Source organism: Pelophylax lessonae (genome assembly GCF_965119305.1).
Source record: "Pelophylax lessonae genome assembly, chromosome: 11".
Taxonomy (NCBI): Eukaryota; Metazoa; Chordata; class Amphibia; order Anura; family Ranidae; genus Pelophylax; species Pelophylax lessonae.
Window position 1 is genome coordinate 149,577,584 of NC_138778.1, and position 72,089 is coordinate 149,649,672.

A 72,089-nucleotide genomic window follows, 5' to 3' on the forward strand; every position below is an offset into this window, starting at 1 on the left:
GACTTATACATAGTTGACTCATTGTATGGCAGTATATTGTGAACATGTTTTCAAATTTGGGGGGTCCAAAAACCAGTCAGTATCTGGTGCGACCACCATTTGCCTCACGCAGTGCAACACATCCCCTTCGCATAGAGCTGATCAGGTTGTTGATTGTTGTTGCTGGATATTGGCAGGACCTGGAACACGCTGTCATATACACCGATCCAGAGCATCCCAAACATGCTCAATGGGTGACATGTCTGGTGAGTATCCTGGCCATGCCAGAACTGGGATGTTTTCAGCTTCCAGGAATTGTGTACAGATCCTTGCAACATGGGGTCATGCATGATCATGCTGCAACATGAGGTGATGGTCGTGGATAAATGGCGCAACAATGGGCCTCAGGATCTTGTCACGGTATCTCTGTGTATTCAAAATGGCATCAATATAATGCACCTGTGTTCATTGTCCATAACATACGCCTGCCCATATCATAACCCCCCTGCCACCATGGGCCACTCGATCCACAACATTGACATCAGCAAACCTCTCCTCCACATGACACCATACACGCTGTCTGCCATCTGCCCTGTACAGTGAAAACCAGGATTCATCCGGATGGCGTTATGCACCTCTCCAAAGTGCATAATGCTATCGAATGTGAGCATTTGCCCACTCAAGTTGGTTATGGCGATGAACTGCAGTCAGGTGGAGACCCCGATGAGGACGAGGAGCATGCAGATGATCTTCCCTGAAACAGTTTCTGACAGTTTGTGCAGAAATTCTTTGGTTATGCAAACCAATTGTTGCAGCAGCTGACTGGGCGGCTGGTCTCAGGCGATCTTGGAGGTGAAGATGCTGGATGTGGAGGTCCTGGACTGGTGTGGTTACATGTGGTCTGCGGTTGTGAGGCCGGTTGGATGTACTGCCAAATTCTGAAACGCCTTTGTAAACGTGGAGAGAAATGAACATTCAATTAATGGGCAACCGCTCTGGTAGACATTACTGCAGTCAGCATGCCAATTGCACGCTCCCTCAAAACTTGCAACATCTGTGGCATTGTGCTGTGTGATAAAACTGCACATTTTAGAGTGGCCTTTTATTGTGCCCAGCCTAAGGCAGACCTGTGCAATAATCATGCTGTCTAATCAGCATCTTGATATGCCACACCTGTGAGGTGGATGGATTATCTCGGCAAAGGAGAAGTGCTCACTAACACAGATTTAGACAGATTTGTGAACAATATTTGAGAGAAATAGGCCTTTTGTGTACATAGAAAAAGTCTTAGATCTTTAAGTTCACCTCATGAAAAATGGGGGCAAAAACAAAAGTGTTGCATTCATAATTTTGTTCAGTGTATAATGGAAAAGGGGGAGTTACTTTCATATGATGATTTGAAACACAAAAGAGATTAAATGATTTTGAATGAATGGTGGTATTTGCAGCTAAGGCATTGTGTAACATCATTACCCCAGCCCATCAGGTCAGAAAAGGATCTCTTTCTATTAAAAACAATTGTGTAACTCGCAATCAAAAGTAAAATACGGCATGTCCCGGATATATAAAATATTAACGGAGACAGCGGAGCCAAGAATGCCGCCATACGTTGAAAAGTGGGAAAGAGATGTGGGAACATGATTAGAGATAGAGCAATTAACCACTTCTGGACCGGAAGGTTTAACCCCCTTAATGACCAGGCCATTTTTTTGCGATATGGCACTGACAATTGCGCGGTCGTGCGACACTGTACCCAAATAAAATTGATGTCCTTTTTCACCTCTGCGATTTATATTTTTTGCCTTTTAAACAAAAAAATAGCGACAATTCTGCAAAAAAAAAAAAAAAACAATATTTTTTACTTTCTGCTATATAACATTCCCAATACAAAAAATGTCAACATCTAATTTTTTCATCATTTTAGGCCAATTTGTATTGTGCCACATAATTCTGGTAAAATAAATCCCAATAAGTGTATTTTGATTGGTTTGTGCAAAAATTATCGCAAGATTTATGTCATTTTTATTATTTTATTTTTCTAGTAATGGTGGCGATCAGCGATTTTTAGCGGGACTGCGACGTTGCGGCAGACAGATCGGACACCTAACTGACATTTTTGACATGGTGGTATTTGATAACCTGTGCGATTTTTATTTTTTGCACTATATACAAAAAAAGAGCGAAAATTTTTAATAAAAAAAATATGTTTTACATTCTGATATATAACATTCCCCAAAATAAAAAAATCAAAATGTTTTAACATTTTAGGCCAATTTATTTTCTGCTTCATATTTTTGGTAACAAAAATCGCAATAAGTGTATTTTGATTGGTTTGCGCAAAAGTTATCGCGTTTTCTAACTACGGGAAAGATTTATGTAATTTTTATTTTTATTTACTAGTATTGGTGGCGATCTGCGATTTTTTGCGGTACTGTGATATTGCAGAGGACAGATCGGACACCTAACTGACATTTTTGACACTTTTGGGGGGGGGGGGGGGGACCAGAGACATTACTATAGTAATCAGTGCTAAAAATATGCACTGTTACTGTAATAATGACACTGACAGGGAAGGGGTTAACCCAGGGGCGATCAAAGGGTTAAGTGTGAGCCTAGGGGGCGCTTTCTAACTGTGGGTGGGATGGGCTTTCTGCATGAACACAGAGACCTGTGTTCTTAAATATGAGGAACACAGGATCCCTGTGTTCATAACTGACAGAACAGCGGTCTGCCGTGTTAACAACAGACCGCTGTACTGTCTACACGAGGAGCAATCGCGGATGCCCGGCAGCAATTGCGTCTGCCGGACCCGCTGATCGGTTTCTTCTGTGGCGAATGGGCGCACACGCCCCTGCTAACGGTCCCATGAAGCTACGTACAGTTACTTTGTTTCACGGGACAAAGCCGACCTGCTGCGTCTTTAAGTGTTGCGTTTAAAGTGTTGAGGGCCGTTCATGAAGTAGTGGTAGATATAAACTCGATTGAGTTGAATTATAAATGTTTGGCCAGAGGGTCCATTACCCCCGTGAGAGCACACAAATGTCAGTCAGAGGTATCTCTACTGTGTTGGAGAGGGTGTGATTTGAGGGGCACTATGGGGCATACAGTATCTCACAAAAGTAAGTACACCTCTCATATTTTTGTAAATATTTTATTCTATCTTTTCATGTGACAACACTGAAGAAATTACACTTTGCTACAATGTAAAGTAGTGAGTGTACAGCTTGTATGAGAGTGTAAATTTACTGTCCTCTCAAAATAACTCAACACACAGCCATTAAGGCTCCGTTCACATGTAGGCGTTTTTGGGGCGTTTTTCTGCTCTAGGATCAGCTCTCAAAACGCCCAACAAGACAAATCCTATTCATTTCAATGGCCCCTGTTCACATCTGGACGTTTTGACGCTGTTTACAAAACGCCCAACGCTCAAAAAAGTACATGAGCTTCTTTTTGGGCAGATTACAGGTGTTTTCCATTGGTCTCTATTCAATCAAAAAACGCCTGCACAAAAAACGCCTGTAAATCGCGGTAAAAAACGCGCGAAAAACGCTACGCTCAGGTGTGAATGTAGCCTTATGTCTAAACCGCTGGCTACAAAAGTGAGTACACCCCTAAGGTCCCTTTCACACTGGCGGACCGTTCAGATCCGCCTGTCCGTTTTTTTTGGCGGATCTGAACGGTCCCCCCATGCATCTCTATGGGGCATCAGATGTCAGCGGAGACATGTCCACTGATATCCGATCTGATAAATCTGGACTGATGGAAACCCTATTTTCCATCCGTCCAGCAGATCGGATCGGATGAGAACGTACCGACAGTCCGTTCTCATCCGATTCCCCCATAGAGATGCATGGGGAACTGACAGCTGTGTCTCCGCACACAGCACGTAGAGCAGCTGTCATCTTCATGCTCAGCGGGGGATCGGCGGATTGATCCCCTGCTGAGAAAAACGGAGTCCGTCTGATGGAAGGGCTGTGTGAAAGGGGCCTAAGCATGAGGTACACATTTAACCCTTTGATCACCCACAGGGTTAACCCCTTCCCTGCCAGTGTAATTATTACAGTAACAGTGCATATGTATAGCACTGATTACTGTAGTAATGTCACTTGGCTGGTATCCCCAAAAGTGTCAAAAATGTCAGTTAGGGGTCCGATCTGTCCGCCGTAGTGTCGCAGTCCCGCTACAAATCACAGATTGCCACCATTACTAGTAAAAAAAAAAATAAATAAATAAAAATGACATAAATCTTTCCCGTAGTTAGTAAAAGCAATAACGTGCCTGCCTGTGTGATGTTCATGTTGTTCTTGGTTGTCATTGACGTGTACAATTTTGTTCAAGGATTATGTTTTGTTCTCCTCTAGATCAGCCTTTCTCAACCAGTGTGCCGCGGCACACTGGTGTGCCGCCAGAGGTTCTAAGGTGTGCTACAGGATCATGGGAGAGAAGGGATATCAGATGAGCCCTATCTCCCAATCCCCTGCCAAACTGTACATCAGCACTGATAGAGAGCTCGGTCAGCCTCAAAAGTGAAAGTAAAGGGGGGGGTGGGTGGGAAGTGTGCTGTGCTCTCTGCTTCCCCCAACAGTGCCAAGAATTTATGGCGCGGTTTTGCGCGTGTTCCGCGACACACAGTAACGAGACTCGAGCCTTGGACAGGGGTGCCTCCAGACTAAAAAATACTTTTCAACGGCGCCCCAACTGGAAAAAGGTTGAGAAACACTGCTCTAGATTACAGAGGTATGTCTTTGTGACTTTCTATATGCCTCAATAAAAATATATTAAACAAAAAAAGTAAAAGCAATAACTTTTGCGCAAACCAATCAAAATACGCTTATTGCGATTTTTTTTACCAAAAATATGTAGCAGAAAACAAATTGGCCTAAAATGTTAAAAAAAAAAAAATTTTTTATTTTTTGGGGGGGGGGGGGGGGGGGGGAATGTCGTATAGCATAATGTAAAAAATATTTTTTTTTTTTCAAAATTGTCGCTCTTTTTTTGTTTATAGCGCATACGATAAAAATCGCACAGGTGATCAAATACCACCAAAAGAAAGCTCTGTTTGTGGGAAAAAAAGGACGTCAAATTCGTTTAGGTACAGCGTCGCACGACCGCGCAATTGTCCGTTAAAATCACGCAGTGCCGAATCGCAAAATAGGGCCTGGTCAGGAAGGGGGTAAAATCTTCCGGGGCTTAAAGTGGTTAACAGTATGTGGCAAAAAATGAGTTGAGGGGGCGGGGTGTAGAAGGGGGAAGGGAAATAGAAGATATACAGTAAGTAAGGAGATGGTGAATGTAATATGGTGCTTTTGTTGTTATCAATTAGAAGTAAATAAAAATATACAGTATATGTATTTCTATCTAATATTTATGTATAGAACATTATTAGTCTTCCTGATTACATGTAGTTCTCTCATACCGGTCCCATGCAGGCCTGTGTGAGGAGACTCCCCCGTTTTTATCTCTCCTCACAGCACATGCTGTATGACCCCATTATGGCGACGCCCACTGCCTGCTCCGCCCTCCCTCTCCGCCAATCAGCGCTGTGTGCGGTCACCGAGGTCCGGCTGATATCAGTGCGCGGCAAAGCCCCTCCCCCTCTCGCACTGAGCGCTCAGATCCTTCCGCGCCACGCTCCCTCCCTTCCTCCGGCAGCCCGCCCGGCACCGCCCGAGCAGTGACCCGGCACCGCCAGCATGGAGCTCATCACTATCCTCGAGAAGACCGTATCTCCAGGTGAGGTAGCGGGAGAGGCATGTGGGGGGTGGGTGAGATGAGGAGACGGTAGCGGGCTGTCACTGCATGGACCGGGTGTATGTGTGTGGGGGGATAGCTGTGGTTACCGGCGAGCTCTGACGTGTTGTCTCTTCCATAGACCGCAATGAGTTGGAAGCGGCACAGAAGTTCCTGGAGCAGGCGGCTATCGAGAACCAGGTGAGGAGAGGGGGGCTGTGTGTGGTACGGGGAGGCCGGGGCGCTTAGTGGTGTGGTCTGTGACTAGCGGCGTGCTGTCAGGCCGGCCAGGCTGGGATTTGCCGGTCATGGTTTACTGGAGCGGGCCGTGTTCAGGCCTCCATAAACCGCCAATACACTTACAGCCTAACCTGCCCGCCATGCGCGCTCAGCCAATGGGGGAGAGAGCTGACTTCGAGCCGGGTAGTGGCCACCAATGGGAAGGCGCGGCTCAGGGAGCGGTGAAAGAGGGGGCGGTGGCTCTTCAGCACGTTGGGTTGAGTTGCGGCCTATATCTGAGTGCCGGGAAAACGGTCCCATGTGGGAGCAGCGCCCAGCCTGGCTCATAATAGGGGGGGCACACCTTACCTCCTATGTATCCAGAGCTCCCTCTATGGGGTCACACCATACCTCCTATGTATCCAGAGCTCCCTCTATGGGGTCACACCATACCTCCTATGTATCCAGAGCTCCCTCTATGGGGTCACACCATACCTCCTATGTATCCAGAGCTCCCTCTATGGGGGCACACCATACCTCCTATGTATCCAGAGCTCCCTCTATGGGGTCACACCGTACCTCCACTGTACCCAGTTCTTCTTCCCTCAATGGGGGGCACACCTTACCTCCTATGTATCCAGAGCTCCCTCTATGGGGTCACCGTACCTCCTCTGTAACCAGATCATCTTCCCTCAATGGGGGGCACACCTTACCTCCTATGTATCCAGAGCTCCCTCTATGGGGTCACACCGTACCTCCTCTGTACCCAGATCTTCTTCTTCCCTCAATGGGGGGCACACCATACCTCCTATGTATCCAGAGCTCCCTCCTATAGATTCACTAATACCTCGCCTGTGCCCAGATAATCTCCTTCTCTCCTATAGGGTCACTGTACCTCCTCTGTACCCAGATCATTCCCCTCCCTGGGGGTTACTAATACTTCCCCTGTACCCAGATAATCCCCCTCCCTCTGTGGGGGTCACTAATGCCTCCCCTGTACCCAGATAATCCCCCTCCCTCCGGGGGGGGGTCACTAATGCCTCCCCTGTACCCAGATAATCCCCCTCCCTCTGTGGGGGTCACTAATGCCTCCCCTGTACCCAGATAATCCCCCTCCCTCTGTGGGGGTTACTAATACTTCTCCCCCTGTACCCAGATAATCCCCCTCCCTCTGTGGGGGTTACTAATACTTCTCCCCCTGTACCCAGATAATCCCCCTCCCTCTGTGGGGGTTACTAATACTTCTCCCCTGTACCCAGATAATCCCCCTCCCTCTGTGGGGGTTACTAATACTTCTCCCCTGTACCCAGATAATCCCCCTCCCTCTGTGGGTGTTACTAATATGCCTCCCCTGTACCCAGATAATCCCCCTCCCTCTGTGGGGGTTACTAATACTTCTCCCCCTGTACCCAGATAATCCCCCCTCCCTCTGTGGGGGTTACTAATGCCTCCCCTGTACCCAGATAATCCCCCTCCCTCTGTGGGGGTTACTAATACTTCTCCCCCTGTACCCAGATAATCCCCCCTCCCTCTGTGGGGGTTACTAATGCCTCCCCTGTACCCAGATAATCCCCCTCCCTCTGTGGGGGTTACTAATACTTCTCCCCCTGTACCCAGATAATCCCCCCTCCCTCTGTGGGGGTTACTAATGCCTCCCCTGTACCCAGATAATCCCCCTCCCTCTGTGGGGGTTACTAATGCCTCCCCTGTACCCAGATAATCCCCCTCCCTCTGTGGGGTTTGTACCCAGAAAATCCCCCTCCCTCTTATGGGGGTCACCGTACCTCCCCTGTACCCAGATAATCCCCCTCCCTCTGTGGGGGGGGGGGGTTACTAATACTTCCCCTGTACCCAGATAAACCCCCCTCCCTCTGTGGGAATTAACCAATACCTCCCCTGTACCCAGATAACACCCCCTCCCTCTGTGGGAATTAACCAATACCTCCCCTGTACCCGGATAATCCCCCTCTATGGGGTTACTGATACTTCCTCTGTACCCAGATAATCCCCCTCCCTCTTATGGGGGTCACCATACTTACCCTGTACCCAGTCATCTATGATAGCATGTGCAATGTACAGTAATCCCCCGCTCCACCGCGGTTCAGTTTTTGCGGCCCCGGTAATTCGAGTTTTTTTTTTTGTTATTTTACTATATAAATCATTAAAAATGAAATATTTTTGTGTTTTCCATAGCTCTTGCTATGTCTCTCAGTATCTTTTGTGTTTAAATGAGTTTCTATTGTTTTAAAAGTGTTTAAAGAGGTTGTACACCAAGAATTTTTTTTTTTCTCTTCTTTAAATCCTGAAAGAGAAACCCATAATGAGCTAGTATGCATCGCATACTAGCTCATTATGAAATACTTACCTTAGAACGAGCCCCCGCCGTGCCGTCCGCTTACCTGTATGACGGGCGACATGTATAGTCGCCCGTCTTCCGGGATCGCGGCATCCGGCCATCTGATTGGCCGGAGCCGTGGTGACGTCACTCCCGCGCGCGGGAGCCGACGGTCACGGGGCTCTGAAGGAACGGCACGATCTGCCGTTCCTTCAGAGCGCATGCGCCAGTGACGTCACTGGCTGCATTAAAGGTAAATATCTCCTAAACGGTACATGTTTAGGAGATATTTACAGTACCTATAGGTAAGCCTTATCATAGGCTTACCTATAGGTACAACTTCCTGAGGAGGGTTTACTTCCTCTTTAAAGACCTTAAAATGCTTCTACACGTACAGTGACAGTAAAAAAAACATGCCTACAATGCATTTTAATAGGGTTTTTCTATTTCGCGGAATTTCACTTTTCGCGGCTGGGTCCGGAACGTAACCCCCGCAATGGAGGGGGGTTTACTGTGTATGTAAAGCGCTGCGTAAATTGACAGCGCTATATAAGAACCTGAAATAAAACAAAAATAAAAAAAATAGCTGATGGGGGGGCCCAGTGACCAGATGTGACTTCACTTGCTTCATGCTTGGAACCTCTGTCCCCTACTAAAGTGATTGTAAACCTAGCTTTTATTTTTATAAATTACATGATATACATGCCTGTTCCCTGCATGTTTTACAGAGAATCCCCGATCCTCCTTCTGGGGTTCCCCGCCAGCGCTCCTGGCTCCTCGGATTGGTGTGCTGGCATAGGAAGCCGCTGCTTGTGGTGACACGCCTGCGGGTCCGATCCTGAGCTCCGCTCCCTTGTCACAGGATTTGATTAAAGTATAACTAAAGGCAAAACTTTTTAGTTTTGGATAAAGTGGAATGGAACCTGTCAGTTTTTATTGCTGTCTGTGTCCCCATTACAGGCGGTTGTGCTTACCAAACGAAAATGTTGGGTTGTCCCCAGAAAAATAAGAGGGAAATTATGGGGACACTAGTTCTTGTGATCTGGGGGTGTGGGTACCCAAGGAATCCCCCCCCCCCTAAATTGGCAGGGAATCCTCACTTCCTTCTTGGCTATGGGATAGAAAGTGAAGGGAAATCCCCTCCACAATTGGACACAAATAGCCGGGGGGGGAGGTCTGACAGGGCTTATAACCTACTTCTTTCAACCCCCCCCCCATTAACATCAGAAATGGCGATGAGTAAGGAGAGAGCCTCTGCTCTCAGGTATGGTGCTGGCTAGAGATGGGGCTCAGGTAAGTATTAAAGTGGAAGTTTCAGCCAAGGAAGCTGCACATGTGATCAGCGATGAAACAAGCTATTGGATGGTTTGAGCACAACCAATGTGACAGTTACGTTCTGGGCATGTGCTGGAAATATTTTTTTTGTTTTTTGAAACTCAAAATATATGGGTTTACTTCCTCTTTAAATAGGGGGGAGGGGGAAGAAGCTGCACAATTTTTTACCTTTACAACCACTTTATAATTTTAGCTTTTTAAATAGTTTGGTCACTGTGACCCTATGCTATTTCTATTATAGAATGATGAGGCCACTGTAATTGTAGTGCTACATACACTATACAGCACTGTACTGGCATCAGTAGGGACAACTTCCTGTCTGCTGCATAGAAGGCCTCCTGCACACTGGACATCATCAAAACACCAGTAGAAAGCTGTAGGAATTTTTCAGTGTTTTTTGCAGTAGCATTTTTCAGCTGTAGCATTTTATAGTTGTTTTTTTTTTTTTTTTTTTTTTAGCAAAACTATACTCCCACAAAAGCCCATGGCTCAAAAATGTAGATAAATGTTGAAAAGTCACACTTTTCAACTATTATCAGAGCATTTTTACAGCTGAAATACTTCTCTCAAAACCCACTAGTTCTGGGTTCTTTTTCCTGCCAGAAAACAGCTGCTAACAGCCTGTGTGCATGGACACATAGGATAACATGCTGGGGAGTTACTGGCTGCAGAAAATAAACGCCTGATGCCAAAAACAGCAGCTGTAAAATCGTCCAGTGTGCATGAGATCGAAGGGTGAATTCACACAGTACAGTGACATGTGGTTACTGCATTGTAGAACACCTGTCACTGCAAGGACACACAGAAAACAATTTTCTGTGTCCTGTTCACACCAACGTAGTTTTTTTATGCTATGCTGAAATGCAGCATGCTGCCTTTTATCACTGTGCGCTGTACAGCAGCACTGAGCAAAATGCTGCTGTACAGCGCTGTTATGCAACATCCTTTTGTACACTTCAAAGAGTTTGCCCAAAATCGAAAAGGGAGCTCTGTATAATGGGTTTATTCTCACACCAAGCTGCCTCCTACCGCAATTGGGAACAAACAGCTGCCAGAGAGGTAAAGCATTCAACGAATACAAGGCTTCCTCTGATTGGTGACGGTGGGAGATTCATGATTTTCTCATCGGCTAATTGGAAGCGGTTTCTCTTTGAGTGGATGATGCAGGGTCTGAATAAAGGACTTTCAATGTGCAGTTATTTACCTGGTGCAGCACCTTTTCATCATTGACACAGCTGCAGAAGAAACTGGCATTCCATAGGGTAGTGGTGGCCCAGGAGACCTCACTACCCTAACACAGATCGCTGCTTTGCTGGCTCCACACAGCTGAGCAATGTAAAGGTTAAACGGCAGAGAAGAATCAGCTGGATCTGAAAAGGAAAAGATTCCAAAGCTGCTTTGGTTTGTTTTCCTTTCTCTCCCTGGTGTCTGTAATGTCAGGTTCTGACAGTGCTTTAGAAGGTCAGCACAGACCATGGGGCTGCGTGTTGAGCACCAGGGATTCACTAGTTCTTAATCCTCAAGGGTTGGAAGGATCAGCGGTCACATGATCAGGTGACATCACTCTGAGTGATGTCATCCCATGCTGGCCTATCAAAACGGCCAAAGACTGGCACCCAAAAGATGGGTAGAAGATGCCTTTTACTGACAGGAGACCTCGCAGGTGTCGGGTCTGTTGAAGCACAGGCGGGTATGATTGAGTTTAGTTCTGCTCTAGCCCCTTTTGACTGCCTAACATATTTTCGACAAAAGGACGACCTTTTAACGCTCACATTCCACATGTGCTGCTGGGCGGCCGTTATGTGCTTAGCGTGCTCACAGCACAGAGGCAGCTTTGGGTCTGAAATAAAGCTTGGTAGCTGGTAGGACTGGCTTCTGATCACATGATCATTCCCCCACATGGCACTGCTCTCCGGTTTCTGAGATATAGGCTGCAAGTCAGCCCAATATGTTAAACAGCCACCGCTCCCATTCACAACCCATACTGCTGCCAGAACTCTGTGCTGTATGTAGCTAATGCTAGTGCAGTTTATTATACAGTGATCACATCATTCAGTAATAAAAATGGATTGTTTGGTTCAGCTTGGAGTCTCCCATCAAGACCCAGAAAATTGGTGCCAGTGGAGTTTGATCACTGCCCTAGGAATTCAGAGCCATTTTCTGCATTTACTAAGCCATCCTGTGAAACTGCTGAAGACACATGAGAATGCTTAAAGTATGATCTGTGTGTTTTTGGTACCTGTCTTTTGGCTGGCGGTGAAAATTAATTTTAAGCTTTTTTTTTTAACCACTTGTCAACTGGGCCATAGCCAAATGACGGCTACAGCACAGTCAGCTAATTTTGAGAGTGTACAGGGAATTGTCTGTGCTCGCCCGGCGGATCATGGTAAGGGGCCAATGACAGCGGCCCTTTACCGCGTGATCGCTCTGATCAATCCGGGGTCACGCAGGGGTTCAGCGCTCTCCTCACATCGATACAGCGTGTATGGAGAGATTGCATGCAGCACAGTAAGTCTACTTGGTTTTTACTGTGCTTTACAGTGCACATCAGTGCCACCCTATCAGTGGATCCTCATCTGCACCAGCTAATCGCTGCAGCCTCAGTGCATTTCCAGGTTCAAAATTGCCAGAATGCAACTGAAAAGCTAGCTCAACACTTGATCAGACAGTCCTGCAGGCATAGCCAGCGCTTTTCTAAATTTTGAGTGGAGGTGGCATAAAACCCGTTTTTTGCTGCTTGTGCTCCACTGGCAAAGTCCCATTTTTTTTTTTTTTGCAAACAGTTTGAAGATACAACAGGAAGTAATGGAGAAAAAGTGAGAATTTCCCCTTGGATAAGTGTTAGTAGTGTGTGACTCATTGGTAAACTTATGACTCATTGATGGACTTGCCCTCACCTTATCTAGTGACAACTTACGTTTTTGATTCCCCTTTACTATCACTTGCATTGACGATGGTCTTCAGTGTCACACAGAGGTTATTCTTACCAAGCAGGGACACAAGTAGCAATTAAAACCTCATGAGGATTCTAACTCTTCACTATCCAAAGCTAATAAAATTATCCATAGTTCTTTTTAGGACTTGATCGATAAATCTGGATGTGTCTTAATTGGTTCCCTGATCAAACACTTGGGCTCAGTTCACATATTGGCACCTGGGATCGTGGACAAACGCTGCGATTCGGCCCGCAATCATTGCAAATCGTGGGGCACACGTGCGATTCCTGTGACTTGCAAAGGCATCTCAAACTTGTACTTTTTTGGGGGCGACAGGCATCCCGCCATTCTGTTTGCGTGATTTTACTGCAGTTTGGGTGACAATCGCAGCAAAATCGTGCCGCATTTGGGGTGCCATTGCAAGTCACAGGAATCGCACGGCCATCCCGCGATTTGCAATGATTCAGAACAGTGGCGATCCCAGACGCCAATATGTGAATGGCGCCTAAGGGCTGTTTGTAGGTTGAGTGATTTTAGGGGCAGACTGTTTTTGGTTTACCAAACCTCAGATTATTAAGCAGTTGGCGCTTGCAACCTCCACCTCAGGGTTCCCATATCGCAATGTTTTTTCAGGTTTTGATTTGACTTGCTGTGTCCTGTTAATCTGGACAGTGGCCAGGGGCCAAAATCTGGTATGCCCTGGATAAATTCATTTTTCTTTTTTTTTTTTTTCCTCCAGTGTGAGTTTAGTATAAATTGACAGAAATGGAGCTACAGTTTAGTTTATAAAGTGATCTGTGGTTGGGCATATTAGGTTGGAATCCAGGAGGCTGGGAATGTTTCCAAAGACAATAAGGCTTGGATGGCTTATTTTTATGGTTTACTCAGATTTTAGTATGAATTGAATATTTGAAGTACCTTGGTGGTGATTGTCAAGTTAAAGTGGAAGTAAACCCCCCTTTTTTCAGCAAAGCAAGCTGTCCTCTTGCCCTCTGTTTAATCTGCAGCTGCCATGATGCTTTTTAGTGTGCCACCATAGGAATTTGCTTCCGATAATGGCGCAAACACAGTGGGTTAGGCCCAGCTAATCTCCCTCCACCTGCATTGCTGGATTTGATTAACGGTAGGAACCAATGGCTCCCACTACTCTCACTGAGTCTAGTGAGGAGGGGGAGAGATCAGCGCTCTAGGTGGGAGGGGGGGGTGCACTTGCAATAGAAGGTTTTTTTTTTTTTTTTTTTTTTTTTATTTAAAGCAGACAATGCAGTAAGGTTAAAAAAAATACCTTCACTCTTTACAACAACTTTAAGCTGAGCTTGGCTTAATAGATTGATATAAAGAAGTGAAAGGTGTGTGTGTTTTTTTTTTTTTTTTTCGGAGATGCTCTTTGGCTAGGTTTACAGTTTATGCATGTAGGGAACACGCGCTTGCCCAACATGCAGAGAAAGATGCTAAACTTTACCAACATACAGTGGTGCCATTCATTAATGGCTCCCCCATGCATCGAACACGTGCAACAAACTGCATGCTGCTGCAGTGCATTGTTGAAAGTCCTGGGTGACTTTTCTGCATTTCTTGCTTGTAGGGCAGCCCAATAACATGAATGGGTTGCCTTACATGTGACACACTGGAATCCACACATGTGGTAGCATGGTCTAAGGCTTAGATGTTAAGTGGGTCTAAAGGCAGAAGGTTTTTTAACCTTAATGAATTTTCTGCTTTCAGACAAAACTGTACTAATGACACTCGCAGGGAAGGGGGTTATCGGGAGTGATCAAAGGGTTAAATGTGTTCCTAGGGAGTGCTTATTAACTGGGGGAGGTGGTTTGACTGGAGGAAGGTAAAGATTTGTTCCTGCTTGGCATAAATGCGGGGATCAGTACATTTCCCTCTCACAGAACTGTGGTCTGCATTGTTTACATAGGTAGACCGCTGCTCTGCCGGTCTCCTCAATGATTTATGGGTCCCTGTGTCTGTGTCAGGTTATGTACTAGGTTTGATTTGACCCAAAACGACGACAGTATATGTGCATGGGGCGGTCCACAAGCGGTTAACCATGACTCATTGTGGGGGATTGCCCACTAACAGCATAATGTAAACAAACTCCTGACGCCCACTGAACCCAACCACTCCTATTGCTTGAAGGGTAACAACCCCCCCCCCCCCCCCCGCCCCTTTGTTTACTTCAGTGGCAGGACCAAAAGACAACTCTGCTTCTTCCCCCACTGCTAAAGTAAACTGGGCTGGGGTTACCTGGTGACATCTCTAGGTGACCCCACCCCTTTTAACATTACTGAACATTTATGGAGATGTCCATACAGGTTCATGACATCACAAGGGTTTGGGGTCACCCAGTGAAGTAGACCCATTATCCTGCGATGGTACACATTGATCACGATGAGCAATGGCCGTCAACCCACATGAGAAATTTGCCTTCTGAACCCGACCTATTCCTTAGCTTGCTGGTTCTGAATGAGATTCTGTTCTCCTTACGCTAAAGTAAACAAAGGGGCGGGGTCACACAGTGATGTCACCAGGTAACGTTAGCCCAGTTTACTTTAGCAGTGGGGGAAAACAGCTGTCTTGGCCCTGCCACTGAAGTAAAGAGTGGGGGGGTCACCCTTTAAGCCTTCAAGCAACAGCAGTTGGGCTTGGCGGGGCGGCAGGGTGTTTGTGGCAGGTTACTACTCCTTTTTTTTTTTTTTTTTTTTTTTAGTGCTGCTGACTAACGTTTAGAAATATTTTTCTTGAAATTGCCCTGTGTGCGCAGATGGTTGGTTAGCCTACCAAAAAATGGTTCCATACAGATCCTCCCAGTGATGAAATGGTTGGGGTCACCTTCATTGCCTTTATAACGGTTAGTGATGTATCCATTGAAAAGCATCTTAGTTTTTAGAAGTCCTCGAACACAAAGCAAGATTTATAGCTATGCAAGAATGGGTCTTCTCTTTTATTCATAACCAATAACTGTTTGCGCTCCCTCCCCCCCCCCCCCCCCCAAAAAAAAAAAAAACTAAGTCTGCACTGCATTAACACTTCTTTCTTTTTAGGCAACTTTCCTGTTGGAGCTCTCAAAAGTGCTGGCCAATCCTGCAAACAGCCAGGTTGCCAGAGTTGCGTCCGGTTTACAGATTAAGAACTCTTTGACCTCAAAAGACCCAGATTTGAAGACACAGTACCAACAGCGGTGGCTGGCAATTGATTCCAATGTCCGGAGTGAGATCAAAGCTTTGGTAAGTTCTAAGTAGACTAATTATTGAAAACCATAAGAATGATTGGTTAGTGTGTTAAGTGATATATATCTGCTCTACAGGTTTTGCGTACACTGGGAACAGAAAGCTACAGGCCCAGTTCAGCATCACAGTGCGTGGCAGGGATAGCATGTGCGGAAATACCAGTCAACCAATGGCCTCAACTAATACCACAGCTTGTTGCAAACGTGACCGACCTGAACAGTACAGAGCACATGAAAGAATCTACGCTGGAAGCGATTGGATATATATGCCAGGACATTGTAAGTGGCTGTATTGCATATGTTTGATTGCAGGATAACCGTTTCCTTTGCTATAAAGATTTAGTTTAGGCCAGCATGCTCCAGATGTCTGCTGCTTGGACCAGAGCGTCTGGCCACTGTGGATCCTGTAGTGCTGTGCAGCAGCTTGTGCTGCCATACAGTATTTTGTGCTGTTGCGGCCAAAAAGGTACTGTATTGGTCATGTGCTATATGAGCCATTCAAGAAGCAACTTGCATTTTTCAATAAATGAATATGCAGTGTTCTCTGGCGACGCTCGTGATGTCACTTGCCTGCTTCTTAGCCAATCAGAATGCTCTTGTGTTCATAGAGTAAAATGAAAGGCACTTCCTGAATAATTTTACCACATAAAGACATGGTTTCTTTACGACCACAGAAGGGAAGTTTTTAGAACTCCGCTGGGAGCACAGATTGCGTTGCGCATTACATTGTACAGGAAAACATCGGGGCTGCGACTGGTGGCTTCATGGTACCAGTTGCACAAAACTGGGGAAGCCTGCAGGAGCGAGGAATAAGGCAAATCTCCCTTTTCATTGTCCCCTAGGCAAAGTGAGCGGGTAAAGTATTGGATTTAAAAAAACTGAACATGTATAGCCTTTATACTGCAGCTGTCCTATGTTGGCTCTTAAACCTGAGTTGAACGATCACATGACCACTGGTTGATTAGTTCAGTCCGCTCCAAGCGTAGAGCAGTGACAGCCAACAATCTCTATTCTGCCTCGGTGCTATCTGGGGAAGAGGGTTAGAGTGGGTGGTCCTACTTCTCTGCCATGGGCTAAGAGGTGGGGCCAACTGCCAAATCAGGCAGAAGGGTGCATCCTGACAATGTTGGTATTCTCTGAGCCTGGAGCAGCCCTGCTCTATTAGCTGAAAGCAGGCTATGGCTCACAAGGGGACAAAAGTATTGTACTCCCTCAGCCCACAAGAAACTTGGCCAAAAAAATCTTTGGCCAATATGTTCAACCCGTTCTTTAAAGGTGCACCCCCCTTCCCTTTTTCTTACCAGCAGAGTTCAGCTTTGAAGTGATTACGTTTTTTTTTTTTTTTTATTCTTCCTGCTGTGTGGAGTTTAACAGTATGGCAGGTCATTGGCTTTCAACCACTCCCCAATCCTAAATTAACCCTACTTGTTGCATTTTAGTACAGATCTTAATTTGAATCTTTGGGGGCAGGAAGTCTCACTTGCATCAGTTTCAACTAGTTTTTCCTACTGGCTGGTAGCATTCACTGTCTAGTGGTTACACGCCCAAGCTCATATCCTCTTAGTCTACCTTCCAGTCTAATGCTTTCTACTGTTTTGAGCTAATCATATATATTTTTTTTTTTCTGTTTTAGGATCCAGAGCAACTGCAACATAAATCAAATGAAATCTTGACTGCTATCATCCAGGGTATGAGAAAAGAGGAGCCAAGTAACAATGTCAGACTAGCAGCAACAAATGCTCTGCTCAACTCTCTGGAGTTCACAAAATCTAACTTTGACAAAGAGGTGAGAAAAGAAAAGAGAATCTGTCTTTTTCTGTAGTAACTTTATTGCTGGTGAAGTTCAGAGCTATGGATGTGCTATAGAGAATTTGTGGAATTGCTGAGCTTGCAGCAGATGGTTGTAATGCGTGGACTGGCTATTGTTTTGTTCACTGAAACAGTCTGATGGATTTAACATGGTCAAACTCTGCTGCATATTTGTAATTTCCTCGCTGACTGCTAAAGTAATCTCTTTGTCAGCACTTTAGTTGGAGCTTGAAATTTCATACTTATGATAGAAAAATGTAACCTGAAATGTCTTGATTGTGGAACAGTTGATCTGCTTAATAGCCTACAGTTAAAAATGGGACAGGTTTCCTAATCCACTATATCTTGCCCTGCAAATCAAGGTAACACGTGGTCCTTTTCTTGTACCGGTTTTCTGTGCCTCCATATGTTGAGGCCCTGATCCCCAGGAACAGTTTGCAATCCTGTTCTTTTTACATAGAATTTGGTTACACAAGGAAACAAGCTTGGCAATGTGGTCACCGCTCTTCAGGTGTAAGGGCACTTGGTTTAAGCTGTGGGAAGGCAGTGACTTGGGCGATCCAAGTTGGAATGAAAATCCAAAGAATTGAGTGTATGAGTGTATTAGCAAAGTGGTGTAAATGGACCCCTGAATCTATGAATACTATAGTTTGTTTTGCTCTAAAATTAAGCATTTTTTTCTGTTGCCCAATTGTGACTTTGTAGTTTAACAGTAAGCCGTCATTCATGTCATTACCGAATAAAGCGAACGCTGCCTTATTTCAATAAATTCAATTTTTAAAATGTGTAATATTTTCTCCCCCCTCCAAGGAATTTAACATTTTATTTGCTGAAAGTCCTATTTTGTCAACTCCATCTCTTGAAGTGTCTTGTCGTTGTGTAAGTTAATTTTATTTTCCCTTTCAAGGCTGAAAGACACTATATAATGCAAGTGGTCTGCGAAGCAACACAGTGCCCCGATACTAGGGTGAGTTGTGTTTTTTTTTTTTTTTTTTTTTTTCCTCCAACTTCCATGTAGCTGTTCTCCTTTATTGGATATTTTATTCATGCATCTGTTTTTTGTAGGTACGAGTAGCTGCATTACAAAACCTGGTGAAGATCATGTCTTTGTACTATCAGTATATGGAAACCTACATGGGTCCTGCACTATTTGCTGTGAGTATGGGATCATATTAAGGTTCTGTTTTAGTCTGAGGTGAGTGTTATGTAACACAACTTTATGTTCTGCAGATCACTGTGGAGGCAATGAAGAATGATATTGATGAAGTTGCTCTGCAGGGAATTGAGTTTTGGTCCAATGTTTGTGATGAGGAAATGGATCTGGCAATTGAAGCATCTGAGGTAATGCTGGTTACATTACTACTTTTCACTTAACAGACACGACAATTGCGTTTGTGGGGAAAATGTTTACTTCCCCATGGGATATTTTACTAGTGACAGTAGGGTACTCTAAAAACACATCTCCATTAAAATGAATGAAAAACTCATCAAACGCACCTGTAGTGCATTTTTGCGGTTTTGAATCGCATGTCAAGTTTCAAGGAATCCAGCAAAACTCACCAAAAAAGCATTGGTTTTAAGAGCGCCAGTGTGCAAGGGCCTTGCATGATCCGTCGCAGAGGTGCCATCCTGTAGTAGTAAAACTGCTATAGGGTGCACCTTAAGTGGTTAAACTGCAGGCGGGTTCCTAGTTTTCCCTTCATTTCCTAGAAGTCTGCTGTCAGTGAACGTGATGAGCGCTCTGGCTAAAGTGTTATGCTGGAACTGCTGTGCTAAAAGCACCTGATGTGCATTAATTTCAAGGGGCAGCATACTGTATCTTAGCCTGAACATCTTAAGGATGTCACTGGGAAAGAGTACCCTTGTGCCCAGCAGAATTCTAGAGTGATAGAGGGCCTATGTATGCAGCCACCACATTTAATGATTGGTAAGCTGCAATATATTTCTCATACAGGACGCACGTTTGTCAGTCTAGAGTTCAGCTCGGGGAAAGCTCATCTTCCCCCGAAGACTAACCTCCAAATCCAGTCCCAAGCCTGGCACCCAGTCACTTCTCATAAAACCTGGCTTTCCAAGTCCCCAAGGCTCAAATATAAAGTTTTTGTGGGGAGGTTTAGAAGCTCTTGCCATCTGGTCATCCAGCATCTCAGAGGCTTGGGTGCAAGAGGTGGTTTCAGGGGGCTAAAAGCTAGAATTCCAGCTTTTAACTTTAGTTATTTTTTTTGTTCGTCTTCTAAGTGGGCACCTGGCTTCGAAAACGCCAGGTACCTGCTCACACTTTCGGGCAAGATCGCTGTCTGAGGATGACAAGTTCATGCACCACGCAGAGCACTCTGTGTTGATTATGATCTTTCTGAAGACATTGGAGCAGTAAATTTACCAGTTTCATGTAATTTGTGGTAGATTCTAAAAGTACCGTAGTTCTAATTTTATATGGAAGAGATGCTTGTCCACTCTGACAAATGTAAAAAAATTAACAATGTATTCAACCTCTGTCTGGAACTTCAGCATAGCCAGGAACAGTCAAAGATGGTATTTCTCGTTCTGGGGACATGGAATAACAGTAAGAACCTGATAGAGGTCCTATGTATGCAGCCACCACATTTAATGATTGGTAAGCTGCAATATATTTCTTCAGTGGACCCAAGAAAATTATTTTATGGGGAGTATACTTTTTTTGCTCAGTGTGTATTTTTAGGTTCATTACTGAAAGTTTCCTGCCCTACCTTATGAGAAAGCTGTTGGAACAAACTGTCTTCCTACTAAGACTGAGTGACTTTCTAAAGTAAATCTAGCCTGGCTGAAATTTCTGTTTGGTCTGACCACCAATCTTTAGTATCGGGTATGAACCCTATTTAGCAGTCATTTTTCTTTGCAGGCAGCTGAACAGGGAAGACCACCAGAACATACAAGCAAATTCTATGCGAAGGGGGCTTTACAGTACTTGGTCCCTATTTTGACACAGACATTGACAAAACAGGTTAGTAGGAATGCCATTCTGAAAAAGGCGCCTAAGTCTTAATCTTTTTTAGAGCTGCCCCTTTTTTTAAAGCATTACAGTCCATTTTAACTTCTATTTTCTTTCAGGATGAGAATGACGACGACGATGACTGGAACCCCTGTAAGGCCGCTGGTGTGTGTCTCATGTTACTAGCTACATGCTGCGAGGATGATATTGTGCCCCATGTACTGCCATTTATCAAAGAGCACATTAAGAACCCAGATTGGCGATACAGGGATGCAGCAGTTATGGCATTTGGCTGTATTCTCGAGGGGCCTGAAGCTACCCAGTTGAAACCTCTAGTCATCCAGGTAAAACTCTTCAAATACTGTGCCTAGATTGTGTGCTGTCTGAGGATGACAAGTTCATGCACCACGCAGAGCACTCTGTGTTGATTATGATCTTTCTGAAGACATTGGAGCAGTAATTTTACCAGTTTCATGTAATTTGTGGTAGATTCTAAAAGTACCATAGTTCTAATTTTATATGGAAGAGATGCTTGTCCACTCTGACAAATGTAAAAAAATTAACAATGTATTCAACCTCTGTCTGGAACTTCAGCATAGCCAGGAACAGTCAAAGATGGTATTTCTCGTTCTGGGGACATGGAATAACAGTAAGAACCTGATAGAGGTCCTATGTATGCAGCCACCACATTTAATGATTGGTAAGCTGCAATATATTTCTCATACAGGACGCAAGTTTGTCAACTCTTGAGTTGGCTTGTACCTTCAGGTGACTGAACTCCGGCAAAGCTTTTGAGGACATGTCTTCCTATAACCCTACCCCACTCCAGAAATAATATATATAATTGTACTAGCCCCAAAACTGAAAACTAAACCTCGAATGGTATCATATTTTATATACAAATCATGTGCAAATATTCATTAAAATATAAATCCTGCACAAAAGGCATACATAAAAATTCATATCCAGTGCAAACATTTCTTCAGCAAAGTGTTACGTGCAATAATTAGTATATCCTAATGAATAGTGCTCTCAAGTGTCCCATGATTCAAAGAGTCAAATGTAAATCTTCATGTATAGCACCAAAATCTTCACTATATACATTCCAAGGTGATAATCCACTTGTGAAATCTCCACCAGTCACACAAAGTGACTCAACAGAACTATTTACATAGTTACATAGTTAGTAAGGTTGAAAAAAGACATCAGTCCATCCAGTTCAACCTATGATGCGTGTGTGTTTGCTTTTAACCGTACATTGTATACCCCTGTATGTTGTGGTCTTTAAGGTGACCATCTAATAGTTTTTTGAAACTATCAATGCTCCCTGCTGATACGACTGCTTGTGGAAGAGAATTCCACATCCTTACCGTTCTTACAGTGAAGAACCCCTTACGCACTTTAAGGTTAAACCGTCTTTCCTCTAGTTTTAGTGAGTGGCCACGTGTCTTATTGTATCTCCTTTCTCTGAATAGTTTGTTCCTTATGCTCGGGTCACCAGTACAGTATTTGTACATTGATATCATATCCCCCCTCAATCGTCTCTTCTCCAGAGAGAAAAGGTTCAGTGCTTGTAGTCTTTCCTCATAGCTGATGTCCTCCATTCCCCTAATTTTTGTTGCCCTTCTCTGGACTTTCTCCAATTCCAGCACATCCTTCCTGAGGACCGGTGCCCAGAACTGGACAGCATACTCCAGATGTGGCCGGACCAGAGTCTTGTAGAGTGGGAGAATAATCTCTATTTCTGGAGTGAATCCCCTTTTTTATACATCCCAGTATTCTGTTGGCTTTGCTTGTGGCGGCTTGGCATTGCATGCCACTGCAAAGCTTGTCTACCAGTACCCCCAAGTCCTTTTCCATCCTAGACTCACCCAGAGGTTCCCCCCCTAGTGAGTAGCTTGCTTTCTGGTTTCTGGCCCCCAAGTGCATTACTTTACATTTATCAACATTAAACCTCATCTGCCATGTAGTTGCCCACCCCGTTATTTTGTTCAGGTCTGCTTGCAAGGTTTCCACATCCTGCATAGAAGATATTGGCATGCTTAGTTTAGTATTGTCCGCAAATACTGAGATTGTACTAGATATCCCCTCCTCTAGATCATTTATGAACAAATTAAACAGGATTGGTTCCAGGACAGAACCCTGGGGGACCCCACTTTCCACACCCGCCCAATCCGAGTACTCCCCATTAATCACCACCCTCTGTACTCTCCCCTGGAGCCAGTTCTCTATCCAGGTACTTGCCTTCTGATCCATACCTACCTTCCTTAGTTTGTACAGTAATCGTTTGTGGGGAACGGTGTCAAAGGCCTTTGCAAAGTCCAGATACACCACATCCACAGGCTTACCTTTATCTAGGTGGCTGCTCACTTCATCGTAGAAGGTTAATAGATTGGTTTGGCAAGAATGATTTTTCATAAATCCATGCTGATTAGTAATGAAAACGGTATTATAAGTAGTAAAGTCTTGTATGTGGTCCCTTAACATCCCCTCCAAAATTTTGCAGACTACTGATGTTAGGCTAACCGGCCTATAGTTACCCGGGATATATCTCGGCCCCTTCTTTAATATTGGTACCACGTTGGCTTTTTTCCAATCAGCTGGCACCATACCCGTCTGTAAACTATCCTTAAAGATCAAGAATAATGGTCTGGCAATCACCTGGCTGAGCTCTTTAAGAACCCTCGGGTGCAAGCCATCCGGTCCCGGGGATTTATTTATGTTAAGTTTCTCTAGTTTAGCTCGAAGTCTATCCTCTGTTAGCCATGGCGGCACTTCCTGAGGTGTATTATTTAGTTCGGCCTTACAAGCTGGGTTCGTGTAGCCCCCCGATTCTTTTGTGAAGACTGAAGAGAAGAAATTATTTAACACTTCCGCCTTTTCTTTGTCCTCAGTGGCCATATTTCCTTTATCATCTTTTATGGGGCCAATGTGTTCTGACCTCGCTTTCTTACTGTTTATATACTTAAAGAACTTCTTGGGGTTCTTTTTACTCTCCTCCGCTATATGTCTCTCGTGTTCTATTTTAGCCGCCCTGATTTCATCTTTACATTTCTTATTACACTCTTTGTAATGCTTAAATGCTGCCAATGACCCCTCAGTCTTGTATTTTTTGAAGGCCTTTTCTTTAGCACTAATATACATTTTTATGTTGGAGTTTAGCCATCCAGGGTTTTTTTTTGCTCTTATAAATTTATTTCCCTTTGGAATGCACTGGCCAATCCCCCTGTTTAGTATGCTCTTGAAGCGCTCCCATTTTTTTCCTCCGTGTTCTTTGTTCCCAGGGTTCTATCCCAATTGATATTTTCTAGCAGCAAGCGCAGTTTAGGGAAATTGGCTCTTTTGAAATTCAGTGTTCTTATATTACCCCTCTGCTTCCTATTACTGTAATTAATACTGAAACTTATTGACCTATGGTCACTGTTTCCTAAGTTGTCCCGTATTTCTATATCCGTGATCAGGTCTGTATCGTTGGTAATCAGTAGGTCAAGTACCGCATTGTTGTCGGTGCATTCACCATCTGACCCATAAAATTGTCCTGCAAAACATTTAGGAACTGCCTAGCCTTGGCTGAGTGCGTGGTTCCTTCTGCCCAGTCTATATCTGGATAATTAAAGTCCCCCATTATAATGACATTTCCCATCCTTGCTGCCAATCCTATCTGTAAAAGGAGGTACCTGTATGCTGTTCTTAATATAGACATACCCCTCCCCCTTTTTTACCTTCTCTACCTCTGCGATAAAGGGAATACCCCTGAATGGTCGCCATCCAATCATGAGAGCTGTCAAACCAAGTCTCAGTTATCCCCACAAAATCTAAGTCGTCAAACATCAGCAGCTCCAGCTCTCCCATCTTGTTGGCCAGGCTTCTGGCATTGGTATACAAACCTCTTAATTTTGATCGGTTACATTTATCCTCATTTGATGTGTTTAGGCTGCTCTCTTGATTTTTCCCCATACCCACCCTGGGTATAGGAGCTCCGAACACCCTACCGCTAATGCCCCCATTTCTGCCCTCAAACTTGCTTTCCACTTTCGAATTCTACATCTGTACCCTCCCCCCCATTCCCTAGTTTAAAAGCCCCTCTAACTTTGTGGCCATCCTCGCACCCAGTACGGCTGCACCCACCCCATTTAGGTGCAATCCGTCCCTACCAAAGAGCCGGTGACCGACTGAGAAGTCAGCCCAGTTCTCCAGGAACCCGAAACCCTCCTTACTACACCAGCTCCTCAGCCACTCGTTAACTTCCCTAATCTCCCGCTGCCTCTCTGGTGTGGCTCAAGGTACAGGTAGTATTTCGGAAAATAATACCTTGGAGGTCCTAGTCCTCAACTTAGCGCCCAAGTCCCTGAAATCGTTTAGGACTCTCCGTCTTCCTCTGCCTATGTCATTGGTACCCACGTGTACCATGACAGCTGGGTCTTCCCCAGCCCCACCCAATAATCTGTCCACCCGATCCGCGATGTGCTGAACCCGAGCGCCCAACAAACAGACTGTTCGGCACACACGGTCTTTGTCACAGATTACACTGTCTGTCCTTCTAATAATTGAGTCCCCTACCACCAGCACCTGTCTTTCCTTTCCCTTTCTCCCGGCCTTACTGGAGGAGTTCTTCCCCTGGCAGCTAGGGGCGTCACTCTGCTCCAGCAATGCTGGTCCCTGACTGGTTTCCCCAACATCACACAACGGGGCGTATCTATTGGGGTGCTCCAGCCCAGGATCAGCCTCCTTGCCTTGTTCCCTTCTACCCCTCCTAACTGTCACCCCTCTACTCTGCTCTGATGCCTGCACCTCCAATACTCCGCCCACCTCTGTGCAGACCCCTGCCTGCACCCTGACTGGTACAATCCTGGCTCTCCTCCGGTATTGACATTCGTCTGTGTTGCCAGCTGCTTCCCTAGATTCAGGACCTGAGCTTCCAGGGAAACAACGTGCTTATTAACCCTCTAATCAATGGGTCTTGTATCACTTATTCAATTAGCCCCCAGTCTCCTCCTCCAAGAGCTATTCACATATCCGTTCTCAACATGCATGGATTGAAAAACAAGAAACCTTTTTACCGCATAAAACCACCTTTTATTAAAATCACATGAAAAACTAAGCAGCACAGTCGCGTGTAATAAAGTGGAAGTAAAGGCAAAACCTAACTAACTCTGAACCTATTCCTACCCACATTATAAACCTAATCTATCCAGCCCTGTAAAGAAGAAAGTTTGCTATATTTGCCTATTTTGCAAACGCTTCGCTCCACTCCTCCTGAAATGGGTATTTTGGGGTTAAGGTTTCCCTTCTATCCTTGCTGTGTCGACAGCAGTGTCGTAAATCCCAGGAGTCAACGGGCATCCCACTGCACATGCATGAGATCAGGAGGTGCATGCTGGGAAGACTCCCAGTGAGCTTCAGATGCGCACAATCAGGGTGGCTGCTTGCTGAATCAGGAGTGTAAAGTGATTCCGAATACCTGTATAAACACCAGAAACCTTGTAATATGCAGCACATGTTTTTTTTTTTTGCGCGTAGGCGGCAACTATTATGGGGGTTATTTACAAAAAAAAAATTCCAGAACTCTGCTTTAACTTCAAAGCTTTTGCCATGATCTAGTCACCTGATGGTAGTGGCACATAACCCATAATTTGACTACAGACCCTGTGTCCTCTACTGTATTTCAGTATATGGAATGTACAGCGAAGTCAAAAGCTCATTGGCTGCTTTTTCTGACTTCTCATTCTGCAAATGTTACCTTTTTTGCATTATGCTTTCTTTTTTGGATTCAGTAGTTGGTGACCAAGAACAAGTATGCAGGCGATTGCCGGCTTTACTCTGACTTTCCTGATTAGCCCTGTAGTCCAGAATTTACTGAATTCAGTTGGCTAACATGGCCACACAGCTAGCATGTTCAGGAGATCATGCTCTATGGTTGCTGTCTTGCTGCTTTTAGAAAAGACAGTGTATTTGTAATGTGCTTTGTAGGTTATTGCAAAGAATATTGGCTCTGTTCCTAGAGGCACGTGCAGTATTGATGTTTGAGGAAATAGGTGAAAGTAAATCCTTCTACTGTTGCAGCAGTTACATTAAAAATAAAATCTTGCTTATTCTTTTCATAGGCTATGCCCACCCTGATAGAGCTAATGAAAGACCACAGTGTTGTGGTGAGGGACACTACTGCCTGGACAGTTGGCCGGATATGTGAGCTGCTTCCAGAGGCAGCAATCAATGATGTTTACCTCGTTCCTTTACTTCAGTGCCTCATTGAGGGGCTGGGGGCTGAACCAAGGGTGGCTACGAACGTGTGCTGGGTAAGTTACTCTAGCTATTGGTAAAGGTTTAAAGCAAACGAGTCATGATATTTCTGTTGGGATGCTCATTACTCTAACTTTTATATTTAAGGCCTTTACCAGTTTGGCTGAAGCTGCTTATGAAGCTGCTGATGTTACGGATGACCAGGAGGAACCAGCCTCCTACTGCTTGTCCAGCTCCTTTGAAGTCATTGTGCAGAAGCTGCTGGAGACCACGGACAGGTAAGCAGTCTGCCAGGTTATAAAAGCAATTGACGAAGTGCACAGATTTCACCAAAAAGAATCAGACATCCTTTTATTTATTTTAAATGAACTCCTTGTCTTGTGATGACCTGTTCATGCACCACACAGAATCCATTGTGTTGATTATGACTTTCTGAAGACAACCTGAGCACTTGCTGTGTATAACTTTATTCTCACTGTAGCCAAGTTAAGGTTGAAGGCAGGTATTGGAAGTGGTAATTGAGCAGCCTGGTTTACTCCTTTTTCTCAGGCCTGATGGACACCAAAACAACCTACGGAGTGCTGCCTACGAAGCTCTAATGGAAATAGTCAAGAATAGTGCCAAGGACTGCTATCCTGCTGTTCAGAAAACCACACTAGTGATAATGGAGAGACTACAGCAAGTGCTTCAGATGGAGGTGGGAGTTGACATCTGCTGTGTGAGACATAACTGTTAAAAGCCAGAAACCTGTTTTTATGTATTCCACCTCCTTTCTCTCTTCTAGTCCCACATACAGAGCACATCAGACAGGATCCAATTCAATGATCTGCAGTCTCTTCTCTGTGCTACTCTCCAGGTAAGTCTACTCAGCTATTCTTCCACCCCACCAATGTAGGTGATTTGGATGTCTTAGGATGACAAGTTCATGCACCACACAGAACTTACTGTGTTGATTATGACGGTCTGAAGACGTAAGTGTTTTATTTAACAGTAAATTAGAATAATCATTTTAAAGCATTCCTCCCCCCCCCCCCCCCCGGAAGTCTGCAATAAGATCAGATTTTTAGCATCCCCTGCAACAAATAACTTTTGGTGGGATACTCAAATGAAAACCATGTCTAAAAGGTTGCAGACCCTGCCACTTTCCTCAGCCATGCAGATGCTAATTCTAAAACCACTCCCATAAAGATTAACTTTGCATATGGACATAGACAGACAGCTATTTTTTTTTCAGCAAAATTTAAATTCCACTTTTTTTCTAGAAGCAGAATCACCCACAGTACAAAAAGCTAGTTGCTACCATAACTGTATTTAACTTCAAAGCAATGTCATATTTGTACCATATGTGGTTTTCAAGTGGTTAAAATATACATTGCAGAAGCAATTTGGGCTGTGGCAGCTTTTCCTATTGTATAGACAGTGCATATGATGCTATTCGAGCTGTCCTCTGGTTTTAAACTCATTGAAGTCCCCTTTGGTCCAATGGATGTAGCTGGGTCCTCTGTCCTCTTGAGGAAAAAATGAGGGAAATTTTTTTTTCTCTTACGTCCTCCGACAGTCGCCGCCTCTTCATATTCGTCACATATGGGGTATTAGACTTTGCTCCGAAGGAGTAGCTAGGCAACAGAATATGTTAACAATAAAGCTTTAACATATCCCACCCTCAAGGGGTGGTCCCCTCAGTCAATACCCTCCTACTTCCTGCAACCATATCTCAGTTTTAATGTCTAGCTTGTCAGGAGTGGCTGGCTCTCTCTGTGCTGGGACTTTTTGTCCCAGACTCTTTCTTCTTTTTGATATTTTGTTTGAGTTTTCTCTCTACCTTTTACTTAGCTGTTATTTTTGTCAGCATTAGTTAGTTCTTCGGACGAAGAGGATCATGCGGACTGGGTCTCGGGCTGATCCCCCTGGTCGCAGGTCGTGGGTCAGTGGCTTCCCAGTCTGCCATTGAGCGTTCAGCCAGGTAACGCTCCTGGCACGGTGAACGACCCATCCCTGTTCGGTGCAGGGATGATTGGTGAGGTGGCTACCTCACCGGACGCTGTGCGGTTTCTGAACCGCCATTGTGTGCGTCTTGAATTGCGACTCTCCCTGCCTCATGTGCAGCGGCTTGTTCGCCTGTGCGGGTTCCCCACGCCATGTGAGGTAAGTGTATCTATGTGGGGACCTGTCTGTCTGGGGGGGGTCTCAGTCTGGGACTGTGTAACCTGCCTTTAATCACACTGCTTGTCTCCCTATATCTCGGCTGCATGCTGTGGGCTGCAAGGGGGGGGGGAGCTGTATGACACTGAGTATGTCAGGCTGGGCAGTGTGAGGAGCTGTGTGCTGTGGGGCATGTTTTTAATGGCATGTTGGGGCATATACAGCGATCGCTGCGGCGATCTAACATGTATCCATATTATGGGATAATATTGTGTGTGATTTTATGCACTGTGGAGCGGCGATTTCGGCGCCATTTTACCGGCGCCCGCTCCGGCCGCATGGTTTACATGCACGGCGGCCATTTTCTTGTAGCCTCCATAGGCTTACATAGAGCGCCCTGGCAGCATCACTTCCTCTCTCCTGGAAGCACCGATCGAGGCAGCAGCAGCAGCGGAGTCTCCTCAGGTTTTATCCTTCTATTCCTGTGTTCCATTGCCTGTATTCAGTCTGTATATTCCCTGTGGGGGTCTCATTGTGCCTGAGTGTGGTGCGGTGGGCTGCGCTTGCCGCGCTTGCTGTAAGGGGGCAGTTAACCCTTGGTTGTCTGGCATACAGGGGCAATGGATTCTCAGGAGGGCAAGTTTCCCACAGTATTGGTGGAAAGCCAGGGGACCGCTGTTTCCCCCCCAGGGGGGGATTTGGCCACTATTGTGGCTGGCCTTGCTGCACAGGTGCAAATGCTGGTGGCTGCTCAATCTACTAAACGGCCCAGAGTTGCTCTGTCCTCTGATTCTGAGGGTGAAGGTGATGGGGCTGTTCTGGCGGGGACCCCCCTATCGGGGTCCCGCTCCTCTCTTGATCTAGTGGGGTCTGAGGTAGAGGCTGAAGTTGAGGGGGTTGATAATTCTCCCCCTGGCTCGCCTGAAGAGCTTGCAATCATGGATGAGTTGATTGCTTCCATTAAGCAGACGCTACGTTTGCAGGACGAGGTGTGTCCCCCAGCTGCCTTGGCGGCTTATGGGACGCAGAGAAAACGCAGGACGCCGCAGGTTTTTCCCTGCAATGCTGATTTTCAGCGCGCTGTTAAGGACCAATGGCGCGATTTGCGCAAGCCTTTTGCGGTACCAAGTAAATTTAAGCTGCGTTATCCTTTCTCGCCTGCCACTGATGAACGGTGGTGTGTGCCTCCGCCAGTGGATCATGCTATTGCGGTTTTGAACAAAGCCACTGCGATCCCTGCAGAGGGATCCCCTGTTTTCCGTGATGCCACGAATAGGAGACTGGAGTCTCTTGCCCGTCATACTTATTCTGTTACGGGTTATATGCTTAAGGCTCTGTTTGCTTCTCTCATGGCGGCCCAGGCGATCGCAAGTTGGACGCAGATGCTTAGGCGCGTCCTAGTGGCCGATTCGGCCTCGGCGGCGACCCTGGATATGGTGGATCAGATCCACCAGGGTGTCATGTATCTGTGTGATGCGGACCTGGACCTGATTCCGTTGGCCGCGCGTGTGCACAGCGTGGCGGTGTTGTCTCGCCGCCTGGTTTGGTTGAAATGTTGGTCGGTGGACCAATCTTCACGTAAAACCTTAGCCAATCTGCCTTATGATGGGTCTCGCCTTTTTGGGGAGTCCCTGGATGTGTTGATTAAGGGGATTACCGGGGGTAAGAGCACTCTCTTGCCCCATTTCCCCAAGGCTAAGGGGGCTTCTGGGAAGAAGCATGCTCATTTTCGGCCCCCTCAGGGGTCCTTTCGTGCCTTTCGGCCGCACTACAAGGGCAAACCGTTCAAGGGCCAGGGCTCTCAGAAGAAACCCTGGTCTGGGAAACAGAAGTCCGGCCAATCCGGACCTGCGGCCCATAACAGTTCGGCCTGAAGGGGCGCCCTCACCCAGTTTTGGGGTGGGGGGACGCTTGCTCGGTTTTCTTCAGCCCTGGTTGGCCCGTGTGCGGGACAGATGGGTTCTGGAAATCGTTCGATCTGGTTACAAGATCGAGTTTCTCTCTCGGCCAGAGAGCAGATTTTTTCCCTCAAATCTACAACTGTCTCCAGAGCGCCTGCGGGATCTGCACCTGGCGGTGCGGGACCTGAGGGCTCAGGGAGTGGTGGTTCCGGTGCCTCATCGGGACAGATTTCGGGGGTTTTATTCCAATCTGTTCACCGTGCCCAGAAAGGAGGGCAAGGTTCGTCCAATTCTGGACTTGAAAGCTCTGAACCGCTCTGTGCGGGTTCGCAAGTTCCGCATGGAATCCCTGCGCTCGGTGGTGGCTGCCCTGGTTCCGGGGGAATTCATGGCCTCCATCGATTTGAAGGATGCGTATCTTCACATCCCCATATTCGAGGGTCATCAGAGATACCTTCGATTTGCCATTGCGGAGGATCACTACCAGTTCGTGGCGTTGCCCTTTGGGCTCGCCTCGGCTCCGCGGGTCTTCACCAAAGTGCTTGCACCGGTTCTGGCATTATTGAGAGCCCAGGGCATTTCTGTCCTGGGGTATCTGGACGACATTCTGATTCGGTCTGCGACCAGTCAGGGTCTGGAGAAGGACCTGTCTGTCACGATGCAAACTCTGCAGGAGTTCGGTTGGACGATAAATGTTCCAAAGTCGACACTGAGTCCGTCGGTTCGTCTTCCCTATCTGGGAATGATACTGGACTCGGTGCAGGCGAAGGTCTTCCTGCCGGAAGACAAACTCAGGACTCTTCAGGAGGAAGTCAGGTCCCTCAGGGACGTTCCGAACTCGTCTCTGCGGACGTGTATGAGATGTCTGGGATTGATGGTCTCGGCTTTCGAGGCGATTCCTTTCGCGCAGTTTCACACGCGGGGTCTCCAGGCGGAGATCTTGTCCAAGTGGGACGGGCGACCTCAATCTCTGGATCTTCAGATCTCGTTGAGTCATCGCACCAGGGAAAACCTTCTGTGGTGGCTCCAGTCCCCGTTGGTGTCCGGGGGCAAGTCGTTTCGTCCGATCTCGTGGACGATAATCACCACGGATGCCAGCCTGTCGGGCTGGGGTGGTGTTCTGGGCGTTCTGTCCGCCCAGGGGACCTGGTCGGAGGGGGAGTCTTCCCTCCCGATCAACATTCTGGAATTGCGTGCGATAAGGCTCTGTCTTCATCGCTGGACGGACCGGCTGCAGGGCTGCCCGGTTCGGGTGCAGACGGACAATGCCACGGCGGTGGCCTACATCAACCACCAAGGGGGCACCAGGAGTGCCCGAGCGGCTCGAGAAGTGGCCGACATTCTGTCTTGGGCCGAGACTCATGTCCCGGCGATAACGGCGGTTCACATTCCGGGAGTGGAGAACTGGCAGGCGGACTATCTGAGTCGCCAGACCCTGGATCAGGGGGAATGGTCTCTCCACCCGGCTGTCTTCCAGATGTTGTGCGCGAAGTGGGGTCTTCCAGATGTGGACCTGTTCGCGTCTCGCCTCAACTACAAGGTGAAGAGGTTCGTGGCAAGGACGCGCGACCCTCGGGCAGACGCGTCGGGCGCGTTAGTGGCCCCGTGGCATCAGTACAGGCTGATGTACGAGTTTCCACCGATTCAGTTGCTGTCCCGGTTCTTTCGCAGGTTACACTCGGAACGCAGCACGGTGATTCTTGTGGCACCGGACTGGCCTCGCCGGTCCTGGTACGCAGACCTCGTGAATCTGGCGGTCGACGCCCCCTGGCGTCTGCCTCTTCGGGACGATCTACTGTCTCAAGGACCGATTTACCATCCTGCTTTACAGTCGCTGGCTTTGACGGCCTGGCTGTTGAGACCGAGGTCCTGAAGGAGAAGGGTCTCTCTCCAGAGGTTGTTCATACCTTGATCAACGCGAGGAAGTCTTCCTCGGGAAAGGTTTATTACCGTACTTGGAAGGCCTATTTTGCCTGGTGTGAGTCCAGGGGGTTTTCACCCCGCACGTACTCGGTTTCCCGTGTGCTGTCTTTCCTTCAGACGGGTGTCGATCAGCGTTTGGCGCTGGCTACGATAAAGGGTCAGGTGTCTGCGCTGGCCGTTCTGTTTCAACGTCCCGTGGCTTCCAACTCCTTGGTTGGCACTTTTGTTCAGGGTGTGCGGCATCTGGTTCCTCCTAGGAGGGATCCTTTGCCCCCTTGGGGCTTGAATCTAGTCCTGTCTGTGTTACAACGTGCTCCTTTTGAACAGATCAGGGAGATATCGTTGTCTATGTTATCCAAAAAGGTCGCCTTTTTGGTGGCGATCACTTCGGCTCGCAGAGTGTCGGAACTGGCGGCTTTGTCCTGCAAGTCTCCGTACCTGGTTGTTCATTTGGATAAGGTGGTCTTGCGACCTAATCCTTCTTTTCTGCCGAAACGAGTTTCGGAATTCCATCTTAACGAGGATATTGTTTTGCCTTCGTTGTGCACGAAGCCTAAACATCCAAAGGAGGTGAGACTACATTCTCTGGATGTTGTTCGGGCGATTAGGGTTTACCTTAAATCGACTGAGTCTTTTCGAAAGACGGACTCCTTGTTTGTTCTTCCAGAGGGTCCTCGGAAGGGCATGGCGGCTTCCGCCTCTACCATTGCCAAATGGATCAGGCAGACCATTGAACAGGCCTATGCCTTGCAGGGGAAGGTTCCCCCTGTGCCTGTGAAGGCGCACTCTACTAGATCTCTGAGTACGTCTTGGGCCTGTCGTCATGGGGCTTCTGTAGCCCAGGTGTGTAAGGCGGCGACTTGGTCGACCGTACACACTTTCACAAAATTCTACAAAGTAGATGTTCAGGCATCGGCGGATGCTTCCTTTGGCCGCAAGGTTCTTAGTGCGGCTGTTCCCTAGGGTCCCTTGTTGGGGACTCCTGGCTGTTGGGATAAGTTTTGTATCCCCTGGTTTTTTTGTCTTTTCCTGGGTTGTTGCTCCTGTTGAGCACTTGTTTTTGCTGTTGCCCAGCTGGTTTCCTTCCTTTGGTAAGGTTCCTTTCTTTGATGTGGAGACTGCGTTGCCTTTCGGCGCGGATGCGTTTCCCACCCCTCATGTTTGCACTGCTTTGGGACGTCCCCATATGTGACGAATATGAAGAGGCGGCGACTGTCGGAGGACGTAAGAGAAAACGGAATTTTTGTAAAATCTTACCTGTAAAATTCCTTTCTCTGAGTCCTCCGACAGTCGCCGCCCCCGCCCCTCTTTTGGGGTTTGAATGTATACTCTACTGCTATTCCACTAAAACTGAGATATGGTTGCAGGAAGTAGGAGGGTATTGACTGAGGGGACCACCCCTTGAGGGTGGGATATGTTAAAGCTTTATTGTTAACATATTCTGTTGCCTAGCTACTCCTTCGGAGCAAAGTCTAATACCCCATATGTGACGAATATGAAGAGGCAGCGACTGTCGGAGGACTCAGAGAAAGGAATTTTACAGGTAAGATTTTACAAAAATTCCGTTTTTTTTGCATAATACAATAACTTTAACGATATCCAATCATCAAATGGAGGAGGCATTTACCAAAATGATCAGAGTCCCTGACCTGAACAGAAAAGCTTGAAGTTTCAGGCCTAACAATCCGGTTCTACTTGTTGGCATGAATATCTCGCTAAGGCTTTAAAGTGATTGTAAAGGCTCGGTTTTGTTTTTAAAAAACATGTTCTATTTGCCTCTGTGCAGTGGCTTTGCACAGGACGGCTAGGCTTCTCCTCTTCTCGGTTCCACCCTGCCCCCTCCTGATTGGTTAACTTTGACAGCCGTGGGAGCCAATGGTGCCATGACTGTGTCTGAGCCAATCAGGCGGGAGAGTCCTGGACGGCAGAGGGGACTTGTGGACATCGCTGGATAGAGATGGGGCTCAGGTGAATAATAGGGGGTGCTGGGGAAGCTGCTACACACAGGCTTTTTATCTTAATGAATTAGAATGAGTTAAGCTAAAAAAACCTTCTGACTTTACAACTCCTTTAAGCCCATAGATATCAATAACTAGGAACCCAAAAAAATCAGCTAATAAAAATGATCAAGTGACCCTACAGCAAGTTGACGGTCACGCATATTTCTAGACCATGGTGAGGTAGAAAAACATTAGCATCTAGAATTGATCCTGATACCTCAACCAAAGGGATCTTGATCCAGAGAGAATAGTACAATGGGGAAGCTGTTCGGTCCCCCCTCAGCATCCTACCAAAAGTTATCAATATGTTATAACCGAACCAAAAACACAAAGGCAAGAAATAAAGGAGTACTAGAAAAAGATCAGAGTAAAGTAGGTCTCCTCAGCCCAGGCCAGGCCTCCCCTTACAAAGCTGCCCAGTGTCTAGGGATCGTGAAGATACGCATTCCAGGGGTTCCACACACACTCAAACCTAGCTTGCTTATCTCTACGAACACTGGTCAGTTTTTCATTAGTCATCAAGGATACTTTGTTTCACCAACGTAACCTCAATCACGGGAGATTTCTGCTCTTTCTCTGGGGTTATTTTAGCTGTTAGAAAGCTGAAAATATAAGCGTTCAAAGATGTCTGGTGATCTCTTCTGGCAGGTCAACAAACGGCACTGTTTGGCATCTCTGGGAATTTTCTGTCCCTGTCACTAAGTAGACCAAATTAAATATCCTGATCCAGAAGTGTCTGACCTTCGGACAGGATCACCTTGCTCACATCTCCCAAAAACATTGGAGTGAGGTACCAGGGTATATTTTCACCAGCCCTGTTGGTACCAGCGCGACAGCACTTTATAATTGGCCTCCACCAGGGAAGTGTTAAGTTCTCTTGTGATGTTCATACCATGTGACCTGAATAGCTCAGCTAAGACCAGGAAGTGTTCTCTTGAGTAATAGACCAAACTGAACATGTGCAGCTGAGCTACACTTGGTGTGCTTATCTGGACTTGCCCAGAGTGAACTTCAGGAGGGGGATGATCTGTGCATACAGGCTCACAAAACCTTTTTATACAATGCAGAGGCTTAATCACTTAAGTTACAGTGAGTATACAAGCATGCTATTCTGAATCTATAGACAGATTTTTCTGTGGTGGGTTTAACACTTTAAGTGTTGTAATGGAAAATGAAGACCTGAATATAGATCTAGTGTTTGTTTTTTTTTTTTTTTTTTTTTTTACAGAATTATGGTTTTCTTGGTTCCTTTTCTATAAAAGAAACCCATGTCTGCCAATGTATTGGACCCTAGTATTACAACATGATTCTTTAAAGTGTTTTGCAATGTCTATTTCCATACAGCTCCTACTGTTCCATCTTCCTATTTTCAAACTTGTACTTTTTTTTTTAACTGTCTTCCAGAATGTGCTTCGTAAAGTACAGCCCCAAGATGCACTTCAGATATCTGATGTAGTTATGGCTTCCCTACTGCGCATGTTTCAGAGTACGGCTGGGTCAGGAGGGGTACAAGAGGATGCCTTAATGGCAGTGAGCACTCTGGTAGAAGGTAAGAGCTATAATTGAGGTTTGTAACCTGTATGAGTGTTGGGGTGTATCATGAGTATTGCTTAACTGTATTTAGTGTGGGATTCTTGGTGCATGTTTTTTACTTAGACATTTTTGTGCTAGTGTTGGGTATTGGGGCTTCTCCTCCTAGAGATTTTTAGACCATTGTTTTACTTCACTACTTTGACTTTTCAACATCCAACTGCCTCATGGCTCACTAGCAGTATCTGGATGGTTTTTCCCTTTATGTACATCTTGGGAACCATACCTGGACACCACATCAGCAGGGCTAGCCTGTAAGGTTTGCTTTGGTCACTGTATCCTTTTTTTTTTTTTTCCAAGGATTAGCTTGGCACATGTGTAGTTTGTTGCAGTTCTTTATTGGTCCATTCTTATGGCAACCAGACTGAAGACCCCTTTGAGGGTATGGCTGCTGTGAAGTTTGATTTTCTTTCCAGGAACCTGCAGTATGGTTCAGGTTGGACCTAGTTATACTGCATTGTGACTATTTCCCTCTTGTACTACATGGGTGGTATGTAACATGGTTATAAAATTCACCTTTCTGCTTTTTTTTTTTTTTTTTTTTTTTTTTTTTTTTTTTTTCGTTGAGGGACACAGCTACTGATCTTCCTAACCATTGAAGCTTCCTTTTGAGAATCTTTGGGTGATTCCCCTGATTACGCTGTCCCCGGAGGTGGCCCTCTTGGTGGCTATCACCGCTGCGCACGGTGTCAGAATTGGCGGCGTTATCCTGTCTTTCACCTTACTTGGTGTTTCAGAAATGAGATGGTTCTTTGTCCCTGCTCGTCACTTCCAAAGGTTGTCTGATTTTCATTTGAATGAAGACGTGTTGCGTTCCTGGTTTCCCAGGCCAAAACATCTGAAGGAAATTTGCCTTGCATGCCTTGGATTTGGTCTGGGCAATTAGGGTGTACTTGGCAACTACGGTGTCTTTTCAGAAGTCACTCACTATTTGTGGTCACGGTTGGGCCTCGGAAAGGGTTGTCCGCTTTCTCTGCGGCCATTTCCAGGTGGATCAGACAGACGGTGATCCAGGCCTATTCCATCTAGGGTCGGTTTCCTCCTCCTGTCAAGGTACACTTGGCCGATCATTGCCTCCTGGGCCTTCCGTCATCAGGCGCCTGTGATGCAGGTTTGTAAGGCGGCCACCTAGTCAGTGGAAATTTTCACAAAGTTCTAGAAGGTGGATGTTTTGGCATCTGATGTTTCCTTTGGCCGCAAGGTTTTGTAGGCTGCTGTTTAGAGGACCTGGTCCTCTTTAGTGTGTGTGTGTTCCCACCCATTTTTAACACTGCTTTTGGAACACCCACTCCTCGAGTTGTAATTCTCCTGACACTGCTTGCACAAAACTGATTTCCTATAGCGCAGAGAGGGAGTATACCCCCTGGGACTGCCCGTAGGCGTAGCCAGACTTCTTTTTTTTTTTTTTTCTTCCTGCCTAGTGGTCCTACTCCTGTAGGGGGCAGTATAACTCAATGGTTTAGAAGATTAGGAGCTGTATCGGTTAATGAATGTCAGAGAAATAAATTTTACGATAAGTCAAACCCCCCACCTTCTTTTTTTTTTTTTTTTTTTTTTTTTTTGTTGCTGCTTGGGTGGAGTGTATTGCAATTATGTCTATCAATCTGATGCATGTAATACCATTGACAAAGGCAGACCTTTGTAATCTCCCCTGTCAGTGTTAAATGGCTTTGCAACCCTCTTACTTTGCCTGGATAGCTTAGTCTGGTATAGGAAGATGAAAAATAAAACTTACTGGCTTGGATATCCAGGTGAAAATAAACTGGAATTGGCAGGGCCTGTTTCAAAGACTCTTCATTGGTCGAAGCCCCAACGCACTGTTACATGCACTGGGATACTCTCCTTGAACCTAGGGGACATCCTAACCTAGAGGTGATCCTTATTTCGATAATACCGGTTTTCCTTGATTTTGGGGTTTATATGCCTGTATTTAATCCAGTGTCATTTACTGATATGTGCTCTTACTACCCTGCTATGGTTCACTGTGTTGGATGGGTTTTCTCTCTTTTTGTTTTTTCTGTTTGTAACGAAAAGTTTTTCTAATAAAAATTTATCTGATTTAAAAAAAGAAAATAAACGGGAAAGTAAACCATTGCAGCCATCACATCTAGGAATTGGTAAGCTGCAATTTGTGTTTGGGTTTAATACCGCCTTCATATTGCGATTCTTTGATCATGTGCCAGGGAGACTCCTTAGCACCAGTTGTTGTATTGTTACTTTTACCGTATTGATTGGATCAATTTTGCAAATAAACTTTAGTGTCAGTTGTATTCTATCTTTGCTTGTTTAGTGCTTGGAGCAGAATTTCTGAAGTACATGGAGGCGTTTAAACCTTTTCTTGCCATTGGCCTCAAGAACTATGCAGAGTATCAGGTAAGATTTCCTGTTTGTCTTCTCTTGTGTGCATCTTTTTTTTTTTTTTTTTTTTCTTTTCTGCCTTTTGAGTGGCGATACCAGTTTTCCTACAGCAAACAAGTGAGGTAGCCCTAGGGTCTAATCAGGTGTACTTTACACATTTGACAAGAGAAGAGGACTTCATTTTTTGCTGTTGCTCCTTTATTGTACTGTAACAGGAAGGTTGCCTAAGCTGTATCGTGTAACTGCAGTAAAAAGTGGTCGGCACTTGAAGGACACAGCTGTACTTCTGACATCTTTGCAGGTCACTGTTTTTTTTTTTTTTTCTTGTCCCAAGCATAAGTGACATCCCCCTCCTGCTCGCTGGGATAATGGCTGAGGGGCTGCTGAGCCGCATCAGTTAACTACTGAAAGCCGACCGCTGGTAAAAAAAATGGTACTGGGTTGATGCTTCTAGCTGCAGGCATCACCCTGGTACAACCGCTTCAAGCCAATGTACAGGTAAATCAGTTTGCGGGCAGTAGGTAAAGGTTGCTTGTTAAATGTATAATGGGTTGATACCACAGCTGTGGGGTACATTATTCTCTAGGATGTACCAGGAGCTTTTCAGCTACTCTGGCGGCGACTCTGGTTCTTTTGGGCAGAATGCCTTGTCCCAGTCCTATCTGCAGTTCAGAGCATTGCTGGACTGTAAGGCTCTGGTGAAGTACAGCTGTGTCCTTCAATGAACGGGAGAATAAGGATTATAAAGATCTAGTTTTTCTAAGCTTTGAATAGGGGAGTAGTTGAAGGGTAGAGTTGGAACCTCTGTACAGTAAGGGAGATTAAACTTAATGATGTGGACGGTGTTGGACACATGACCTGTTTCCAGTCCCCCCCCCCCCCCTTCACATTCTACTACACAAGATAATTGCCTGTCCCCTTTGAGGTTTCCTTTTCACAAAGTGGTGGGGCATCTCCAGTAGAGGCATACAGTTTCCTACACAATCACAAGGCACTTGGAAACTAATAGGTCTGGTAGACACAAATCCACAACAGTCAGAAGACAAGTTTCTGATGGGCAACAGCTTGCGTGACTGGCTGCTCACAGGACAACTGCTTCAAGCACAGCTGAACACTAATTGAAGTAAGTCTTAGTTTCAACTGTGTAGAGAAGGCCTTGAGCTGCAGGTTTAACAGGTTGAGTGGCTGTAAGAAAGCCATGGCAAAACAGAGGCTTGCTTAGAACACATCACTGTCAGTGGACTACTGGAAAGTCTTATCTAAATTTGATCTCTTCAGTTCATACACCATCGAGTAAGTGAAAGGGTGGTGCCTCAGTGTGTGATGCAACTGTCAAACATTTAGGAGGAAGCATAATGGTCTGGCGCTTTTTTGCTCGATCCAGAGTCGGCAACTTGCAGAGTAAGTGGCAGCCTGAGGCAAAACTACCACCAACAGCGTCTTGCAGTACTCTGTAGAATTCAGCTAGTTAGGGGTTCATCCTACAGTAAGATGACCCAAAATATACCTCCAGGCTGTGTCGGCTACATATTTGGAAGAATAGAATCGACTGTAGGCTTCAGATCATGGAATGGGCAGCACCGTCTCCAGACCTAAACTCCAGACCTAAACCCCATTAAAGCGGTTGTATACTCAAAGGGGGAAAAAAAAAACCCCTGCAAGACAAAGGCATAATGAGCTAGTATGCATCGCATACTAGCTCCTTATGAAACGCTTACCTTAGAACGAAGCCCCGACACGGACCCCCGGACAGCGCTGTGGGAGCGGACATGATCCCTCGGCGTCTCTTCCGGGTTCGGCGGCTCCGGTGCTGTAATTGGCCGGAGCCGCGATGACGTCAGCGGGAGTGATTTTCCGGCAACTTCCCGACAAGGAACTCTGAAGGTCCGCCGGACCTTCGGAGCGCATGCGCTGCTCGCGTCAGCGGCTGCATGCAGCACAAATATCTCCTAAACCGTACAGGTTTAGGAGATATTAATTGTACCTACAGGTAAGCCTTATTATAGGCTTACCTGTAGTTAAAAATCACAAAAAGCGGTATACTACCGCTTTTTAAGCTGGTTTGGGATGAAAGCAAAGAAACAAAGTGCCAAACATTTATAGGACCATCTTTAAGTGTTGGAATAACTTTCCAAACAATGTTTGACTTCCGCTTTAGAATGCCAAGCATGTGTTTGACTGTTATATGGTGGCTACTTCTTGAGTCCAATTTAGATTAAATTTTGTTAAACCAATTCCATGAGGTGTGTGTGTGTGTGTGTGTGTGTGTATGTAAAAGTCAGTAAAAATTGGAAAATGGGGGTGTTTTTAAATCTTTTTAGTGTGTGTACACTGAGTTTCCTCCATAGGAAGCTGCTTTTTGCAGGCTCACTCTTGAGCCTTCCTCTGTCTATTGACACCGGGGCTCCTCACCACTCCCTCCTCACTGTCTGTCAGCAGTGTGAGCCAGTGGTTTCTGCTGCCTTGTATTACCAGGAAGTGAGGATAGAGAAAAGCTGCAGATGTGCATAGCACTGGATCGAAAGGGGGCTCATGTAAGTGTAAGGACAGGAGGGCGTGTGCTACCTAAACATTTTTTTTTTTTTAACCTTCTTCATGGAATGCATTAAGGTAAATGTTTAGTCTTTATAACCACTTGTATACAAAGATACAGCATATATAAAATACAGCATATATAAAATGTATTAGAGATGCCCTCTACCCTATATTAGGTTGGGGCCTAACTTTGTCTAAAGGTATCAGTTATTGTATTGCATACTAACTTGTTGTGCTCTTAGGTGTGCCTGGCTGCTGTTGGGCTTGTAGGAGACCTATGCCGGGCTCTGCAAACAAACATCTTGCCATTCTGTGACGAGGTTATGCAACAGCTCCTAGAGAATCTGGGGGTAAGAAATTGATGTCTTCGCTGTATGGGGAAAAATGCAGTACTCTTGATGTAAGCCTATTTCTTACTATGTCCACTTTAATAAAGTCAGATGGCTCTCTTTCAGAATGAGAATGTTCACCGCTCTGTAAAGCCCCAGATTCTATCTGTGTTTGGAGACATTGCATTGGCTATTGGAGGGGAGTTTAAAAAGTACCTGGATGTTGTGCTGAACACACTGCAGCAAGCTTCTCAGGCTCAGGTGGACAAGGTAGGCATTTTCAGAGTTTTGTTGGTGGTAATCTCTTTATAATGCTGACTCTTATTCTAAAGGTGTGTAGAGTACACTCCAGAAGATGCCCATGTATAGGCTTATAGCTTGTAGAGGCCCCAAGCTTAAAATGCTCAAATATCTAAATGGATGGACCTGAAAGCAGGCTTGGTTTCACCTTGTACGGTTCTTCACTATGATAGCATTATCAACCACCCTGATTTTTTTTTAAGTGGGTGGTTTTGTCCAATCACAATGTCAGTTGCTGAAGTAGCATTTTGGATATTGGATTATACAAGGGTTTTATGCTCTTGAAATGCTTTAGAAAGTATAAAAATTCAAGAATGTTCATGTTGTGGAGAGTCTTTCAGCAATCTTTACAGGTATAGTGATCTCCGTTGCCCAGCTACTGAACGTGTGACTATTTGATCTATTTAACCACTTAAGCCCCGGAGGATTTGGCTGCTCAGACCAGGCCCTATTTTGTGATTCGGCACTGCGTGAATTTAACGGACAATTGCGCGGTCGTGCGACGCTGTACCCAAATGAAATTGACGTCCTTTTTTCCCCACCTACATAGGATTGCATAGCCTATGTCATTACTTCAGGGAGAATGACAGACTGCTGTGTTTATATCAGTCGTCTTTCTCCCTGTCCTGAGGGAGATCGCGAGTGGCCGGCGGACATCGAAGCAGCCGGTCACACGCAGGCTAGGCAGGTAACGAGCTGGGGTGGGCGCGTGCCAGTGCGCGCTACCCCTTACAGGCTCGCGGACGAGCGACGTACCCATACGTCACTTTGCCTGTAGGGGGCTGACTGCCGCAGTATATAGTAGTGCGGCAGTCGGCAAGTGGTTAAAATAACTGCGGTGTCCATTTGTAGCAGCAGATGTCTGTCCAATCTGCTATAGGTGAGATGGATGGGTGTTACAATGTGTAAGGCATAGGTGAAACCAAAGTAGTATTCTGTATCTGACAAAATGTTAAATTTGTTTCAAATGTTCTTTATTTTGCTTTTCCACATCAGACAGATTACGACATGGTGGATTACCTAAACGAGCTCCGTGAGGGCTGTCTTGAGGCCTATACTGGAATCATCCAAGGGCTCAAAGGAGACCAAGAGAATGTGCACCGTGAGTACAGCCAGAGGTGTCTTGCGTCCTTCTGCTCTTAACTTGCCTGCATATGGTCTTCTAGAATGTTTGTCATCAGTTTTAAAAAATTGCTTATTCATAGTAAAGTACACACTTGAATATTCATAGACCCTGGGTTATAGGCTGCTATCTTCAGCTGATAAGGCTTTTACACATCCTTTGGGCATACCCCTATAACCCTACTAGCCTATTATGAAATTAGAACTAAGCCCTCCAGCGGCACCCTCACCGCTGAGACGGCGGACATCTTCCCGGTGTGTTTCTGATTGTCGGGCCCCGGCACATTGACAGAATGGGAATCTCCCGTTTCAAGGGGATCGCCTGTTTGGGTGAGATTATAACGGATCTCACTGGGGGCAAGAGCACTTTCTTGCCACAGACTAAGGGTAAAGGACCTCGTAACAGACGAGGACCTTCCTTTTCTGCTCCTAAAAAAGTTTTCGTTCCGCTGGGGCGGGCGATAAGGCGAAGCCCTCCAAAGACCCTTCAGGGGGTTTCAAAGGGCGCTGGTCGGGTAAACAAAAGTCCGGCTCAGCCAAGCCTGAAGATAAGTCCAATACAGCCTGAAGGTGCGCCCCCACCCATCTCTGGGGTGGGGGGGGGACGTCTTCACCGGTTTCCGGATCCATGGCTTTCCAGAATCCCGGACAAAGGGGTTCACGAGGTCATACGGTCGGGATACAAGATCGAGTTTCGATCACTTCCACCGGTGTGATTCTTCCCTTCCAATATTCAATTATCCCCGGATCGCTTAAAAGCTTTGCGGGGGGCAGTAATGGACTTGATGCAACAAGGAGTGGTAGTTCCCGTTGGACATTTCTGTTATCCCACCCCTCATTTGTGGCACTGCTTTGGGACGTCCCAAGTTGATATTAATCAAGAGGACTGCGTCTGTCAATGAGCGACAGAGAAAAATGGATTTTTGTAAAATCTTACCGTAAAATCCTTTTCTCTTAAGCTCATTGACAGACGCAGTACCCGCCCCTTTACTTTTGGGTTGGGTTAAATTCTCTAACACTGCTTTGTGACATAACTGACTTCCTGTAGCAGAGAGAGAGAGGGGATATACCCTCTGGGACTGCCCCTAAGGTGTGGCCAGAACGTTTTCCTTCTGCCTAGTGTCCTACTCCTGTAGAGGGCAGTATAACCCAAGTTGATATTAATCAAGAGGACTGCGTCTGTCAATGAGCTTAAGAGAAAAGGAATTTACAGTAAGATTTTACAAAAATCAATTTTTTGACACCTTAAAAACTTACATGGAGGTAAGCATCTTTCTTCATAGCTCGGCATCCTTCCGGGCCCGCGGTGTTTGTCCCTGAGGCTGGCAAGCAGCCAGGAGATGACACTAGGGGAGAACCAATCAGGGGTCAGATCGAGGCAGTGGTGAAGCGCATACCTCACTGGAGGGCCGCACGAACGTGATTGGGGGGGGTAACCTGTTTCCTAGCATGCGCGAACCGCTCCTTCAGGGATATGAAGGAGCTGTTCACGCATGCTTCAAAACCGGTTAGCTCAACACTCCCTCGCGTTCGTGCGGCCCTCCATTGAGGTATGCGCTTCACTGCTGCCTCGATCTGACTAAGTCCCCTGATTGGTTCTCCCCCTATTTTAATTTCCTGGCTGCTGGCCAGCCTCAGGGACAAACACTGCGGACCCGGAAGGACGCCGAGCTATGAAGAAAGACGCTTGCCTCAATTTAAGTTTTTAAGGTGTCAATACAATTTACATCTGCTAGAGAAAGGCGCCATTCAGTGTATTTTCTGCCTGTTCGTGAGACTGTTTCGGCCTAACCAAAAGCTGCCCTTGATGTAAGTGCCGCATCTGTGCCATCCATACCAGTCCACCTGCACCTTATCCATCATGACTGCCTGAACTGAAGCTTTATCCCCAAGCAGGAGCGCCATCAAATCTTTTTCTTCATTATTTTCGAATATAGTGGATTACTATTGTAATTTAACCAATAGTTAACTTTCGCGCGATCCGTCACGGAACGGTCTCTGCGTGGGGGTAACCTTCTTTTTTTTTTTTTTTTTTTTTTTTTTTGTCTATGGGGGGTAACGCAGTTTCAGTAACGGTGTGTAGCAATGCCAGGGAAGTGTGCTTCATTTTTTTGACAAGCCTTGCTGCCATTGTGTGGGGCACCTGCCCCTTTTTGGGTTGAGACCATCAGGGTACCCTGCCTGGATGTCCAAGTCACTGCCGGCGGCCCCCTTTTTTTAAGGGGGGGGGGATTTGCTATTATGCCCTTGTTTTTTTTGCGGGGTCCAGGGGGAGGGAGAGACTTACCTTTGCTTCCTGTACCCTAGCAAAAACAAGAGGGAAGGGAATCCCAACGTAACACCAAGGTCAACAACTGTCCCCATTGGAAGATTTCCCCTTACTTTCCTGGGGCAACCAAAAATTTGGTTTCATTTTCAATAATGGTAAACAGGGCAAATATAGGGTGAATCTCCCTAACCGGCACGGACAGGGGTCCTAATCCATCTCCACTATCCAAAGCTAAAGTTTTGTGCCTTTAGTTGTATTTTTTAATACATTTTTAGTTTTGTCAGGTAGACTTTTTGCTTGTGCATCTTTGGCAGTAAGGTTATAGCAGAGGCTCTGGGGTTGGTCATCTGACCCTTTTTTGGTCTTTTGAAACAGTTCTGTTCGCCTCATTGTTACTCACCCTTCCTTATTGCATTCTGTGGTGTATAAATATTCTTCCTGTCATCTACTGTACAATTTGGGTAAGATGAAATGTACACGCAGGTTAAAATTTCTATCTCAAAGTGCAGGATACAGATGACTTGCCTTTCCATTCCTTTGTTTGCATTGCATACTACAAAACTGAGGACTCGGAGTGGGTAGGATTATAGGGAAGGTACTCGGGGTACTCCGGGGGGCTTGTCTAAGCATTTGGCCAATAACTTAAAGGTACATGCCTGTAACCCATGGTGTATGAATATTCTGCCTGTATTCAAGATATGGAATTAACAGGCAAGTCAATTCTGTTTTCCACTTCATGCAGCATGGTGGTTTTCATGTTTTTTGTCCTAAAAAAAAAAAAAAAAAAAAAAAAAAAAAAATTTATATATTTTTGCACTTTGAGTAAACTAAACCTATTTGAGTTTCTTGTGTTTAACTAACTTTTTTTTTTCCTTCCTCTTTTCAAGCTGATGTGATGCTAGTACAGCCACGTGTGGAGTTTATCCTGTCATTCATCGATCACATCGCTTCAGATGAGGATCACACGGATGGCGTGGTGGCCTGTGGGGCTGGCCTTATTGGGTAAGTAATGTTGCTAGCAAATAGTGTTTACACCAGTGATCGAGGACACTGTGCTGTATGTTCCTAACCTGTGGGTATACCACTGGTGGTGATTCCACTGGTATCTCATAAGACCAAAGATCTGTGGTTTACTTGATTTGTCATTATTTCGAGAAGTCCATACTAAACAATGCATTAGTCTGGATTGCCTCCAACCCCCCCCCCCCCCCCCACAAATTTCAAAGGGCTTTGCATTGCTGTATTTGCACTAAGACATAAACCACTTTGCCTTTTGGTGAAACCACCAGTCTCTTGTCTGAACAAGTCAACCATCATACGGTTTGAAAATGCTTCCTTTTTGGATCTGTCCAAGAAACTGTAACCTTTTGGGAATGCCTTGCATTGAAGCAGGCCTGCATCTGTGATCTGTATTTGCCTAAAATTGGTTGCTTAGGCAGTGACAGATTGGTCCAGGCTTAAACTTTTGGCATAGGCCTGCAATTAAAGTGAAACTAAAAACCCTCCTATCCTTTACACACGGGACTGCCATCTTGGCCTCTGATCTGCAGTTGCCATGGTGCTGTGCATGTGATCAGTTAATGACACCAGTCATTTGATGGCTAGATATGTAAAATGTGAGAACATATACTCGTATAACATGGGAAGTATCCAGTGAAAAAAAAAAAACTGTGAATTTAAAGTGGTCACCATTTTAAATTTTAAATGACCACAAAATGTCTATTAAAAAAAAAAAAAAAAAAATATCCAGTGCTTAATGCAATTCTGTTTTCCAGCAAACCTTGCGTTGAGCTACAGAACCCAACCTTCCCAGAACACCATTAATGCTCTTTGTGCTCATTCAAATTGTGCACAAGCCAGACCACCTTGACCTTGGGTCCCCAGTAGCTTAGATTTACACTATCCTTCCAGGCAACCTTCCAAGTCACCACCTTGTAGCTTTTTATTCTTTCCTCCCTTTAATCCTCCAAATGCATTTTGGCCATCATGGAAAAAATACTAGTAAAAGCTATAGCAGTAAAGCAGTACATTTTAAGTGCAATAGTAAAAATACACTTTCAAACGGTTTTCTACATGTGTCCCATAGACCAAAAGTGTACACATAAGAAACAGGAAGTTGGGTTAGCGGTGACAAGCTTGGAATCATAGTATAACCATATGAAAACTGGCATTTGTATTTTCAATGTGAGTGTGCACTTGGGAAGTGTTCATTTTTACTATTTCAGTCAAATGTAGTGCTCTATGGCTTTTGGTGTATGTTCATGACCAAAAAGCATATGGAGAGTTAAAAGGTATAGATCAATAGCTGGAAGAAAGTGACTTGGAAAGATAATGTAAAGCTAAGCTACTGAGGACCCACTTAAGAGGGTCATAGAGGTCTGGGTGCTCACACTCCGGTTGTGCACAAAGAATACACGAGTTTTGTGTTCTGGGAAGGAGATGGTTTTGTAGTCGGGTTCAGAGTTTCGTAGCCAGGTCTCAGGATCCTCTGGCCGACACCACAGACGCACTGGTGGCTCCTTTGGGGTCTGTATCGGCTGATTTATGCCTTTCCTCTGCTGAAACTCCTGCCGAGGCTTCTACGCAAGATAGAGGTGGAAGGGATTCCGGTTGTTTTTGGTGGCCCCAGACTGGCATCACCGGTCTGGGTACACAGACCTAGTAAGGTTGGTCACCGATGCTCCTTGGGAAATTCCTCTCAGGAAGGGTCTGCTGTCTTAAGGTGCCGATCTTCCATCCTGCTTTACAGTCGCTGGCTTTAACGGCACGGCTGTTGAAAGCCAGGTGTTGAGAGAGAGAGAGAGAGGGGTCTTTCTGACTGATTCCTACACTATTGAAGACCAGGAAGTCGACTTCCTGGAGGATCGATCTATCGTATGTGTAAATCGTACATTTCATGGTGTGAATCCCTGAAGGTGCACCCTCGCTTGTTTTCAGTAGCCAGGGTGTTGGCCTTTCTTCCTCCTTTCCCTGTAAAGGCGTATTCCGTTAGGGCGCTGAGCGCCTCTTGGGCTTTTTGCCATCAGGCGTCAGTGATGCAAGTATGCAAGGCGGCAACCTGGTCGTCTCTGCATACGTTCACAAAATTCTACAAAGTAGATGTGTTGGCATCTTTGGATGCCCCTTTTGGCTACAAGAATTTGCATGCTGCTATTTAAAAGATAACCTTTGTTTGTTTGAGGGTGTATCTTTTCTAGGTGAGCTCCAGTTGTTCCTAGTTGAGCTCCATGTTACCTGGTTGGCTAATTTTAGCATTTGGGGAATTACGTTCTGCGTTTTTCCCCACCCCTCATGCAAATACTGCTTTGGGACGTCCCAATGGTCTAAAGATATGGAGCTGCGTCTGTCAATGAACGATGGAACTGGATTTTTTACTTGCCGTAAAATTATTTTCTCTGAAGTTCATTGACAGACGCAGCACATACTCCTCTAGAAGACAAAAAACCCAATTTCACTCACAAGTAAACACTGCTTGCAACAAAACTAAGGGCTGTAGCAGAGTGCGGGGTTATGCCTGCAGTGACAGCCCCATAGGCATGGTAAAGCTTTTTCCTGCCTAGTGTTCTATTCCTGATGGGAGGAGCATAACCCAATGGTCTAAAGATATGGAGCTGCGTCTGTCAATGAACTTCAGAGAAATGGATTTTACGGTAAGTGCAAAAATCCAGTTTTTCCAGGTGACCTTAGTATATAGGGTCCACCGCCTCCCCTGCCTCATCTGTCAATTAGATCCTGAATCTGTTGCGGGCACGAGTCACCCTACCGGGTCTGCGTCCACGCACAATGTTTCCTCTGCTCTAGCGATGCATTAAAAGGTGCTGGTGGATGCACTGATTGTGTTAGAGCGTAAAATTGTAAACATGGCAGAGATGTTGAGTCTGAGGCGCTGGTCCCTTTTTGGCACCGCAGGTCCTCCACTGTGGCGTGGTGTTCCCCTTGCCCGCTTACTTGATTACATTGTCGCATAAGAGTGGGGTTGTCCAAAACTCACCCTAAGCATTTTTGCTATGCGGTATCCTTGTAGGGATTCCTGCTTAGTGGACGGTCCCACCTGTAGTGAAATTGCCAGTTTCCAGGTCAAATAAAGCTACCTAACTTCCAGTTGAGTCCTTGGCCTTTAAAGATCCGGTTGATATGAGAGCTGAGGCTCTGGCCATGTTTCATTATGGCTGGTTCGGCGTAGGCTGGTATTTACTATTGCCCTGGTGTCGCAAACTGATGAGTCGGCTAAACTTTTACATCGGGACCTGGAGGGGAAACTGCTTCCCCCCCCTGCCTTTGCGGGAATGGTGGATCAGTTGATCCAGGGGCTACAGTTGCTCTGTGATGCCTTTTTGGATGCGGCTCTTTTGATTCTAGGCTGTCTGTATTAGCAGTGGTTCTTCAGCGTCTTATCTGGCTGACCATGCTGGTCTCCTGCCCAGACTTCTAAGAAGGCCTTATCTAATCTCCCCTTTGTGGGGGATCGATTGTTTGGAGCTGGGATGACCTCAGACGTGGGTCATTCTTCTCGGCTCATAAGAGGCCTTTTTCATCCCTCAAGGGATAAGTCCTTCAGAGCCTCCCCCGGAGATTCTCAAAGGACCTGGTCTGGCAAGCAACAAGGGCTTTTCCAGACCTGCGGACAAAGCTTCCTTTGCATGAAGGGGCACTCGCACCCGTATCTGGGGTGGGGGTGACGTCTTTGCTGATTTCTGATTTCCATGGACCTCTAGTACAGGTCAAGTGGGTCCACAAAGTTCATTCGGTCCGGCTACAAGATCGAGTTTTTCTTCCAGAAAGGTTCTTCCCTTCCAACCTGCCCTTGTCCCCAGATTGCTTACGAGGTCACTTTGGGGCAGTGCAAGACTTGTTACTTCATGGGGTGATTGTCCCGGTTCTGGCTTTAGAATGTTTTCAGGGGTTTTACTCAAACCTGTTTACAGTTCCCTGGAAGGAAGGCAAGGTACGTCCAATTCTGGGCCTTAAGGCTCTAAACTGCCTTGTGCGTTTAAAGAAGTTATGAATGGAGTCCATCTGCATGGTGGTGTCGTTCCTACATCTGGGGGATTTTCACTTCTGTCAACAGAGGACGCCTCTCTTCACGTTCCAATGTACCGGTCACCAGCGCTTCCTCCACTTTGCCGTGGGCGAGGAGTATTATCAGTTTGTGACATTTACCTTTTGGTCCTGCCTCCGCTCCTCGGGTCTTTACAAAGTGTTGGCCCCGGTGCTAGCATTGTTGCCTCAGTGGGAGATCAGATGGGCTTTGACTGCTGATGGACACCTTGGAGATTACTCTGCGATCTCTGAGGGAATTTAGGTGGATTCTGAACCTTCAGAAGTCTGCTCTGGTTCCGTCTACAAAACTGAACTATCTGGGTGGATTCCTCCTCAGCCAAAATGTTTCTTCTGGGAAAAACTTCAGGAGGCTATAAAGCTTCTGTTAAGCAGACGGTCATCCCTCCGGGCTTGCATGCAGGTGCTGGGCTTGATGGTTGTCTACCTTTTCGAGGCGGTTCCATTTGCACAGTTCCACACAAGTTCTCTGCAAAAATTCTGGTGAAATGTGACAAGAATCCAGGGTTTCTAGAGGTGGCTTTGTTCTTTGACAGGGAAATTGCTCTTCCCCCCCCCCCCCCCCCCCCCCCCCCTGTACAGGGCCTGTCTGGGTAGGGAGATGTCCTCGGCACAGCTTGTGCTTGGAGTCTGGACTTGGGAAGAGTCCAGCCTGCCGATCAATGTACTTTAACTCCGAGAGATCAGACCTTGTCTGGATCATTGGATAATTTGTCTTCAGGGGTGTCCTGTATGGATTCAATCGAACAATGCCACGGCCGTGGCCTATGTGAATCACTGTGGGGGCACAAGTGTCCTGGCGGATTGTGAAGTAGCCGGCATTCTTGAGGTGGGCAGAACGATCATTCCAGCCCTCTGCTGTACACATTCCATGGAAGTGAGTTATGCGGCATTCTCAGGATCCTCTGGCTGGTGCCGCAGACGCATTAGTGGCTTCTTGGCGTCAGTATCGTCTGATTTATGCCTTTTCCCCTCAAACTTCTGCCAAGACAGGATCGAGGCAGCAAGGGATTCTGGTCTTTTCGGTAGTTCCAGACTGGCCTTGCCAGTCTTGGTACGGCTGGTCACCGATGCTTCTTGGAGATCTACCATCATACTTGGAGACTTGTGTTGCGTGGTGTGAGTACTCTGATCTTGGCTTTCCTCTGAGCGGTTGAGCAGTGCCTGGCCTTTAGTACTATCAAGGACAAGGTTTTGGCCTTGACTGTTTTCTTTCAACGTCCATTGGCCACACATTCCTTGGGTGCATATCCTTATCCAGGGACTTCGACACTTGGTTTCTTCATTGCGGTCTCCATTACCGCTATGGGTCCTCAAATTGGTGCTGCCAGTTATCCAGGAATTTACCTTTAAAAATATCAGTAGGTTCCCCTGCTTAGTGTCCTAGAAGGTGGTCTTTTTGGTGGCTATTACTTCTGTGTGCAGGGTGTCAGAGCTGGCGGTGTGGTCTTGTCCACCTTACCTGTTGGTTTACAGGACTAAGGTGGTTTTTCGTCCCTGTCGGTTCCTTCCAAAGGTCGTCTGATTTTCCATTTGAATGAAGACATTGTGTTGCCTTCCCTGTCCCAGACCTAAACATCCTATGGAAATTGCTCTGCGTTCCCTGGCAGCTATGGAGTCTTTTAGGAAGTCAGACTTTGTACTCGCTGTTGGACCTCACAGGGTTGGCTGCTTCTGCTGCAACAATTTCCAGATGGATCAGACAGTGATTCAGGCCTATTCAATTAGGGGTCATGTTCCTCCTTTCCCTGTTAAGGCACACTACTCAGGTGCTAAGTGCCGCGTGGGCCTTCCGTCCTCGGGCATTAGTGATGCAGGTGACGCCATCTGGTCGTCTGTGCACACTTTTACAAAGTTTTATAAAATGGATGTGTTGGCATCTACGAATGCTGCTTTTCGCCACAAGGTTTTGCAGGCTGCTGTTTGAGGACCTTGTCCTCTTTGAGGGTTTTATTTTTTTTTTTTTTGCTGAGCTCCGTTTACCTGGTTGGCTATAGTTAGCCTTGGGATTTATATTTTCTGATGTTTTCACACTGCTTTGGGACGTCCCAATGGTTAAGAATCGGGAGGTGTGTCCATCGATGAACGAAAGAGAAAATGTGATTTTTGACTTAACCGCAAAATCCATTTCTCTGATGTTGTTTGACGGACACAGCACCCACCCCTCTGTAGAGTTGGCTTTCTTCTTACACTGCTTGTAACAAAGCGGAGTGTGGGTGTATACCTCCGGGGACTGCCTATAGGCGTAGTTAAGCTTTTTCCTGCCTAGTGTTCTACTCATGTAGGGGACAGTATAACCCAATGGTTAACAATCAGGGGCTGTGTCAGTCAATGAACATCAGAGAAATGGGATTTTAAGTAAAAAAATCACATTTTCTCCTTGCAGGAAAAAAGCAGCGGCAGTGCCGCATTTTGCAAACGTGTAAATATTTGAGGTGTTCGTGAATTTTTAGTAACCAGAAGAAATTAATAATCTGGCCTATGGAGTGAATAATCTGGCCTATGGACCCCAAACAGCGTTCAAGTCATTAAGCTTTCACAGGGGCTGAAGAAATCAGCACTGTTACAAAAGGGTATAAAATCATACAATTTACCAGGGAGTGTGCCATTTTCTTGGTTCCTAGCGGTGGTGGATTTCTCAGTTTTATTGGTGATGGCGGCTGTAAAGTTAACTGGTTGCCGTGCTTTAAGCCTAAAGCTGTTTTATGCTTTTGCCCCAACAGAGATTTATGCACAGCATTTGGCAAGGATGTGGTAAAGTTGGTGGAAACTCGTCCAATGATCCATGACTTGCTAACAGAGGGTAGACGATCAAAGACGAACAAGACAAAAACGCTTGCTACCTGGGCCACCAAGGAACTACGAAAGCTAAAAAATCAAGCCTGGTGGGTAGAATAATTTGCAAAGAACAGTGATATTTGATGTATCAATACTTTGTATTTTGTTTAACCTTTTTTTTTTTTTTTTTTTTAAGACCATAGCGGCTGGGTGAAGCTGACAACCCACTGGAAATCTCCAACTTCTTTGAAAAAAAAAAAAATTATATCCCGGAAGCGAGAAGTGTGAGCGGTTACTGAATGTTTGAGAGTGAGAGAGAATGACTGAGTGAAGCTTCAAACATACCACATGGATAAACGCGACCACAGCAGTGCTGTGAGAAGAGCAGACTTCCTGGGAGAAAGGGGGTGAGAGCTCTCACATTGCCCACCCACCAGCTGAGAGGAGCAAGGGCCTGTGGGTCTTCACTAATTCTGTCTGCTTGCACCACTGCCTTGTGGCCAGGGCAGAGCAGGAGTGACTGGTGTAACTTTATTTTATAGTTCATTGTTACATCTGGCCTTTTTTTCTTTTGTCTTCTCCAATGTCCCTTGCTGTATAAAGATACGCAGCAGTGGTCTGTTGCTGCATTGCCTATCTCCTCTAGTGCAGGGGGACCTGAGCGAAAGGGATCTCAGAGTGAGTGTGTGTGAGTGCAGAGGTTTAGCAGTGTCTACAATCTGAGCTTCATACAGTTTATTCTGGTTCAGAAGAAAAGATGTTCAGTGTTCCAAAAGAAAGCTTCTGGTATCATCAGAAGGTGCATTTTTTTTTCCAGGTGCACAGGGCAAAAGTTTATAGATTTCAACATTAAGGTCTGTTTCTCTCTAGGTAATTTAATTTTTTTTTTTAATTTCTTTTCCGGAGACTTGCACAACACAGGTGTTTCTGGCAGGGAAGCAGTTAAAAGGAAACACTGGCTAGGACAGTTAGTCCAGTAGTAAACAATCCGAAGCCTGTAGTGTAAATCTACTTTTGTCGATCTGTGAATCAGGCCAGGAGGAGCAGGGAGGAGTTAGTTGGATAATCAGAAATCATCCCACAGGTATTGAGCAGAATGTTCCCACTTTTTTTTTTTTTTTTTTAAACATTGAAATAACTGTGGAAAGTACTTATAAGGTGTCCACTTCCCTCTGTGCCCAAGGATTTACAAGCAGCCCTGACCCTAAAATGTGCCAAAGAAAAAGAAAAATGCTCAGAATGTGAATTGACCCCTTCCTGCAGCCAGGAGGTGCTGTGGTGCAACACTACTACACATATTGTGTTCTCTCTGTGGCTTGTACCAAGCCCCTCTCTTGGCACTGAAATGGTTTAATCGACAATGTTTGAAGTACTTCTCGCCCTACATACATTGGAAACAGACATTTTGATTATTCAAGAGGCAGCATTTTAGGTAAACAGAGACTTAAGCCCTATAGGCTTAATTGATCTCTGTACACAGATTAGCTGCATTGTATTTTAGTGCAGCAAACAAAATGGCTGTACCTTAGTGTATGGGTGACCCAGGCTTAGATGAATTAAAACATTGATGCTATAGCGCGTGCAACTTTTATTTCAGAGACTAATGTGATATTCAATTTCCTGCACTTAAACTTAAAGGAAAACTAATTAAAATAGTCAAAATGAAACTGGGAGGAAAAAAGTATATATTATAGATATGGACTGGATGTACGTTGGACCATGGCACTTGTACAAGGTTCTATTTTTTCACTGCAGTTAAACATTAATAAAATGGTGTCAAACATCCCCAACCCTCCATCTTGTGTTCTTGTTTTTGTTTTGTGAAAGGAATTTGTCTAAACTACCCATTTATTTACCTTCCCCTTTATCTGCCTTTTTTTTTTTTTGTCCAGGTTTTGAATGAGTGATAGACCACTCTATATAACATGCAGTCATGTACCTGTGGTACACAAGCTTTGTGACCGTTAGGGTTTTCTAATGTGTTCTGAATTCTCTTAGAAAAGCATAGTTGAAATGAGAAAAGTAATGAACTGGTTTATCTTGTCACAGCATGTTTGCAGAAGTTTAATCAGGGTCTTTATTACAGAGATATGCACAAACCAGTGCTGCTCTGTGCTGAGATTAAGTGGATTACTGAAAAATGAACTGAATCAAAGCTTTCTCGTTACATTGGGCCTCCATATGTAAAAAAGAGGAAAAAATGTATACACTTAACTGACAGCTACCATCGCATCTCTTCTCCCACTGCACTGTTCTGGCAAAGCAGATGATGATGATTGCGCTAATTACAGGCTCTGATGGAAGTATTTGCTTCAGACGCTGGGAAAAACATGGTCCATTATGACCAAACACTTGCTTCCGAAGTTGGCAGAGAAGTGCAATTTGTTTTCGTTGGCAGGATTGAAAAGGATCGGACAGCCACTTCCTGCCTCTGGCATCCTATGCAATCCTTAAGTTTGACAGCTTCATGTGGGGTAGTCTAGCTGAGACTGTAAATGGTTCTAAAGCTACTATCTCCTGCTGCTGGTAGTCAAGCTCTCTGACCTGACTGAACTACCGCGACTGGTGTCTCCAGAACTTCTTGGATTTATATCTTGATTTATATCGGAGGTAATGAGGAGAGTGAAGACTTAAAAGCTGAATTTTTTTTCCTTCATGCTGTCTTTCTATGCTGTGCCATTTGTAGCTTGCAAGGAGAATAAATGGTGACACAGTGATGGAATTATTTCATGTGTTTTTTGCCTGTCTATACTTTACTTCTGGTTACGTGCAAGCTGTTTAGTGTCCAATGAATGACACTATTGATGTTCCAGTGAAAGCTGCCTGCATAAGTGCTCCTGTTCAAAAGGCTCTCTTCGCATGTTTATTTTTTTAATCATACAATATAAAACGTAGGTCTTGAATCATAACTGATGGGTTATATGATGCACCTTCAGGTGAACACTAGCAAAGCCACTCAAAGCTTAACGCTCCCTCGTATAACACTTTTTTTCTAGTATCCTTAGGTGATGGATCTGTGGGTAGAGACTAGTGGATAACTAGAGCAACATTTAAAAAAGTTGGAAAATTTTTTGAGCTGCACCAAGACATGTCTGGAAAAGTGCCCTCTGATTCAGGGCTCTTGGGACTGTACCCAGACCGAGTGAAGAAGGCCTGTAATAATGCACTGGACTTGGCAGGGAGGCAACACACCAGGGTTCAGTGGGCACCATACGTTGCCTCAGAGGTGGGGGGGGGGGGTGTTACACATCTAATGCAGTGGAGCCCTATCCTTGAAGAGCCTCTTTATTGGGAGGGGATGTGCCTGTCCAAGGTGGGTAAAAAGGTTCTGCTCTGTGTACTTGGATTGGGTGCTGACCTATAAAACACAGATGCTTTGCTTCTCATATTGGTCTTGCCTTGGGTCCAGGTCACAAGACCTGGTCAGTATGGAGAGCAACACCTTTAAGGGGGTAGGGGCCCTATTCTGTACTCTTCCCCAGCCAGAAGAGATGGGTCTGAATGCTTCAGTTTGGGCTTGTATGGCACATGCTCAGATATGCTGTACTCTTGAAGTCACAAGTGCCATTTTGTGACTGCGAGCACAGCAGACCGAACACATTTGAGCTCTGGTGCAGTGTGAGTCCTGGTTCCAAATGCAGACAACAGGTGGCTACAACACTTCTGCAGTGGCTGCTTTCAGGACTGTATCATCTATTCCATTCTTAGAAATGCAAGCAAGTATCTCAAGGAGAAATGGAGGCATCAAAGCATGGTGGGTGGGAACAGTTGAGAGTAGTAAAGGCTAGGCCATGCCACGCTCTCCCTGGGTTGGTCTTTGTGCAGGTTGTGCACCTGTGGTTGGATTTCTCACCAGCTATGAAATTGTTGGTCGTTCCCTTCTCGTTTTGGGGTGTAGCATCTTCAGAGTTCTCTCACTTAAGCAATGAGGAATTTTCCACACCAATGTCTTTGCTTTGGTGGTAACTTACAACTTTAAAATGCTCTGGCAAAAAGGCATGTGGACACAGTCTGCCTTCAGTTTCATCATCTGTCTAATTTGGATTCTTTAGAATGGTGAGATAGCAGGAGCCTCTCATCCAGACAACGGTCCCTCAGCCACCATGTTGTCAAAATTTTAAGACCCTATTGTGTTGCTTGAGAATGTGTGCAGTGCCTCAAGCGGCATCTGCTGATGCCTACAGGCCCTAAAGTGACCAGCATGGATTGTAGAAAGCAGAAGAAATGAATACCTAATCTCTTTTGTTCATTGACGGACACAGCTCCTCCTCTCTATGACTATATGGATTATACTGCCCACCTCAGTAATTTACAAAAACAAAGTAAGGACAAAATACAAAGGGTAAGAAACACTCCCAAGGACATTTACTCAGCCCGTCTCTTATGCCAAACCGCCGTGATAAAAGGATTATACAGGATTTAGGGAGCCCCTGACCTTCAAACCAGTAGCAAGTTCAGTCCTTGGTCAAGAAATTATTACTCAACAGGGCCAAGCTGATTAGTCTGACAGTGTGTGGAGACTAAACCCAGCTGCCCCATACCATTGCAACGGAACTCCTCTATTCTGTTGTTTAAAGCAACTTACCTGAAGAAACTTGTGTACCAGTCCCTTACACTATTCCACCTTAGGAGCAAGCGGTTTTCTTCTGTAACAAAATGATAAACTTTGTAAAATAAAAGGAGGGTGAGTAAGGTGTGTATCGCTCTAATGGGAGCCACCTCATTGACCAGGCTCAGCAGGCAAACTCTTTTATAGATGGTCTGATTTCAAGGCTAGTGACTGACTGAATACAGTCTATGACCTGACAGCAATAGATTTGGATTTTGGGACACTCCCAGAATATAAGGATAAAATAGACTGCTCTAATGTCAGCATCTCCAACATGAGGTTGATGGTGTTTAATTTTTCCTGAGCTTAGCAGGAGTCAAATATAATATACGGTGTAGAAATTTATAGTGTATCAATTGATCCCTTGCGGATATGAGTCTGAGCAAAGGGACCTCCCACACCACCTCGCAGTCCTCATCTAATTCTGGGACATTAGCTATCTATTCCTACAGAAATTCAGCAGCTTAGTGGTCTCTGGGAGTAAGAATGTATTACTGATAGTGACTTAAATCATCATCCAGCCCTGAGGATGAAATTTCTCTTGAGGATCCACCAAATTGTGCCTGATAGGCATGCCTCAATTGTAGAAATCTGAAGAACTGACTATTTGGTAAATGAAAGTCACTTAAGTTGTCAAGGGTTTTTAATTCCCCATTGTGGGTTACATCTGCTAGCATTTTAATCCCATATCTTGTCCAAACCACTGGGTAAGAGTAAGTGCGAGAGAATTTTTTTTTTCCCAAAAGGGAGTATGTGGGGAGGTGGGAAACAGCTTCAAAAGCGGCGCTATGGCATATTTGCCAGGCACGCAGCACAGACTTCACAGATGCTGTCTAAGTGTGAGGGGATCTATTTCACCTATGTGCCAGGGCCTCATATGAACCTACTACGGCAGCTTCCAGAGCAACAGGTGTGTCATCTAATGCCCTGGTCCTCAGGGCCCACTAACAGGCCAGGTTTGCAAGATAACTGAAATCCATCCCAGGTGATAAAATTTGATGCTCAGTGATTGCAGTACTCTAGTCTGCATCTCCCCAAGGTAATACTTAAAATCTGGCCTGGTCGTGGGCCCTGAGGACTGGCGTTGAGGACCACTGATCTAATGGACCAGTTGGCCATCTGTGTGTAAAGACTAGCTGTCCTGCTGAGAAGTATTTAAAAAAAAAAAAAAAAAAATTTAGGGACTGCCAGACCCCCCGCCTCCATGACTGTTGCAATATCTGCAGTTTAATCCAAGAGTACCTCCGTGCCATAAGAAATCTGATCTTGCACTGTGAAATTAGTTAAATATGGCCTTGGGGATCTATACTGGAGAGTTCCGTATCAAATAAAGAAGCAGGCGTAAGAATATTATTTTAATCAAATTAAATTCTCTAGCGTTCATTAATGGATGCAGTCCTCTGCATATCAGTAGGGTTATACTGCCCCTACAGGAGTAGGACACTAGGCAGAAAGAAAATTCTGTCTACGCCTATGGGCAGTCCCTGGGCGTATACCTGCTCTCTTCCGGCATAGGATGTCCGGTTTTATCTGCCTAGTCAGGAGTAAGGACCTAGTTCTTTGCTGGGATCCTTGCTCTTGGCTTAAGTGTTTTTTTTTTTTTAATTTTTATTAGCTAGCTTTTTTTCCTCTGGGATCTACAAGCAACTATGCTGTCTCTGCATGTATAGATCCAGTGGTCAACCCCCCCCCCCCCAGAACGCGCATGCATGCAGACCTTTAGCTCTGTGCTGGGTCGACTGAGACATAGTCCCACTGGACGGGGACTGGCCCTGCAAGTTAAATGTCTCTGTGAAGTGTATAGGTCAGCGCTGCTTAAAGTGTCAACCAATTCTTACAATATATGAATGTGCCAATAATAATTAAATGCAGTGCTGAAAAATTAATCAATGAGTTAATAAATAAAGCACAATCTATAAAACTACATATGGCAACTAAATACAAGGTGCTGAGTGCAAATCGTACTGGATTATGTGTAAAAAATCAATAGTGAATAAAAAATACCGTAAACTATATATGGCAAAAAGGAATGTCCTTCATTAAATAAATAGTGCACAGTTCAATGGGAAAAGTGCTTCAGTGCTCCACTTCTTCCAAAGTGCTGGTGCTCTCCCCCTCAGTGTCCCCACTCACCAGAACTCTGTGTATTAAGAGCCTTTATATAAAGATACTTTTCCTCCAATATAGAAGGTTCACTGCTTTTGATGTATCACACTAGTAGGCTGCCGGAAAGCTGTTACTGGCTGTATTCCCCTCATCAAAAACAGGAGACATTGCCCGCCATGGTGAAATACGTTAAATACTTTATTAAGACAAAATAGATATTGCACTTACAAACAGATGTATAGTCTCACTGTACGGTCCAGTGGTTGCTGCTCCTGCAGCGTGAGTTCCACCAACCGGAAGTAACAATAGCCGGATATGATGTCACACGTTCTCTGCCTCGCTAGACGCGGCATTTCGCCCTCCTACTGGACGTTCTCAATAGCTCGCAAGGTCACACATGAAGGGTCTAGGCCTGTGTCGCAGTGTTCCTATTTGGCCGACAGCCCCCACCCCACTTCGGCAGAGAGGGGTCCTGTCAGGAGATAGCGCCCGCCTGTGTTTCTGGTATGGTGAGTAAACTTGTACTATGTACCCCTTATTCATTTAAGTGAGGGGTTATCTGGGGGTGCTTTATTTTAAACGGCTTCTAGATACCAACAAGACCCCTACCTACATCCCATCAATCATCAGGTCAGGGTTGTGGGGAAGAGGCCCCAGTCCTCACCAACAGAGGGTCCACCTGTTGAGGATCTGGCCCGGTATAGTTCAGGAAAGGGAGAACAGCTGCTCTTCCAGGTGACGTGCTCAGATTAACCACTTCAATACTGGGCACTTTCACCCCCTTCCTGCCCAGGCCAATTTTCCCCTTTTAGCGCTGTTGCATTTTGAATGACAATTGCGTGGTCATGCAACATTGTACCTACACCAAATTTATGTCATTTCCCCCCCACAAATAGAGCTTTCTTTTGGTGGTATTTGATCACCTCTGGGTTTTTTTCCTTTTTGCTAAACAAATAAAAAAAGACCGGAAAGTTTGAAAAAAAAAAAACATTTTTTTTGTTTGTTATACAATTTTGTAAATAAATAAGTTTTTTCCTGCACTGATAGGCACTGATGGGGTGGCACTGATAGGTGGCACTGCTGGGCACTGATAGGCGGCATTGATGGGCAATAATTGGCACTGGTGGGCGACACTGATAGATGGCAATGATGGGCACTGGTGGGCAGCACTGATGGGGAGGGCAATGGGGAGCTCCCTGAGCCCTGATTGCTATCCCTGGTGGCCATAGTGGGCATCCCTGGTGGTTCTAGTGGCACCCCCCCCCCCCCCCCCGAGGGTCTGCACTGGATCTGAATACCAGTGCCAACCCCCCCGTCAGGGGAGCCGGCGATCGGCGCTCCTTTACTCGTGCCTGTCAGGCACTAACTAAGGAAAGCCGATCAACGGCTGTTCCTGTTTACTATGTGACCAGCCGTGATTGGTCACATGGTAAAGAGCCTACGTCAGTAGGCTCTTTACCGAGATCGGAGATGCAGGGAGTCAGACTGACACCTCGCATCACCGATCGCCGCTCTGCGCGCCCCCGGTCAGGATAATACAACCACAATCCCACCGTCAATTTGCTATAGGGCGGGCGGATGTGGTTAAGAATATTTTATGGATTTAGGGGGCTTCCATGATATAATGTTTTTGCTAAGTGCTCCCACTTTAAATTTGTACATGGTCCAAAGGGTCTGGTACTGATTTTGGGGAATCTTTTATTTTTTTTATTTTTTTTCCCCACATGGGCCACCGACACTTTTGCCATACTACTTTGTTTACAAGGTAGAGATGTACCATTTCACATGCAAATTTATAGGACCCCCAAACATTTTTTTTATAAATAGTGCAAGTTAATGTTACACTTTCAGCATTCTCTCTCTCTCTCTCTCTCCCCAGGGAGCCCTTGGTTTTTAAGTTGTTTAGATTTATTTCATATATAGATATATTCTCTCTCACTGGATTGTTGGGGGAGGGAGGGGACTCTCTATTTATTTTTTGGGATGGCTCCACGGTTTTGGGAGGAAATTGTCAGTAAAAAACAGTTGGAACGGTTACAAATAATGTCATACAAGATAGTCAACACTTAAGTTCCTTTATATAGATTAAAAGATATATATGAGAAAGAGTTGAGGACATGGTGTAATATAGACGTCTTTAAGAAGTATTTAGATGAACAAATATATCCAAAAGGATTGAGCGTTCGGATATTCCCAAGAAGTAAGGAAGTGGATCCAGATTTCAAGAAAAGATGGGAGGATAATTTACAGCAATGTATCCGAAACATGGTGGTCCTTTTGATGGAATACAAATCAATCAGGATTTACAAGCTGCTCTAGAATCTCTAGCCCTACATAAAACACTTAAACAAATTACCAGTTCATGCGCTGATCCTTAACACTTATGCCCAGGCTGGTGATCCCTTTGTAAAAGCACACACGGAGATGTGAATGATGGGGCGTTGCAGCTCACCTTACCCTCCACTGGGTGGTGGACAATAAACTGCACAAAGAAAAAAAGAAGAACACAGCTGCCTTAGCATAACACCGTTTATTACAAAGTATGTAGGTAGATACACTCACATTTGAAAAATGGATATTAGGCCCATCGATATGAAACCAGGACGTCAATAGCTCTTTCCTGAAATATAGAAAGAGAACAAAGAATGTTTGTCGGTATTTTGGATGAAGCATTAGAGAATGACATTATTAATAAGGAGACGGTAGAGTTTTTGAAAGTCGAGTCCCCTAAAGTACCTGTGTCCACAAGTCATAGGTGGATCCTCCGGGGTGCCCTGTAATTTCAGGCAATGGCTAGATAACTGAAAAAGCAAGTGAATACATCAATAAAGTTTTACAACCCTTTGTAACCAACCAGTTCTCATATGTGAGGGATACCCTACATTTATTAACTTTGTTGGAGGGTCTGACCCTTTTGGAAGGTACAATTCTATTAACATTGGAAATCGGGGCCTTATACTCATCGATTCCACCTGAAAAGGGCTTACATGTCATTGAAAGAACTTTGAGCAGTAGGGCCATTAACAAGGGGAAACACAATGCATTCATAATCAGATAATAGGGTTTCCATCCGTCCGCATTTCACGGATAGGATCAGAAGCGGATATCAGCGGAGATGTTCACCGCTGACATCCGCTGCCCCATAGGGATGCATGGAGGATCCGATCAGGTCCGCCTGAAAAACTGACAGGCGGATCTGATCGGATCGTTCACGTGAAAGGACCTTTAGAGTGACAGCAGGCTTCGTGTGATCTGCACAGTGCTCCCTGACCAGAAGTTTGTGGAAGTGGCAAAAAGTTACACAGCAACCAATATAGTTTATATTTGAGAGCAAAGTAAGAAAAAAAAATTGAAAGTGCAGCTATTAAAATTGATTTAGAGAGAAAACAAAAGAATAGTTGGGGGTTCAATCCTACTTTAAGCCATATTTGGAGTGCATTTAGGGTAGATATTGGAGGTCTGCTGTGGGCAAGAAGTAACAAGAACTATCCAGCACTCACATCCACCTTCTCTGACAATATAAAGGCTGCCATCTGACCAAAGGAAAGTAGGAACTCCATACCAAAAGCTGGTAACAGAACCATGACCTGGTAGATGTCATCAATATGTTTTCTATGAAATTATATTTTTGCTGATAAACAATGTTTATTATAGAAACAAAAATCACACCATCGCCCCTTCTGAGACAACATGGCATCATGCTGCTTAACTCACTCACCTGAGAGTCAGATCCCTGACACCTTTACTGTTAAAGCTAAACACTGGGCACAAAAATGTAACTTAAATATATTCCTCATTAACCACATAGTCTATAAATCCACTTTGTCTGCACCAAATGCCAAACCCAGAAGTTACCATTTAACCCCTTTACGACCGCCCACCGCAGATTTATTGCAGCAGGCAGCGGCTCCTGGGCAAACCGACATAACTCTACGTCGCTCGCTCTCAGGAGGCTAGGGGGCGAGCACGCGCCGCCACTCGTCAGAGGGGAAGCCTGTGCATGTGTCAGGCGGCTCCGATTGCTGCCTGACGCTGGCGATCTCCCCGCTGACAGCAAAGGACGGTCGGCTGATGTAAACCCCTTCTCCCTGAAGTGATCACAGAGCCCATGTGATCCTGCTATGTAGGATCGCATGTCTCTATGATCATTTCACAAGTCCAACCCCTCCACAGTTAGAATCACTCCCCTAGGCTTACATTTAACCCCTTGATCACCTATACTGTTAACCCCTTCCCTGCCCGTGTCATTTTTACATTAACAGTGCATATTTTTAGCACTGATTACTCTAGTAATGTCACTGGTCCCCCCAAAAAAGTGTCAAAAATGTAAGTTAGGGGGTCCGATCTGTCCGCCGCAATGTCACAGTCCTGCAAAAAATCACAGATCGCCACGATTACTAGAAAAAAAAAAAAAAAAACAATAAGAAAAATGACAAATCTTTCCCGTAGTTAGACGCAATAACTTTTGCGCAAACCAATCAAAATACGCTTATTGCAATTTTTTTTTTTTTACCAAAAATATGTAGCAGAAAACAAATTGGCCTAAAATGTTAAAAAATTTAGATTTTTAAAAAAAAATTTGGGAATGTTATATAGCAGAATGTGAAAAATATTATAATTTTTTTTTCAAAATGGTCGCTTTTTTGTTTATAGCGCATAAAATAAAAATCACACAGGTGATCAACCACCAAAAGAAAGCTCTATTTGTGGGAAAAAAAGGATGTAAATTTTATTTGGGTACAGCGTTGCACGACAGCGCAATTGTCTGTTGAAGTCACGCACTGCTGAATCGCAAAATAGGGCCTGGTCATTAAGCAGGAAAATCGTCTGGTCCAGAAGGGGTTAAAAGTAGTAATAACATCACCAGTGTACTATACATGTGCTTGTGCAGGCAGCAGAGCTGTTGGAAGGACCCAGCAGCCCCAGCCCACCACAGGATGCCTCCAGAAAGCTACAGGAGGGGGCAGAGACAAGACCTGTCACCCTGCACAAGGAGAGAATGGCAGTGCCTGGTCCTTTTCACAGTACGCTCCTACACAGAGACACATTTTCACACTGGGTTACTACACAGATCTAGAAGAAATACACAAAGGACACCAAGATTCAGGTAAGATTACAAATGACAAATATATAGATACAATATTTGCTTATCCCAGAGTTCAGCTTTAACAATTCATCAAGCCATACCGCACAGACTTTCATAGGTAACCCTAATGAAGGGTGGATGCATGACTTTCTTGAGGTACCATACAGAATCCAGCACTGAAAAGAAAACCAGTACACCAAGAAGTAGATTCTTACCCAGGATTGAAGGCCCATATCAGGAAGATCAGTCCACATGCTCTGGAAACAGCAGTGCAACTTTTTTTGTGGCTTTGGGACTTTAGTAAATCCCGCTTCAGAATCTACTTCCCGGTGTTCTTGTTTTCTCTTCATTGCTGTCACCTTTACCTGACATCTTCTGATTCAAAGAGAAACCTCCCCCCCTTTTATTTATTTTTTTTATATCTCCTCTTACCCTTTTCACTGGGTTCTCTCTCATAAAACACTCAGCAAATCCAGTGTTGCTCTGCAGTACTTGCTGCTGCATGCCGGGTCCCATTGCCACCTTCTTTCTCTCCTACATCATCAGGGGGATGACTATCTCAAAAAAAGGGAGGATCTGAGCTGTACTTCTCTTTAAGGCTCGGTTCACATACATGATATTACCACAAATATTGGGATACCTGCCCTGCGCTCCAGTGCACAAAGCAAGGTCCATAAAGACATGGATGAGTGAGTTTGGGGTGGAGGAATTTGACTGGCCTGCACAGAGTCCTGACCTCAACCCGATAGAACACCTTTGGGATGAATTAGAGCGCAGATTGTAAACCAGGTCTTCTTGTCCACATCAGTGCCTGACCTCACAAATGCAGTTCTGGAAGAATGGTCAAACATTCCCATGTATACACTCCTAAACCTTGTGGACAGCCTTCCCAGAAGAGTTGAAGCTGTTATAGCTGCAAAGGGTGGGCCAACTCAATATTGAACCCTACTGACTAAGACACCATTAACCACTTGCCGACTGCCTACGACTATCTCCCGCGTGGTCACGGACCCCCCCCCCCCCCGCGCGTGTGACCGGCGGACCCGATGTCCGCCGGTCACTCTGCGATCGCCGCTGCAGAGGCAGAAAGTCAGGCGGCTAGTGTAAACAAGCCGCCTGTCATTCTCCCCTGTGTAGAAACTGTGATCACACGGTTCTACTATGTAGAACCGTTGATCACTGTTTCTACAGCTCAACAGACAGCCAATCACAGTTAGAATCACGCCCCTAGGGACACACACAGCCCCCCTCCCTCTCAAATAAAGTTAACCCCTTCACTACCAGTGTAATTTTGCAGTAACAGTGCATATGTATAGCACTGATTACTGCAGTAATGTCACTGGTAACCCCAAAAGTGTCGAATATGTCAGTCAAGGGTCCGATCTGTCCGCCGCAATGTCGCAGTACCACAAAAAAAAAAAAAAAATCGCAGATCACCGCCATTACGCGTTAAAAAAAAAACAACAAAAATGACAAAAATCTTTCCCTTTGTTAGTAAACGCGATAACTTTTGTGCAAACCAATCAAAATACGCTTTTTGCGATTTTTTTTACCAAACATATGTAGCATAAAACAAAATTGGCCGAAAATGTTAAAAAATTTTGATTTTTACATTTTTTTTGGGGGAATTTCATATAAAAAAATGTGAAAAATATTGTTATTTTTGCAAAATTGACGCTCTTTTTTTGTTTATAGCGCATGATCAAAAAATCGCACAGGTGATCAAATACCACCAAAAGAAAGCTCTGTTTGTGGGAAAAAAAGGACATCAAATTAGTTTAGGTACAGCGTCGCACGACCGCGCAATTGTCTGTTAAAGTCACGCAGTGCCGAATCGCAAAATACCCCCTGGTCAGGAAGGGGGTAAAATCTTCCGGGGCTTAAGTGGTTAAAGTTCATGTGCATGTAAAGGCAGGTGTCCCAATACTTTTGGTAATATAGTGTATATTCAGTGTAGCACATTGCATTCATTGGTATGGCTCAAATCGCACCGCCTCCACATAAAGGTGCAAGACGCTTTTATTCCCCTGCAATGGAATCAGATCGCATGGGTGTGAAAATGTGTCCCGATTCTGTCAATCACACTGCATATTGCGAACTGTTTTGGGGTGTCAATAACATTGACATATGTTGCGGTTGGAAAGAATGCCGTGCGATTTCAATGTGGTGCAGGAAACGCACAGGATTTGCTGCATTTCCTACACCGTGTATATGTGATCCGAGCCTTCAGTTGAAGTTCCACTTTAATGCTGAACTGTGTAATCAGCAAATATCTCAATCCATCCACCATGTGTAATCTTCTTGAATCTCAATGTGCTTTGTGTATTCCTCCCAGATCTGTGCAGTCATCCCATGTGAAAACTTTGGGGCTGATTTACTAAAACTGGGAGTACAAAATCTGCTGCAGCTCTGCATAGAAACCAATCAGCTTCCAGGTTTAATTGTCAAAGCTTTATTGAATAAACAGAAGTTAGAAGCTGATTGGCTACCATGCTGCACCAGATTCTGAGTACTTCAGTTGTAATAAATCTCCGTTTGCCTCCTGTAATAAGGACTGTTCACTGCTGAGCTCTCGTCTCATCTACGCTCCCTCCGGTAATTTTTATGTAGTGGGCGGAGTCTGCTGGGTCCCTCCCATGGCGCTGTTCACCATGCAGGATATATGCAGAACACTGCTACTTTTACAAAGCGATAATCTGGGTTTGCTAAGGCATTTTGTGCACACAAAGTAGAATGAGGCTGGGTGCACACTACTGCGATATCAGACATCACATGTGATTTGCACCACATTGCTGATCAGATTGTATGACTGAATTTGCATCGCATTGAGGCCAAAATGGTACAGGACCATTTTTTTGATCCGCACTGGAATTGGAACGCATGGGTGTTGACCCGTTTGCAATCCAATTCCTGCACCATTTCACATTTCGCACTGCCAACAGATCTGGGGATGTCATTAACTTTGTATTGACACACACAGCGGTTGGCATAGGGCATTGTGAACTGCCTGCGAGAGACATGCCATGCAGGAACCCGCACTAATTCCCGCATCTCATATGTGTGAACCCAGCCTGATTTTATATCCATGGTGACTATCGAGGAATATATTTGTATATAAAGGGACCTGGAGTTTATCATAAAAAAATAAAATAAATAAAACTAGCAAATAAAAAACTAATACAAAATAAAAAAAATAAATAAAAAATAAGCGTGATTATTATTTATTTTATATCCATGGTGACTATTGAAGAATAATTGTATATAAAAAGGTACCTGTAGTTGATCATAAAAAAAAAAAAAAATAGCAAATAAGTGTAGCACCCTCCTAGGTAGGTGCTAGAGAGTGAGTATAGATTTTGGCTCTGTCTGCCTATCAGAGGGGCAGCAGGTAAATTCTATATTGCACTCGGCTTAAAGCAGAGTTCTACCCTAAAATACATTTTTTAACTAAAAATACCCCCGGGACATTCAGGGCTAGTGCATATAAGCAACGATAGCTTCTGAACTGTCCCCTGTTTAGCTTAACTGTAAGAAGAAAAACTGACCTTGAAAATGTCTTGTCCAGAGCTGCCATCTCAGGTGTGGGCAGCTGAAGCCGGAGTGTACTCTTCGGTGATGTCGGAATCCCAGAATGCCCTGCTTGTCACTTCCGGGGGCAGGCGCGTCATCCCGCAGCTGGTTCTGCTCATGCCCATGCCCAGAAGCTGTTCAGCAGGGAATGATGCGCCTGCACCGGAAGTGACGAGTGACACCGGTGCAGGCGCATTGACTCCTGGGATTGATGACGTTCATCTCCCAGAAGTCAATGCAAGGAGGAAGTGACGTCAGGGGCCGTGTCCGCAGAGGGAGGAAAAGGAAGGAAGGTAAGTTTATTTTCATTAAAAACAAGGTAAGTGAAACAAAAAAAAAATTTTATTTATCCAATTCTTTTACAGGTTTTTTTAAAGCTAACGGACGGTGGAAAGTTCATTTTTAGGGTGGAACTCCGATTTAACAGGGAGCAGGATCTGTGAGTTAGGTCTGCTCAGTGTGTGATTCATATGGTCTAAGGGAGTGGCCCCACTGTGCCCTATAGGGAGGCACATTGGACAGTGGAGGAAACCTGGCCAATGAGGACACAGGCTTTTGATACAACCCCAGGGACTGGCACAGACTGCTGTCTTGGTGCATTGTGGGGTGGGGTATAAAAAGCCAGGGGCACATGTGCACAAGGTATTTGGCGGGAAGCAAAATCCCCGAAAGAGGGTGGTGGCTGTCTCCTCTTCTGAACTAGTTAGTGTGCGGTCAGCCTGGTGAGCCAGAGGTGTGCAGCTGAGCCAAGAGGTCCAGGAGAGCTGACTGGTGGAGTTGTGGCACTGCGAGAATCTGGAAAGCAGTATCGGGAGTACAGAGGATCTTGCCTAGGGGTCTGCCCAGGAAGGGGACCACTCCGGAGTAGTGTAGTCAGTGGACGGGTGTCAGCTGGTGGAGGAAAGGGGGTGCTAAGTGAGTGTCCTGATGTGAGATACTATAAGGAACATTTACCTCAGATTCATCCAGTGGCAGGATGAAGTAGCGGCCTTGCCGCATTCTCAAGATAGAAGTCCTCAGAATTGTGACTAGTTCAAGTGTTGGAGTATCCCACTCGTCCTTTTTTCCATCCCAATATAAAATAAAACCAATAAAAACATCAACCCCTAGACTGATCATTGACTGAGCCAGGAACGTGAAGTACTGAGATTTCTGCTTGCAGTTGCTGCAGGTAACCCAGGGGAATCCAAAAGTGTTAACAACCAGCGGCTCTTAAGGGGGCAGTGCTACAAATAAATAAATAAATATATAATAAATGAAAAATAAGTGTGATTATTTTATATTAATGGTGACTATTGTGGAATATTTGTATATGAAAGGTACCTGGAGTTTATCATAATAAGAAAATAAAATAAAACAAGCATAAAAAATAAAATAAATAATAATAAATAAAAAATAAGTGTGATTATCTATTTTATAAACATGGTGACTATTGAGGAATATACATACTTGGAGTTTAATTCATAAAAAAAAATGTGTGCCATGGTGAGAGAGAGCGAAGATGGGGGGTCCTGTGGAGATACCCCCCTTTTCAGGGTGTACACCCCCTAGGATAGGATGTGGTGACAGGAGCAGGGCCCACACCTCAGTGCTATAGGAGTAGACCGGGGACAGGTCCTCCAGGGCAGTGCCGGTGTTGTGTCGGATTTCCCTACCCTCGTCACTTCCGGTGCGGTTGCGTCATTCATCAGCTGTTGCCGCGTCCCAGTGCGCATGCCCAGCCAGCAAATTGTGACGTGCCTGCATGACGGCGGGGGACACAGGCTACATGACAGAGGGACACAGGCTAGATGATGAGGGACACACTGATGTGGCACAAATGAGCACTGATGAGGCATGGATGAGGCAGGGGTGGTGCCGATCAGTGTGTACAGCGTGCAAGGAGAGAGCTGAACCGGACATGCAGCATTTTGTTGACAAGCGATCGCTCCTTCATTGGATGGAGCAATCACGTGGTAAAGAGCCGTTGCCATTGACCCTTTACCACAATCCGCGGGAAGCGCGATTCTGGGAGGACATCCCTGTACGCCCTCCCAGAATAAGACGACTGCACTGTAGACGTCATTGGGCTATTTCCCCCGGTCAGCAAGTAGTTAATCCCCATAGTCTTATCTATCCCATAGTACCCGTGAAGCGGGGCTTTGCATTACCTATGTTCCGCTGTATTTGGCCAAAGTCGATCACCATGCCAGTCCGTGTGAAAATTTGGCATTGCTACCAAAAATATTGTGTGGCTACTGGAGGTCCTCTAGTATAAGTTTGCCAAGTATGATGCCCTGAACTCCCGTGGTTTGGGCCCTACATTTATAGAAGCTTGGTCTGCTATGTTAATCGATGGCAGGGTCGTAGTCTGGAAATTTGAGGGGCTACAGCTTGGACACCAAATGAGTCCGGGGGGCTCATATTTTTTTTTTTGAAAGATTATTTTTATTGATTATTGCAACAAGAAAAATGCAGACAACAACAAATACCAGTCCCAGGTACAGGCGGGACGGCACAACAACCCATCATAACCCACCCCACCCACCCACCCCCCAACCCCTGGGCAGCGCATCCAACAGAACTGAGTAATAGGGCCCGGGAGCGACCGGAGCAGAACAGCCCACCCCAGGCCGCCCCTCCAGCCCCAGAGGTGCAGGATACAAATATAGTACATGACAACTGAATCAGAACATAAAATTAAAAGTTAAAAATAATGGAGACATTCCCAGACTGAAAAGAAAAGGACTAGGGAAAGAGCGGGCCTAAATAGACAACCATGGTGGAGTCGTTACCTAAACATAACTATCCCACTGGGGGGGGCTCATATTTGGCACAGAGGTAGAGGAGGCCTTCCTTTATCACCCCAAACATTTTAGGGCTGGTAGCCCAAAAATTTCTGGTCAACTTTTTCTAGGGCCTTTGAAATTATGTGACTTCTAGGCAGTATGACGCAGCAGGGAGTGCTGGATACCGCAGGAATCCCTTGACTTGAGCTATTCAACGGTTCCTGCAGAGCGGGGCTCTAATTTCCCTACCGTGACTGCAGCTATAGTAACATGATGGGCCCCCCACTCCTCTAACTGCTCATTCTGCCCCCCACTGACAGATCCCCCATCTTCATGCTACTGCCGCTGTGAAATCCCCAAGGTTAAGCACTTACAATTTGGCATGCAAGAGGTGTGTCCCCCCTCATTCAGCCTGTGTCCCCTGTCGTCATGCAACCTGTGTCCCCCATCATCCAGCCTGTGTCCCCCGCCGTCATACAGCCTGTATCCCCCCCCCCCCCCCCCCGTCGAGCAGCCTGTATCCCTTGCCTTCACGCAACCTGTGTCCCTTGCCGTCATGCAGCCTATGTCCCCCATCACGCAGCCTGTGTCCCTCGTTGTCACTCAGCCTGTGTCCCCGGCATCCATTTATATTACTATATACATTTTTTTATTTTATATATATATATATATATATATATATATATATATATATAGTTCAGTGTTCTCCACCCCTCTCTGCTAATCCCTTCACTGGCTTCCACTCACCCAACGGATAGAATTCAAAGTACTAACAATAGTTTACAATGCCATCCACAACTCTGCCCCCAGCTACATCACTATCCTGATCTCAAAATATCAACCAAGCCGCACTCTTCGG

The 72,089-nt window shown here is 45.4% G+C and overlaps 1 protein-coding gene across 1 annotated transcript; it reads left to right on the plus strand.

The window, feature by feature from the left end:
- The first annotated feature begins 5,562 nt into the window (after positions 1–5,562).
- On the plus strand, positions 5,563–54,881 carry KPNB1 (karyopherin subunit beta 1). The gene is made up of 22 exons (XM_082271613.1): positions 5,563–5,712; positions 5,852–5,910; positions 15,585–15,767; positions 15,848–16,048; positions 17,403–17,555; positions 18,486–18,545; positions 18,644–18,733; positions 18,809–18,919; positions 20,457–20,558; positions 20,666–20,890; positions 26,651–26,842; positions 26,934–27,064; positions 27,336–27,483; positions 27,571–27,642; positions 36,157–36,301; positions 38,633–38,715; positions 41,478–41,585; positions 41,691–41,834; positions 42,861–42,966; positions 46,143–46,257; positions 53,037–53,198; positions 53,288–54,881. Coding segments are annotated over exons 1-22 (2,631 nt in total). The 5' UTR covers positions 5,563–5,672; the 3' UTR covers positions 53,289–54,881.
- Positions 54,882–72,089: the final 17,208 nt, after the last annotated feature.

Bases quoted from the DNA above. Each gene is read 5' to 3' on its own strand.
- KPNB1 (XM_082271613.1), top strand. From the start codon at position 5,673: ATGGAGCTCATCACTATCCTCGAGAAGACCGTATCTCCAG. The intron at 20,559-20,665 runs GTTAGTAGGAAT...ATTTTCTTTCAG, and splicing joins CACAGACATTGACAAAACAG to GATGAGAATGACGACGACGA. The intron at 26,843-26,933 runs GTAAGTTACTCT...TTTATATTTAAG, and splicing joins TGGCTACGAACGTGTGCTGG to GCCTTTACCAGTTTGGCTGA.